This window comes from Trichosurus vulpecula, chromosome 8, assembly GCF_011100635.1.
Source record: "Trichosurus vulpecula isolate mTriVul1 chromosome 8, mTriVul1.pri, whole genome shotgun sequence".
Taxonomy (NCBI): domain Eukaryota; kingdom Metazoa; phylum Chordata; class Mammalia; order Diprotodontia; family Phalangeridae; genus Trichosurus; species Trichosurus vulpecula.
Genome location: NC_050580.1, coordinates 95,969,626 through 96,041,714, shown reverse-complemented (window position 1 = coordinate 96,041,714; position 72,089 = coordinate 95,969,626). Strand labels below are relative to the sequence as shown.

Sequence of the window (72,089 nt, the reverse complement as noted above, 5' to 3'; positions counted from 1 at the left end):
AGGATGCCATGACTTGCAAGTGAACTGGATTTAAGTGAGGAAGGGCTGTGCAAGGTCACCAGCTTCACTCTCTCCTCCAGGGCCATCTGGATCCAGTGGCAAGATATAGATCAGGATAACTGGAGATGGCCTTGCAATCCAGAATGTGATGCTCCCATAAAGGAAAAATGAGCTGCAGAGATAATTATTTTATCAGAGAGCAGTCCTATCCTTTCCCAAATTGCACCTGGCCCATCTGTAAGAGATCAGGGGTTGCATTTGCATTCCCCAAGGTGGTTTGCATGATTCTAGGCACTTAGTAAACATGAATATACAAGTATGGGCTCCTTCCAGATACTACTAAATCATGGCTGAAAAATTTTCTCTTAGGTTTTTCATCCAGCCTGGGCCTTCCTGTGTGCAGAGAACATCTTTCCAAAGTCAGCTCAAGGAGGTCCCTCGTTCCCCACCTGATGTCCTGCTGTTCTAAGGTACCTGTAGTAAGACCCATGGGGGTTTTCTCAAAGTGAGGTCAGAGAGAGAAAATACCCTGTGAATCAGCATTGTCCCCACATCCTCTCCCCATAGTTACCTGGGTAGGCTTTGTGCACTTAGCTGTACTTAGGACCAAAGTGAGATCTGGCTTTGAAGTGGCCTTTGTTTTCTCTCTGAGTGGTGTTCTGTTTGCTTTAAATTACCATATGACATTTCTTTTTCCTCTCTCTTTTTTTTCCTAGCCTGGATGATTTGCTTTCTTCCTTTAGTGTCTCCCAGAGAGAGGCTCCTAGGACAATGAGGACAAATTGCTTGATTGAATCAAAGCTAATGAGAAGCCAGAAAGACTGATCTTGTCTGAAAAGAAAGACTTTGAATTGGGAAAATGAAAAAAAAAACTTACTTTTTTATAAGGATCTACAGAGGACCTGAGGGTACATAAGCATCCTGATGGGGCCATCCAGACTGAAATTTATTAACATTTTGGGTAACTTTAGGCCTTCCTGTTCCTTTTGTTTTCCTGATAGGTCTCAAATACTAGGGAATTTGGGGGGAAACTTGACCACTGGATGGGTGAGAGGGTAACATGGTGCAGTGGAGAGATCACTGGATTTAGAGCTGGAAGAGCTGGGTTCAAATTCTGGCTCAGCTACTTATTAACCGTGTAACCCTTAGTCATCTAATCTTATATGGCCTTTGTTTTTCCATCTGTAAAATGAGGGGATTGTGTAAGATGATCTCTAAGGTACCTTCCAACTCCATAGTCTGTCCATTACTTTATGCTTGGATTGCTTCAAAAGTCTCCTAGTCAGAGGTACTTTGCACAACTATGACTAAGGGGAGAATGTTTAACCCAATGAGGAATAGAGCAGATCTTAAGAGATAAAACAGACAATTTGATTATATAAAATTGAAAACCTTTTGTATAAGCATAATCAATAGACTTCAGAGAGAAATTGTCAGTTGAAAACCAAAAAAAAAAAATCTTTACAGCAAATATATCTGATAAAAGTCTGATATAGGCCCAAGATATAAAAGAAATTGATAGATGACATATGGACAAGAGTGATTCCCCAATAAACATATGGTCAAAGGCTATGAACTTGCAGTTTTCCCAAGGAAAAAAATGCAAGATATTATCAATCACATGAAATAATGCTTCAAATCACTAATAATAGGAGAAATTCCCATTTAAAACACTCAGAGGATTTACCTCGCATACATTAGATTAAGCAAAGGTGACAAGAAATAAAAATACTAAATGTTGGAGTGTCCGGGGCCTTCTCATTCTGGGAACATCCCATCCCTTTTGTCCCTTCTCCCATTGGTGAGTTCTTCTCAGGGCTTCCTTCCATTTTGGGGAGGGGACCAGGCCAGCCATCCTTCATTCTCTTCCTAGCTGTCTCCCTCCTGGTACCTTTCACCTGACACTCATCCCTCAGATTTCACTTCCCTTGTCTTCCCCCACTAAAATGAATGTAAGCTCATTCTCAGCAATACAAAGATCCAAGACAACTCTGAAGGACCGGAGATGAAAAATGCCATCCACCTCCAGAGAAAGAACTGATGGAGTCTGAATACAGATTGAAGCATATTGCTTTTTCTCACTTTCTTTGTTTCTCTTGAGGTTTTTTGTTTGTGTTTTCTTTCGCAACATGACTAATACGGAAATACGTTTTGTATGACTGCACATGTATATCAAATTGCTTGCCTTCTCAATGAAGGGATTGGTGAGAGAGGGCAAAAGAGAATTTGGAACTCAGAGTTGTTAAAAAAAAAGAAAAAAGGTCAAAAATAATTTTTACATGAAATTGGAAAAAAATATTTAAAATTTAAAAAATTAACGTAAGCGGCTTGAGGGCAGACTGCCTTCTTTTTGCTTATATTTGTATCACCATCATTTAGCACAATTCCTGGCCTATAAATGCTTGTTCTCTGACTGTCTGCCTGCTTTGGAGAAGCAAGGGGAGACCAGGGACAATAATGAACAAGTATCTGAGTCACAAACTAGTACAGACATTCTAGAAAAACAGTTTGGAATTATAAATACAGTCACTAAACTGTATATACTTTGCAACCAGGGACAGCAGCCCTAGAGGTCTATCTGAAGGAGGTCACAGATAGAGGCAAAGGTCCTATGTGCACAAGAATATTTATTGTAGTACTATTTGCAGTATAAGGAGAGTAAATGCCCATCCATTGGGGAATGGCTGAACAAATTCTAGTGTATGAATATTATGGAATATTACTACACCATAAGAAATGATGAACAAGAGGAATTCAGAGAAACTTGGAAAGACTCATATGAGCTGGTATGGAGTGAAGTCGTTAGAACTAGGGAAACACTTTACAAGATGACCCAAAATAGAGTAAAGGAAAATAACCCCGAAAGACGTCACTATACAGGCATTTTCAGATGTGACCAGTATGTTGACTCGGTTTGTTTGACCATGCTTATTTGTTCCAATGGGCAGGTAGATAGTGCAGTTGATAGGGTACTGGACTTGGAGTCAGGAAGGCTCATGTTTCTGAGCTCAAATCCAGTCTCAGACATTGACTAGCTGTGTGACCGTAGGCAAGTCACTTAACCCTGTTGGCCTCAGTTCCTCATTTGTAAAATGAGCTGGAGAAGGAAATGGCAAACAGCTCTAGTATCTCTGCCAAGAAAACCCCAAACGGGGTCATGAAGAGTTGGACATGACTGAACAAAACAAAACAAAAGACTGTTACAAGGGAGAGTTGTAGTTGAGGTTGAGGAGAATCATTAGGAAATGATAGTTTAAAAATAGAGAATAACAAAAGATATTAATAAAAATTATTTTTAAAAATAGAGAATAAAATTAATTTTAAAAATAGAAATAAGACAAACATCTTCTAGTTGCCCTTCCTAGTTCTTGGCTTTTCCTTCTTTATATCCATCCCCTATAACACTGGCAGACCAACTGTTGATGCATACTTCTTCAATCACATTCCTCTCCCCCTCAAGACCTTATTGGTGGCTCTATTTTGTGATCCTTTTTTCAAAGCCATTTACGGAACATATTCCCTAATTTGGCAGTTAATAATCTCCCATCTTAATTTATTTATTGTTGACTCATGAGGTTGTATATTCCTTCTTATTACGGTTCTTCGAGAGAAAAATCCCTAAATTCCTATTTAGGGATGATTGGAGAAGATGACCTTGGAGGTCACTTCCAACTGTGAGATTTCTGTGATTCTAAGACTCTTCTTATTTCTTCCCAGCTAGCTTACACTCTTGGGCTCATCTCTCAGCGTCCTGGTAAATACTTAACAACTGGCTCTCCAGAAGAAGAAAATTGATATGACACAATTTCAAGTTTAATCTGTATTAACATTTTCTCCCTCATTTTTTATTTATTTTTTTTTAAATGCAATTTATTTATTTAACATATTTGGTTTTCAACATTGATTTTCACAACAGTTTGAATTACAAATTTTCTCCCCATTTCTGCCCTCCCCCCCCACTCCAAGATGGCTTATATTCTGGTTGCCCTGTTCCCCAGTCAGCCCTCCCCTCTATCACCCCCCTCCCCTCTCATCCCCTTTTCCCTTCCTTTCTTGTAGGGCAAGATAAATTTCTACGCCCCATTGCCTGTGTATCTTATTTTTTAGTTGCATACAAAAACTTTTTTTGTTTTTGAACATCTGATTTTAAAACTTTGAGTTCCAAATTCCCTTCCCTCTTCCCTTCCCACCCACCCTCCCTAAGAAGTTGAGCAATTCAACCTAGGCCACACATGTATTATTATGTATAACCCTTCCACAATACTCATGTTGTGAAAGGCTAACTACATTTTGCTCCTTCCCAACCCATCCCGCTTTATTGAATTTTCTCCCTTGACCCTGTCCCCTTTCCAAAGTGTTTGTTTTGATTACCTCCACCCCCATCTGCCCTCCACTCCATCATCCCCCCCCCCCCCCCCCCCCCCGCCTTTTATTTTTTTTTTATCTTCCTCCCTCTTCTTTCCTGTGGGGTAAGATACCCAACTGAGTATGTATGGTATTCCCCCTCAGGCCAAATCTGATGAGAGCAAGGTTCACTCATTCCCCCCTCACCTGCCCTCTCCCCTCCTCCCATAGAACTGCTTCCTCTTGCCACCTTTATGCGAGATAATCCACCCCATTCTATCTCTCCCTCCTCCCATAGAACTGCTTCCTCTTGCCACCTTTATGCGAGATAATCCACCCCATTCTATCTCTCCCTATCTCCCTCTCTCAGTATGTTACTCTCTCATCCCTTAATTTCATTTTATTTCTTTTAGCTATCTTCCCTTCATCCTCAACTCACCCTGTGTCTGCTCTCTCTCTTTTACATATATATATGTGCACATACATACACATACATACATATACACATAGATACATACATACATACACATTCACTTATATATATACATAAACATATATATATGCATATACATATATATATATATATGCATATTCCCTTCAACTACCCTAATACTGAGGTCTCATGAATCATACTCATCATCTTTCCATGTAGGAATGTAAACAAAACAGTTCAACTTTAGTAAGTCCCTTGCAATTTCCGTTTCTTGATTACCTTTTCATGCTTCTCTTGATTCTTGTGTTTGAAAGTCAAATTTTCTATTCAGTTCTGGTCTTTTCACTGAGAAAGCTTGAAAGTCCTCTATTTTATTGAAACTCCATATTTTGCCTTGGAACATGATACTCAGTTTTGCTGGGTAGGTGATTCTAGGTTTTAATCCTAGCTCCATTGACCTCCGGAATATCCCATTCCAAGCCCTTCGATCTCTTAATGTAGAAGCTGCCAGATCTTGGGTTATTCTGATTGGGTTTCCACAATACTCAAATTGTTTCTTTCTGGCTGCTTGCAGTATTTTCTCCTTGATCTGGGAGCTCTGGAATTTGGCGACAATATTCCTAGGAGATTTCTTTTTGGGATCTATTTGAGGAGGCGATCGATGGATTCTTTCAATTTCTATTTTGCCCTGTGGCTCTAGAATATCAGGGCAGTTCTCCTTGATAATTTCCTGAAAGATGGTATCTAGGCTCTTTTTATGATCATGGCTTTCAGGTAGTCCAATAATTTTTAAATTATCTCTCCTGGATCTATTTTCCAGGTCAGTGGTTTTTCCAAGGAGATATTTCACATTGTCTTCCATTTTTTCATTCCTCTGGTTCTGTTTTATAATATCCTGATTTCTCATAAAGTCACTAGCTTCCACTTGCTCCAATCTAATTTTTAAAGTAGTATTTTCTTCAGTGGTCTTTTGGACCTCCTTTTCCATTTGGCTAATTCTGCCTTTCAAGGCATTCTTCTCCTCATTGGCTTTTTGGAGCTCTTTTGCCATTTGAGTTAGTCTATTTTGTCAGGTGTTGTTTTCTTCAGTGTATTTTTCAGTATTTTTTTGGGTCTCCTTTAGCAAGTCATTGACTTGTTTTTCATGGTTTTCTCGCATCCTTCTTATTTCTCTTCCCAATTTTTCCTCTACTTCTCTAACTTGCTTTTCCAAATCCTTTTTGAGTTCTTCTATGGCCTGGGGCCAGTTCATGTTTTTCTTGGAGGCTTTGGTTGTAGGCTCTATGACTTTGTTGTCTTCTTTAGGCTGTATGTTTTGGTCTTCTTTGTCACCAAAGAAAGAATCCAAAGTCTGAGACTGAATCTGGGCGCGTTTTCGCTGCCTGGCCATATTCCCAACCAACTAACTTGACTCTTGAGTTTTTTAGTGGGGTATGACTGCTTGTAGATTACAGAGTTCTATGTTCTACGTTTGGGGGGGAGGTGCCAGCTCTGTCAGAGCCGCACTCCTCCTTCCCCAAGGACCCCCAGTCCAGGCTGGGCTCAGATCTTCGGCAGGCTGTGCACCCCTGTTGTGATCCGCCCCTTAATTCCTCCCACCAGGTGGGCCTGGAGCCGGAAGTAACAACAGCTGTAGCTGCCCCACCTCCACTGCCCCCGGGGCTGGAAGCCGAACAGCGAACTCCTTCCACTCCCGCAGCTTTTCCCACTAACCTTCTCCGCAGTCTTTGGTGTTTGTGGGTCGAGGGGTCTGGTAACTGCCGCAGCTCACATGTTCAGGGCGCTAGGGCCCCCTCCGCCCGGCTTCTGGTCTGGATCGTCCACGCCGCTCAGGCTGGGCTCTGCTCCACTCCGTTCCCAGCTCCCAGCTCCCAGCTCCCAGCTCCGTGTGGAATAGAGCTCACCCAGAGACCATCCGGGCTGTCCTGGGCTGGAGCCCTGCTTTCCTCTGCTGTTCTGTGGGTTCTGCCATTCTAGAATTGGTTCAGAGCCATTTTTATAGGTTTTTGGAGGGACTCGGGTACGGAGCTCACTGTAGTCCGTGCTTACCAGCCGCCATCTTGGCTCCGCCCCCTCCCTCATTTTTTAAAGTCTAGACAACCAATAAATAGTTCTTGGTGATTTCTGAGTTATGAATGCTCATATCGAAAATTTAACAACAGCTTCTGAGACTGTCCATGCTGACTCCATCACACCTTATACTTCTTTATACGAAACTTAGGAAGATTTGTATGAATTAATTCAGGTCAAAGCAGAGAGAACCCCATACTATCTAATTGAGACACCATGTAGACACTAATAGACACTTAGGAAATCTGAGTTCTAGTCCTGATTCTGGCGCTATTAAGATGTGAACAAATCACCTCAGTTCTCTGGATCATCATTTGAGCTCTGGGGAATCAGTTTCCTCCTTTGTCAAATGAGGGGGTTGAATTATCATGAAATCACAGTCTTGGAAGAAATCTTAAAGGTTATCTAATCTAAATTTGAAGAAGATTCTTTTCTGTAATACAGCCAACAATTACTCATTTAGCCTCTGCTAGAAGATTTCCAGCCATGGAGAGCACACCGTCTCCCAAGGCAACCTACTTTACATTTTGGATAGGTCTAATTATTAGAAAGTCTTTTCTGCCATAAAGTCTAAGCCAATTTGCAACTTCTACCCTCTGCTTCTAGCTTTGCCCTCTGGGACCAAGCAAAACAAGTCTAATGCCTCTTCTATGTGACAGACCCATAAATGCTTGAAGACAGCTAAACAATCTCTGAGGTCCCATCTAATTCTGTTATTGATTGATGTCAGTCCTTGACCGTGGTTGAGCTAGTAATGACACTTCCCCTGGGTGGATGGGAGCAAGGACTCACTGTCACAGATGGAGGTGCTCTACAAAGTCTTGGGAAAACTAGACATTGACCCCCATTACTAATGCTGGGCCTCTGCTACCCAATGCCAATTGTTACACTGCTATCAAGTAAAAAAAAAATCCCTACGGCTAGGGGATTTTATTTGGCTAATCAATGGTCTACTAGGGCTGGCTACAGTGTCCTAAACCTAATTATATTGCTCAGAAACGTGTCTGTAACTAAAAGGTATCAAAGAAATTACCTTTCTTGTCCCTGGAGGGTTGAGGAATCCAAGTCATTCCATTTCAATTGGGTTTGCATTGACTGTTGGCATTGCTGCTGATGGCTGTTGTCTCTCAGTCTAACAGTCAACCTGCTACGCCAGACTAATTCATGGAGCATGGAGTTGTGGGGCAGCCTTTTCTTCCAAGAGGACATTGTTTTTTAAGGGCCGTATTTCACCATTTTGATGTTGGTTGTCCAGTTCCCTATGGAAAAGTTTACTCAATTACTATTTATATTAAAGGTAATAATAACAGTTCATATTTATACCAATCAATCAATAAGCATTTATTAAGAGCCTACTATGTGTCAGGTACTGTGTTGGACTAGGATTCTTTTAGGTGGTAGAGATTCAATGATAAAAGTGAAACAGTTCCTGCTCTTAAAGAGCTCACGTTCTATCAGGGGAGACAAGAGGTGCACTTATAAATATATACAACAAACGAACAAAATAAATGCAAGGTACTGTGTGGGGGAGGGGGATTAGAAATACTCATAATTTGAAAGCTTCAAGCTCCAATGTGCTTTCATCACTACCACCCTGTGAGCTAGATAGAGAAGTGAGCTTCTTGGGTCACACAGCTAGGAAAACTTTGGAGCAAAGATCTGAACCTAGATGTCCTGATGGCAGGTCCAGGGCTATTTTCAGAATTGTAAAAATTGTGATTAGCAGCTCAGGTTCTACCAGAGTATGTTTAATATGTGTCATTTATTTAACAAATTTTTTTTATTTTTTTCAAAGCTTTTTCATGTAAATTATATTTTATCCTTACAATGATCTTATGAGGTAGGTAGACTTATCTTATTTTGACAGGTGAGGAACCTGAAATGGAGAGATGGCTTTTTAAGGTAACACCCAATCTTTTCCATATACATTCATTTAAAGTTACCCCAGGTTCAAAACATACTATGAGTCAGAATTTTATCAAAAACTATCATTTTGAAGCCCCCATCAATATGTTTTATATAAGGAATCATTAGTTTAAAACAAAATACATTTAAATAAATAGCAAAGCAGAATAAGTAACCACAGAAAAGAACTCAATATCTCCTGAGATTCACCATCCCAGAAACCATCACATCAAAAATGGGAGAAGGGGCACATGTAGGAAGCACATATAAGGAAGAAAATATTTATGGAGCACACATGGACAGTGAGTCCAGGGAATACATATAGCCCATGGCCACTCTTGTTCCTAATTTTACTAGCTAGAGAAGCTCTTGGGCATTTAAGCCTGTCTTTTTAAATTCTTTTTCTCCTCCTGCCACATTTTCTCTCTCAGGCCAAACTCTTATCTGACCTGTAGTTCACAAACCTTCTTTAACTCTTATCACATCTTTGGGTTGGAATGTGTATCCCTCCCAATTATTCTGAAACTCTAGAAAAACTGCAAAGGAGCTAGGTGGAGTTGTGATAAGGAGACTTCTCCTAACCGTGGTCATCCAATTGGTCCCTACAAATTGATTTAGGAGCAAGATTTTAAAAAGTTAGGTGCAGGAAGGAAGTGTCGAAGGTATTGAGGGGTTATGAAAACAAGGAACCCGCTTTGTGTGTGTGTGTGTGTGTAAAACCATACTATATATGCTTCTATTTATCATTTCTGTCTCTGGAGGTAGATAGCACCTTCCTTCATAGGTCCTTTGTAATCGGTTTGAGTATTTATGATACTCAAGATGAATTAGTCATTCAAAGTTGTTCTAAGGACATATTTCTGTTACCATGTACATTTTCTTGGTATTGCTCATTTCACCTTTCATTATTTCATGCAAGTCTTTCCACGTTTTTCCAAAAATCAATCAGCTCGGCTGTGTGACCTGGGCAAGTCACCTAACCTCAATTACCTTGATAAATAAATAAATAAATGATGAATAAAATCAATCTACTCCTCATTTCTTATACCACAGTAGTATTCCATCACATGCCATCATATACCACAACTTGTTTAGCCGTTCCCCAATTGCAGAGCATCTATCATTTTAGCCAGTCTGATAGATATTAGATGATATCTGAACGTTATTTTAATCTGTATTTCTCTAATCAATAATGATTTAGAGCATTTTTTCATATGACTATATATAGGTTTTATTTCTTCATCAGAAACTGCCCATTTGGATTTCAGAAAAACCTGGGAAGACTTACATGAACTGATGCTGAATAAAGTGAGTAGAACCAGAGGGACATAGTACACAGTAACAGCAACATTGTGTGATGACTAACTTTGATAGACTTAGTTCTTCTCAGCAATTCAATGATTTAAGACAATTCCCAAAGACTTATGATGGAAAATGCTCTCCACATCCAGAGAAAGACCTATGGAGTCTGAATGCAGATCGAAGCAGACCATGTTCTTTTTTTTCTTTCTCATGGTTTTTCTCTATTCTTCTGATTCTTCTTTCACAACATGACTAATGTGGAAATATGCTTAATATGATTGTACATGTATAGCCTGTATCAGATTGCATGCTGTCTGGGGGAGGGAGGAGGGGAATGAAGGGGAAAATTTAGAACTCAAAATCTTATAAAAATGAATGTTGAAAACTAAAAATAAAAAAAGCACAAAAGAAAACCAGCCTGTTCATATCCATTGACTATCAATTGGGGAATGACTTGTACTCTTATACTTTTGACAAAGTTTTATATATGTTTGAGAAATGAAACCTTTGTCTGAGAGACAGTCTATAAAACTCTTTTCCCAATTCTCTGCTTTCCTTCTAATCTTGTCTACATTGATTTTATTTGTACAAACCCTTTTAAATTTAATGTAATCACAATTATCCATTTTACCCCTCACAAAGCTCTTTATCTCTTGTTTATTCATAAATTATTCTCCTATCCATAAGTCTGACAGGTAATATGTTCCATGTTCTAATTTTCTTGTGATATCTCTCTTTATACCTAGGTCATATACCCATTTTGACCTTGCCTTAGTAAGTGATTTAAGATATTGGTCTATGCCCAATTTCTACCAGACCTTTCCAGCTTTTGCAAAAATTTTTATCAAATAATGAATTCTTATCCCCAAAGCTTAAATCTTTACATTTGTCAAACACAGGGTTATTATGATCATTTACTACTGTGTATTTGTCTACTCTGTTCCATCCAGTAGAATATATCTTAGAGCCACATTCACGTTCATGAAATGATGGCCACAACTGTGCTATAGCCCAGGGTTCTGCTCAGGGTCTGGCAGCGTGGGTCTGTCAGTCTGGAAAAACTCAGATCAGGTAATCAGTGAATAAAGTGAGGCATTTATTCAGCATCAAGAAATTGAAGTTCAGGACAACACACTTCTTTATTCAGACAGGCAGGCCCAAGGAGGAAGGGGTGAAGGGGATTCTTATAGGGCATAGTCATGGGAAACAGTAGGAAGGTGTGTGGTCTGGATACTCAGAACAGCTGAGCTTCAGGAAGGGAGTGTTGAAGGTGTTGAGGAGTTACAAAAACAAGGTCAAAGAAACGTCCTTGAGATTATCTCTGCCACAGAATAGGGGAGTTTAGGAACTGCTATTCAGAGCAAAATAGAGGCCCAGCCCCACAGGCTGATTTTCTTAGGTCAAGAGCGAGATTTGTTACTGACAATACTAATAACAACCACTTGAATTTATAGAATATTATCTTCACTTCTGAAAACACTTATACAACTAGGACCAACCTCATGAAGTACTGAAGAGCTTCCCAAGACTCAAATCTGGAAGACAACAAAAAGAGTCATATCATCAGTGGTTTTCAAAAGGTGGGCCCTGAGTTTTGCTAGTTGCGTCAAAGCATTTTGGATGTTATATTGCTTCAGATAAAAGAAAATTTGTAAGTAATTTTATTTAATATAAATTTTTAAGCCTGGTATATGTAGTAAGATAAGCATAACATTTGCAAAATAAACTAAATTTGACTCTCACATACATGAAGTAACCTTAAAATACAGGCCTTAAACTTGGGACGAAACCAAGAAAAACTGTTGCTTTTATCAAAAAGAGACTGCACGTGTACGTCTCCAGATTCTCCTTTGCCCTTAATTTGTGCATCAGTGTGATTCCTGATGTCAAAGAACACTGCCATGAGAAAAAAAATCCTAAGAACCACTGATGTCATGCAGCCCCTTCATTTATAGATGAGGAAACTGAGGCCCAGAGAAAGTTAGTTGCACAGGTAGAAAGAAGCAAAGTTAGGATTTGGTCCTAGCTCTTCAGACTCTAAATCCATGTTCTTTCCACTAAGGCACATGGCCTCCAGTTTAGGCTGGGGCGGTAGCGATCCTAACAGACAGGAGGAAAATACAGACACACTAAGAGAGAAGATGCCACATAATTTAGTGACTGACGTTGTTGACCTTTATTTTACCCTTAAGGCCTGACCTATTGGTCACTCTCTTACAGTGACAATTTTTATAACATGACTGCGTCTCTTTGTGGGCCTCGAAGAACTTCAGGGGGTGCTTGAAGTGACAGTTATGGATTATGGTAGACCCACCTCCTCCTCTCGCCCCAATTTAGCTACAATCCTACAGAAGCACAATGGTAATAAAGTTAAATAGGACTTATATAAAGGTCAAAGGTGATGGATAATGTCCTTATCCAACCCCGCCTTGAAAATGCCAGGATGAACGAGTGAAAACTTTCCAAGAAACATTTTCATCAAGGTAAAATTCATCATTGTACAACTCAGAGGAATTTGGAAGAGGGAGACCAGTGTGGGCTAAAACAGGTAAACTTGAGTAGGTTCTTCAAGAGTAGTTATAGGATCGTTCAAGAGAATCATAGAATGAAAAGAAGCTTCAGAGGTCTATTCCCTACCTGATACATTAATGACTTCTATATAACTCTCAACAAATGGTCTATCAGCTTCTATTTCAATACTTAGCAATACCATCTCACTATCTTTTAAGACAGTCTGTTTCTTGGTTGGGTAGATCTAATTGTTCCCCTCTAATTTTCATACTAGTAGAATCATACCTTGTTTTATTTTGGTCTTTTTTTTTTATCCCTAGCTTTTTGCCTGGCACGTAACAGAGGCTAAGCAGATGCTTGTCTAACTGAATTTAATCCACTGGTCCTAGTCTTCTCTTCTGGAGCCAATCAAAATAACTTATAGTTTGGGGGCTGGATGTGACCTTAGAGATCACAACCTTGTTCTGCAGCTTCCAGGATTGGGGAACTGGTGGCCTTGAGGCCACATGTGGACTTCTAGATCCTTAAGTGTGGCCAGATCTAGAAGACCACATGTGGCCTCAATGCTGCAGGTTCCCCAACCCTGGATTAGGCCTAGAGAGGAGCACAAAGTCACACAGTTAATAAGTGTTGCAGCCAAGACTTAAAGGTGAGCCTAACTCCAAATCTGGTATCTTTTCCCCTTCACTGTGTTATCTCTGTACAATGGATTTGTATCATCGCAAATTTATCTGTACACACTTGGGGGGAATAAAGGACAGAGATAAAAACAAATTTTAAATAGTGAGGGCAATTCCACTCATCCTTCACGAGTCATTCACCATTCCATTTAATATGTGTGTGCCCGGGAGTGAGTCTGAGATGGTGAATAAGAGATAGGAAATGTGATCTATTGTTCCCTTAATCACATCTCAGCTCCAACGTGCCTCTCATGATGTGAACATCTTGTGGTCCTAATGTTGATTCTGCAGTCTTCTCTTAATCCTATCCACAGACAGTCTATTCATTACGCTTTTATATAGCAATGCTAGTATCTCATTTTATCCTAACAATCCTGAGATGCTATTACCATCCCCATTTTACAGGTGAGAAAACTAAGAGGAGAGGCAGTAAGCAAATTGCCATTCAGCTAGTAAGCGTCTTGAGGTAAGAGCTTGTCAGTATCTTTCTTAGAATACTATGCTCAGCTCTGAACACCCAGAGTATTAGGGAGAGCAGCCTAGCCTAGGAGTGGGGGAAGGAAGGCATCATGGGGAACCAGATTAGAAATAACAGAATGGCAAAATGGAAAGTGAACTAAATTTGGAGTCAGGAGCCTTGAGTTCAAATCTTAGATCCATGTGACCTTGGGCAAATCAGGGCCTCAGTTTCCTCATCTGTGAAATAAAAGAGTTGGATTAGAGAATTATCCACTAAGGTCCCTTACTGTTTTAAATACATGGTACTCTTACAAGCAGAGAATTCATGGTGGGAAACTTCGAATAGGATCCTGATCTATAGCCCTGGCTAGGTTCGAATTGTCTTTCTAGGTGACAGGGAAGGCGGTAGCATGGTTTACTAGCTAATTTAATGCTACTTTTTTCCCTTGTGCCTGGCCCCTAGCAGCTTTCAATTACAGAAAATGTTCTCAGAAAGGTTAGTGATGCTATTAAAGTGGCCAAACCTTAAAATCAACATTTAGCAGATAATGCTGCGTAAGACCAGTTATTTCAGTGATTCAATTATTAAGTCAGAACATCTACATCTTAATTTCACTGGAAGTCAGAAAGGCATTGTGCAATTGACATTTGTTTTTCCCATTAGCCCAGCTTTTGTTATGAACATAGAACAGTGTAATTCAGGTGGGGAAAAGGCCCCTTTTTGTGGCAAAGAAATTGAATAACAAAGACCTGGAGGACAATAGCATAAAATACATTTGTATTATTATTGTCCTGAGAAAACTAAATTTATTATTCTTATTCCTACATCTGTCTCTCCTGATTTCACTATTTTTTCCTGTTGTCACTATCATTCCCCAAATTTCTCAATGTTCAAAACACTGGTGCTACCTTTGATTCTTCCCTCTCTCTCACTTTATTTTTTTTCTTTTTTATTATTTAATATTTTAGTTTTCAACATTGATTTCCACAAGATTTTGAGTTACAAATTTTCTCCCCATTTCTACCCTCCCCACCACTACAAGATGGCATATATTCTGATTGCCCCATTCCCCAGTCAGCCCTCCCTTCTATCACCCCACTCCCCCCACCCCTTATTTCCTTTCCCCTTACTTTCTTGTAGGGCAGGATAGATTTCTATGCCCCATTCCCTATATATCTTATTTCTCAGTTGCATGCAAAAACAACTTTTTTTTGAACATCTGCTTTTAAAACTTAGAGTTCCAAATTCTTTCCCTTCTTCCCTTCCTACCCATCCTCCCTAAGAAGGCAAGCAATTCAACATAGGCCACACATGTATCATTACGTAAAACACTTCCACAATACTCACGTTGTGAAAGACTAACTATATTTCCCTCCATCCTATCCTGTCCCCCTTTATTCAATTTTCTCCCTTGACCCTGTCCCTTTTCAAAAGTGTTTGCTTTTGATTACCTCTTCCCCTTATCTTCCCTCCTTTCTATCACCCCCCTTTTTTATCCCCTTGCCCCTACTTTCCTGTGGGGTAAGATCCCCAATTGAGTGTGAATGTTATTCCCTCCTCAAGCCAAATCCAATGAGAGCAAGATTCACTCATTCCCCCTCACCTGCCTCCTCTTCCCTTCCAACAGAACTGCTTTTTCTTGCCACATTTATGTGAGATGATTTACTCCATTCTACCTCTCCTTTTCTCCCTCTCTCAATATATTCCTCTCTCACCCCTTAATTTTATTTTGGGTTTTTAATATCATCCCTTCATATTCAACTCACCCTGTGCCCTCTGTCTATATCTATCTATCTATCTATCTATCTATCTATGTATATTCCCTTCAATTACCTTAATACTGAGAAAGGTCTCATGAATTACACACATCATCTTTTCATGTAGGAATGTAAATAAAACAGATCAACTCTAGTAAGTCCCTTATGATTTCTCTTTCTTGTTTACCTTTTCATACTTCTCTTGATTCTTGTGTTTGAAAGTCAAATTTTCTATTCAGCTCTGGTCTTTTCACTGAGAAAGCTTGAAAGTCCTCTATTTTATTGAAAATCCATATTTTGCCTTGGAGCATGATACTCACTTTTGCTGGGTAGGTGATTCTTGGTTTTAGTCCTAGCTCCTTTGACTTCCAGAATATCATATTCCAAGCCCTTCAATCTTTTAATGTAGAAGCTACTACATCTTGTGTTATCCTGATTGTGTTTCCACAATTCTCAAATTGTTTCTTTCTGGCTGCTTGCAGTATTTTCTTCTTGACCTGGGAACTCTGAAATTTGGTGACAATATTCCTAGGAGTTCTCTTTTTGACATCTTTTTCAAGAGGCAATGGGTGGATTCCTTCAATTTCTATTTTACCGTCTGGTTCTAGAATAACAGGTCAGTTTTCCTTGATAATTTCTTGAAAGATGATGTCTAGGCTCTTTTTTTATCATGGCTTTCAGCTAGTCCAATCATTTTTAAGATTATTTCTCCTGGATCGATTCTCCAGGTCAGTGGTTTTTCCAATGAGATATTTCACTTTGTCTTCCATTTTTCCATTCCTTTGGTTCTGTTTCATAATATCTTGATTTCTCATAAAGTCACTAGCTTCCACTTGCTCCAATCTAGTTTTTAAGGTGGTATTTTCTTCAGTGGTCTTTTGGACCTCCTTTTCCATGTGGCTAATTCTGCCTTTCAAGTCATTCTTCTCCTTATTGGCTTTTTGGAGCTCTTTTGCCATTTGGGTTAGTCTATTTTTAAGGTGTTATTTTCTTCAGTATTTTTTGGGTCTCCTTTAGCAAGTAGTTGACTTGTTTTTCATGGTTTTCTTGCATCACTTTCATTTCTCTTCCCAATTTTCCTCTGCTTCTCTAACTTGCTTTTCCAAATCCTTTTTGAGCTCTTCCATGGCCTGAGGCCAATTCATATTTTTCTTGGAGGCTTTTGATGTAGGCTCTTTGACTTTGTTGACTTCTTCTGGCTGTACCTTTTGATCTTCTTTGTCACCAAAAAAAGATTTTGGAGTCTGAGTCTGAGTTTGAATCCTTTTTCACTGCCTGGCCATGTTCCCAGCCAACTACTTGACCTTTGAGCTTTTTGTCAGGGTATGACTGCTTGTAGAGTAGAGAGTGCTTTGTCCCAAGCTTTAGGGGCTGTGCTGCAGTTTTCAGAACTATTTCTACATAGCAAGCTCTGCCACAGCAGCGCTCCACCTCCCCCAAGAACCGCCAACCAGGATTGAGACCCAGATCTGAGCAGGGCAAAGCTGCCTCTGTACCAGCAAAGCGCTCCTTGCATTCCCACTCAGATTTGCCGCTTGATTCCTCCCACCATGTGAGCCAGGGACTTGGGGAGTAGCTGACTCTGGAGATCTGGAAGAAGATGCAGGAGCTTCCTCTTGCTGACACCACCACCGCCATTCCACCTCCACCACCCTCAGGGGTGGGGCTGGACAACTCTTACCCTGATACAGCAGTTTACCCACTAACCTGCCCCATTGTCTTTGGCGTTTGTGGGTTGAGAGGTCTGGTAATTGCCACAGCTCAATGATTCATGGCCCCCAGGCCTGCTCTGGCCCACTCCTGGTCTGGTCTGTTCTGGCGTGGTCCATGCTGGGCTGCACTCTGATCCCCGCACTGTGGGATAGACCTTTCCCAGCAACCATCCAGGCTGTCTTGGGCTGGAGACCTGCTTCCCTCTGCTATTTTGTGGGTTCTGCAGCTCTAGAATTTGTTCAGAATCATTTTTTACAGATGTTTGGAGTGATTTGGGGGAGAACTTAAGAGAGTCCCTGCTTTCCAGCCACCATCTTGGCTCTGCCCCGCCACCCCCCGCACTTTAGTTACCATGTCCCAAGGATGTAGTATTTGCAACATCTCTCACATCTGTTGTCCATCTTCTGCTATCCCCCCCACCTCAATGTTCAAGTACTCAATATTACTCTATTGGGTTATATGGGGTGTTCAAGGAGGACAAGTACCTCTGATTTGAGGTCTTGCTGAGCCATTTTCAGGGCTGTTCATCCATTTTTGGTGTCTACCTGACAGTTAACTCTCACCATGGCTCCAAGAAGCTATAGTGTTAGCAATGGCCACACTCTGGTAAAATCCTCTCAGCAGATGGACCAAACTAGGTTCAGGGTAACCAATGGGTCTCAAACTCATCGATGAGTTAGGGAGTTAGGGGGTGTCTACTCTGAGCATGGTGTAGATCCACATGGAATGGGTGGATGAGAACAATTTGTTCTGAAGGCTGTGAAAGTGGTTGAAGCAGGTGCTGTGAAGCATTTGGAACTTGGTCAGACATAGAAGATGCCAAGGTCATCCATTGCATCCCTGGCTATAACCAGTCATCTTGACTTTTTTCTCGCCACTGGACTTTAATGACTCTGGAAGACAGAGAGAGGCTAACAACTTTGTGCAACTCTGCCTCACTTACATCCAATTCACACAAGAGTCACATACCCTATGATGTCATTGGTCCTCTTTGAAAACAAAGAGCAAACAACAACTACTCTGTACTATAGTGATGTATGAATTACTTGGAACAAAATAAAACAAATAAATTATTGACGTATACAATAAACCTTATAAATTTTTATATTTTAAAATATTTGGATATATAATATGCTCTTTTTGGTGTTGTTTTTGCTACAACCTCTTGTTTTACACAACTTGGCCCATGATTTTGCCACATGTTTTTTAATTCTTCATGGTCAAAGGATACAAGGGAGTTTTCAGAAGAAGAAATTAATGACAAATAATGGAGAGGATGTGGAAAAATAGGTGTACTAGTGCACTATTGGTGGAGTTGTGAACTGGTCCACCCATTCTGGAGAACAGTTTGGAACTTTGCTCAAAGGACTATAAAACTACATACCATTTAATCCAACAATACCACTACTAGGGCTATATCTCAAGAAGATCAAAGAAAAGGGAAAAAGACCCATATGCACAAAAAAATTTAAATATGCTCTTTCTTGTGATGGCAAAGAATTAGAAATTGAAGGGAGGCACATCAATTGGGAAATGACTGAACCAGTTGTGTTATATGATTGTGATTTAATACTATTGTGCTATAAGAAGTGATGAAGAAAATAATTTCAATTTTTTTTCATAGTAAGGATTAGCTATATTTTTGTATTGGTCTTTTCACTATTTTCCCATCTTCAAATGATCTTAGTCAGCGTCATGTTACCATCAAAATGGAGGACTAGACATTTTCTTCACTACAAGGTTTATACTCCACGGAGGTATATTGATAAGAAGGCCACTGATGAGAAGAAAGTCTCTATATACACCAAAATATTTATAGCAGCAATTTTTGTGATAGTAAAGAGTTGGAAACAAAAATGGTGCCACTTGAATGGAAAATGGCTAAACAAATTATGGTACACAAATGTAGCAGAATATTACTGTGGTATAAGAAATGATGAATGTGATAAATACAGTGAGACATGGAAAGATATACATGAACTGGTGCAGAGTGAAGTAATCAGTGCCAAAACCCAAAAACAAACAAACCAATATACACAATGATTACAACAGTGTAAATGAAAGAACAACCACAAAATTAAAAGTGAATAATGAAAAATTGCAAAGAACAAGTTGGGCTCCAAAGAAGAGATGGGAATACACATCTATACCTTTACAAAGCTGGGAGGGCCACAAATGTGGTACATTCCGTATGTTTTCAGTTTTTTGATGTAATGATTAATGTTGATAATTTTTTCTTTTTTCTATGTTCATATATATATATATATATATATATATACACATATATATATATATATATATGCGAGGGAGAAGGGAGGCAGTTGAGGAAAACTTTGGTGATGTAAAGAAACGAAAGATATTTTTTAAGTATTAAAAATAAGAAGCCTATGCCAAGTTATTGAGGAATCAATAACAACCCTCCAACTGCCTGGTACCTCTGAAAGTCTTTGCTTATTTTCCGAGGATTAATTAGGCCATTTCACAGAAATGGTTTGTCAATTCTTGACAATGTTTTTGACCACATTATTTTGTGCTTTGTTTTAACTGATCTTGTTTCCTTGTGAATAATCTTTAATATTTTTGACTTCTACCTGCAACTGCTGTAATATCTCTAAAAGTCATTGAAGTGTGCTCTTTGAGAGCTACAAACTTTGTATATTTCCTTGAAGAAAGCAATTCTTAAAAAAAACCCCACAGAATTAAAATACGATAAAAGAAAGCAATGGAATACACATGTATGGCAGGGAATCTACATTCAACTAACAAAGAATTAACCAAAATTGGAGAAACCTTCTCAATCTGATTTTATCTATTCAAGGTCAGATTTTCTGAGGCAGCTTAGAGTCACAACAGTGTCACAAAATGAAACTATATTCCACTTCCTGCTTGTTTGAAGTAATTTGCTCACTATTCTAGGGTGCAGTCCCTCCTAAATATTATTTGTAATATAAAATTAATTAATTATATTAAAATGAATATTTAAATATTTATTTTTCCAATTACATGCAAAAACAATTTTTAACATTCATTTTTTTAAGCTTTGAGTTCCAAGTTCTCTCCCTCCCTCCCTCCCTCTCTCCCCTTCCTACCTCACTGAGAAGGTAAGCAATTTGATAGAGGTTAAACATGTGTAGTCATGCAAACATATTTCCATATTAGTTGCATTGTAAAAGAAACACACACACACAAAATAAAAATAGTATGCTTTGATCTACATTCAGTTTCCATTAATTCTTTCTCTAGAGGTGAATAGCATTTTCCATCAAAAGACCTTTGGAATTGTCTTGGATATTTCTGTTTCTGAGAATATTTAAGTCAATCTCAGTTGATCATCATATAATATTGCTCTCATCATGTACAATGTTCTCATGTTCTGCTCACTTCCCTTTGCAATCAGTTCATATAGGTCTTTCCAGGTTTTTCTGAAAATATCCTGCTCATCATTTCTTATAGCACAATAGTATTCCAACACAATCATATAACACAACATGTTCAGCCATTCCTCAATTGATAGGCATCCCTTCAATTTCCAATTCTTTGTCACCATAAAAAGAACTACCATAAATATTTTTGTACATATGATTCTTGTTCCTTTTTAAAATCTCTTTGGGATACAGACCTAGTAGTGGTATTGCTGAGTCAAAGGGTATGCACAGTTTCCTAACCCTTTGGGTATATCTCCAAATTACTCTCCAGAACAGCCAAATCAACAGTCCATCTCTGCCCCATTTTCCCCACATCACCTCCAATATTTGACTTTTTCCTTTTCTACCATATTAGCCAATCTAATATGTGTGAGGCAGTACCTGAGAGTTGTTTTAATTTGCATTTCTCTAATCAATAGTGATTTAGAGCATTTTTTCGTATTACTATAGATAGCTTTAATTTCTTCATCTGAAAACTGCCTGTTCATATTCTTTGACCATTTCTCAACTGGGGAATGATTTGCATTCTTATAATTTGACTCAGTTCTCTATATATTTGAGAAATAAGGCCTTTATCACAGAAACTTGTTATAAACAATTTCCCCCAGTTTTCTGCTTTCTGTTTAATCTTGACTGCATTGGTTTTATTTGTGCAAAAACTGTTTAATTTAATGTAATCGAAATTATCTATTTTATATTCTGTAATGTTCAACATCTCTTGTTTGGTGGTAAATTCTTCCCTTATCCGTAGATCTGACAGGTAATCTGTTCCATGCCAAACTATTCCATACCAAAGGGTATCATTCTTTGAATTTTCCTCTTAATGGAACTTCCGGCTTGTATTCTCACCTCTCATTCTAGTCCCTACTCCCTACCACTGCCAGAATAATATTTCTTAGATACAGATCTAATCATGACACTTCTCTGCTCAAAACTCTTCCATGTATTTCCTTTGCTTCTTAAGTAAAGCCCAAATTTCTTTCCTGGTATTCAAGGCCACCCATCTCTTTCCATTTTATAGCATATTACTCTCTTCCTTATACTCTATGGACTATTCTCTGCACCCCAAACATGGTCTGTGCTCTCTTATCTCCATACCTTTGCTCATAGTGATCCTCGTGGAATGTTCTCCCCTTTTAGCTCTTTCTTCAAAGTCTAATTCAAATGCCATCTTCTTTATGAAGGCTTCTTTGATCCCCAAGTCAATAAAAACTTTCTCCCTAGACCTCATGTAGGAATTTTTTCACATCTCTCTAATGCACATCTCATGTAATACAATTTATTAGAAATATCTACATGGGGGCAGCTAGGTGGCGCAGCAAATAGAGCACCAGCCCTGGAGTCAGGGCCTCAGACATTTGATGCACTTACTAGCTGTGTGATCTTGGGCAAGTCATTTAATCCTAATTGCCCTGCCTTCCCCCTTCCAAAAAAAATACCAAAAAAGAAATATCTATGTGTATCTTTCACACATTCATATATCACATTAGCCTATAAGCCCATGAAGGCAGGAATTGTGTCTTAGCTCTGTACTTCTCACATTGCTTAGCCCAGTGTTCTGAATTCAGCTGGTTTCTAATATTTTCTGAATGAATACATGATCAGCCAGTCAGTCAATAAGCATTTATTAAACACTTTCTATGTGCCATACACTGTGCTAAATGTTAGGGAAGGGCAAAAACACCATTCCTACCCTCTAAGAGCTCACATTCTAGTATGGGAAACTATACAAACAACTATGTACATACAAGATATATAGATATATATGTGTGTGTATGAATATATATATATATATATATGTGCACATATAGATAGATATCCATATGTGGAGGGAGGGAGGGGGAAGAGAGAGAGACAGAAGAGGGAGGGAGGGAGAGAGAAGAGAAACAGGGAGAGAGGGGGGAGAGAGCATGACCCTGGGCAAGTTACTTAACTATGTTTGCCTCAGTTTCCTCATCTGTAAAATGAGCTAGAGAAGGAAATGATAAACCACTCCAGTATCTTTGCCAAGAAAACCTCAAAAGGGGTCATGAAGAGTTGGCTACAATTAAAAATGACTAAACAACAACTATGTATGTGTGTATTTATAGGTATGTATATATACATACATATATATGTATGTGTATATATGTATACACACACACACACACACACACAAGATTGAAGGTAATCTTAGAAGAAAGGCACAAAGTGAGGAGGACCAGGAAAAGGCTCTTGCAGAAGGCAAGATTTGAGCTGTGTCTTGAAGGAACCAGGGAAACCAATAGGCAGAGGTGAGGTGGCAGAGCACACCAGGAATGGGGGCAACCACTGAAAAAACACAAAGTTAGAAGATGGAGTGTCATGCAGGAGGAACAGCAAGAAGGAGGTTGATGCTAGATCGTAAAGCATGTGGAGGGGAGTAAATATAATAGACCGCAAAGACAGGAGGAAGGTTGTAAAGGGCTTTAAATGCCAGATAGAGGATTTTATATTTGATTCTGTAGGTAATAGGGGATCCTGTCCTGGATAGAGGTTCTTTGCAAACCGTTAAGTGCTATATAAATTTCAATTCATTGTAATTCTTCCCCATGACTGAAAACAATGTCAGTGATGCTTAGTTTTTCCTCATTGCTTCAATTGGGGTTTAACATTAAAAATCATGTATTCTAGAACATCCTAGAACTCATGCATGTTATGCTGAGCTGACCTAGTTATCCAACCATTTTCCTACAAGTCAGCAGTAGTAATCATAGGCAAATGGCATCCCAGAGGGAGAAAAGGAAGGTTGAGAGTACTGGCAAACAGAGCTGCTGAAGTGAGCTAAGAATTTTTTTCTCCCTGAAATAGCCTCAATCTCAAAAGAGATCTAAGTATCTGACCCTCTTCTGCTTATGGGCTTTGACATACAGTCCAGGAAATGACACAGACCAAGAAAATAACTCCTCTTCCCCCAGGCTGGCATATCTGCAAGCCAATCTTAAACTCAGGTCTTGTTTTTGCCTCACAGAACAATAGCCACCGCAGGGTTACCATTTGGACTTAGACTGAAAGTCCTGAGGACTCATCATTGCTTATTTATTCAAATAGGGAAGGAGAAACACAGAAATCCAGAGACTTGCTTTTTAACTGCTTAACTCAAAAACAAAACTCTAACCTTCTTCAAACTAATCACTTCCTCTGGTGACTGCTTCCTCAAAACTAACTGGGCTCTCTCTGCTTTCTCATCTACAAAGACATGTTCTCTAGGTGCAATAGCATCTGTTCTGTTGAGTGCATTGCCTTCTTTGAGTACCCCTTTCCCATATACCAGGATCTGATTTGAAGAGCCCAGAAGGCCACAGGTACCCCACCTCTGTGAACATGTCCTGGTTGTTAAGCCTCTGATGTAGCAATTCCTATTTAGACATAGCTCAGGTTTACATAGAGCTTTCCAGTTTTCTTCACAGCAAACCTTGTTGGGTGGGTAGTACAAGTATTATTGCGCCACACCCCCCCTTGTTAAAGAAGAGGAAACTGAAGCTTAATGACATGAAGTGACTTGTCCTAAGTCACACAGTGATGAAGTGGGAAAGCCCAGATTCAAATCCTGGTCTCCTGACATCATCTTCTTTACTGCAAAAAAAAAAAAAAATGAATAGGCAAATAAATAAATAGGTGAATGAATAGATACATGAATGAATGAACAAATAGATGAATGATATAAATAAATGAATAGATGAATGAACAGGTGAATGAATGAACAAATAGATAATAAATGAATGAATGACCAAATAAGTAAAGATTAAAAAAATTAAACAGCTGCCAGCTATGGCCCATTCTAGTGGAATGAGCATTGAACTGAGAGACATAAGACATGGGCTGTACTCTACCTCTTACTAACTCTATAACCAGGGGCAAGTTGCTTTACCTCTCTGGGTTTCAATTTCCTTGTCTGTAAAATGTAAATGATTTCTCAGTTCTGGTCTTCCTGTGATATTGTGTGATTCTATACGGTACTGAAAGAAACCACCCAACTGAATTCTGAATAGCTTGTACTGGACTTTCTCTGTCTAAATTAATTGAGGAAATGGATGTTTCTTTGTCATTTTCTCTCATTTTTCAAGTCATCAATTTTTCCTCCCTGAATTCTGGAGGAAACTTATTGGTCCTGATTTTATTCCTGGAGTCATATAGGATGGCATAGGCCTCAGCATCCTTTTCAGGAAATTTGGACAATGGAACAGGAAAGCTGCCATCTCTCCAGGCCCAGTTACTGACTGGCTGTGTGAAAGATTGATTATCTGAAAACAGACATATTAGGAGCACTTCATCCTTTTAAACCACTTCCAAATGCATATATTTCCCTTATCACAACTATCTGAGAGAGGCAGGGCAGGTGGTATAAAGAGCATTTCACAGAACAGTAAACAAACCTGGAGTCACTTGGCCAAAGGTGCTGAAATAACCCTAGGCTGGAAAGTGTCTAGATGTCAGGCAGGTCTTGTGCTTTTTTCCACCTCCCTGGTTTTTTTTATTTCTTATTTGATCCTCTCTCCCCTTCCCCAAGGTTCCTACCTATCACATACAGAAAAGAAGGCAGGGGTCTCTTGCTTGCTGGGTTAGTGGAAACCAAGGAAACCTTGCAGAGAAAGAAACTCAAAGCTGTATCTGACAGCTCCTGGTCAGGGGTGAGTGAATGAACAGACTGCAAGTGTTAAAGGGCTTGTCCCCATCACACACACACACACACACACACACACACACACACACACTTTAAAGCCAGCTCAGGTTGACGTCTGGTGAGCTGTCCACGCGGGGAGGGGTGACGGGGGAGCTGGAGGGACGGAGCGGGTGAGGTCAGGGCACGATCCAAGCTTTTGGTCGCCTAGGTGGGAGGGGGCTGCTCTCTCCTCGTCGCCCCCTCCTCTCATGCTCTGGTCAGGTTGGTTGGCAGAACAAGGGAGATAAGGATCGAGCCGTGACGTCAAAGGAGCAGACCCGCTAAAGCCGAGCCTCTGGAGGGCATCGCTGAGAGGTGGAGACACAGACTCCGACCGAGACCTGGACGGAGCTAGCGATCACAGCAGTCGGGGCTGGTGCTGCTGCCAGAACGGATTCGACTCACTGGGACAGCTCCCCGCTGGGACTTGCGCTCCGAACTCAGCCCCAGCGCACGTCCCTAGGTAAGGGGCACTGGAGAAGATCTGGTCCCAGTAGTAGCTCGCTACCTCCTCTCAGTGCTCAGACACACGGCAGGCTTGGCTTGGCTAATTTGAGGGGAAGGTCTCTCCGCCTATGTTAGGCGGGGGTCTAGTTGTAGGGAGACTAGGGCATGGAAAAATGGTGGGGAGACCAAATGGAAGGGAGGGTTAGTTAGGCGCAGAGGAGATGAAAAAGACGGTAAGAATTTGAGTGCTGAGTTGGGGGGGCGGCTAGAAGAGGAAGGGTTTTGGGACAAATTCTCCCCAAGTGACCCCTCAAATCCAATCTCCCCAAAGCGGAGATTGAATGAAGCCTTTTACCAACCTTGGCGACCACAGATGAAACCTAAAGTCCCATTCTCACACATCTCATCAGGACCAGAGATAGAGGTACATTCCGTAGAGGGTTAAAGTCTTTGTAAAGAAAGTGGGTCCCGCCGCTTCTGGGCTTCTCCCGCAGAAATATCGCGGAAATTAGACTCACTCCCTTCCTACCCATCCCTTTTCATTTTCATTTTATTTTCAACAAGTCAATCTTGTCTTGTTAACGAGAGCTCAAAAAAGGTCGACTTGGAAGGGATGCAATTGAAAAGGGGATGTAGATTTGATTAGTTCACTAACATCCCTCATTTCCTGGGTTGTAAAATGGGAATGGAGTCAGAAGCAGGGGTGTTTCGGGTTGAACAGAGTAAGTGAGATGGGCAGATCAAGGTTTAATTTAACTATTTGTCCTTTTTATTTGCAGCAAGAGTCACGCCCAAAGAAAGCATAGAGGAATCATGGCTCTGGGCGAATTTGGTCTCCTCACCTGGCTTCGGGAGAGCCGGCAGTCAAGGAAATTAATCCTTCTTATCGTATTTCTTGCTCTCCTCTTGGACAATATGCTGCTCACGGTTGTGGGTAAGTGGAAGCCTCTTTTCTTGGCTTCCTTTTAGATGAAAGAGGGCCATAGCTCCTAGCTACATGCATTTCTGGTAACCATAAGCCTTGAGATTTGCTTCTACACAAATTACAGAAACTTGACACTCTTCTCAAAAGCACATGGCTAGAAATTGGGGCTCAGGATGCTAGGGTTCTGTTTCTGCTACTGAGACATTATTTGTGGCTTCATTTTCCCCTGTAGTCACATCGGCAAATGACTCTCCAGATAAGGAGCAGAACTTATGTTTCCTCTTGATAGTACTTCCCCTCCCCACTTCATTGTGGTGGAAAAGATTTCTGTTGCACAAGAATATCTAACGTCCTAATAGTCTTCTGGCTTTTAAAAGAGGATGCATTTCATTTTAGGGTCTACATTGCAACAATGAGGACAAATAACGTTATTCCCCAGCTCCAAAACCCCAGAAGTGAGAGTTAAAGTTCTTGTAGGATTCAGTGCGCTGAGCCAGGAATATTTCCTGACCAGCTTCAAAGGTAATTTTGAGAGGATGTCAACTTCAGCCTCAGACTATATTAGATTATCCCTGTTTGAAAAATGGAAAACTAGGTCTCCTAAATTAACCCCATTAGCAAAAAGCATCTGATAGGTCTTCTTTTCCTTGAAATATTCTCATTTTAAATGGCTCTAAGTGTCATTTCTAACAGAGGGTTCAATATGAGATGGCTTATGTTATCTCAGTTTGCAGGCTTGCTGGACACATCTTCTGAAGAGCAAATAGACTCAGATTCTTGTATGAGAAAGAAGGACAGAGGGTGCAGGTCTCTCACTTGCTCTTGGTCATAAACTATTCTGGCTCTTTTATACTGATGGTCTGTCTTATGTATACTTACCTGGAACTTCAGCAGGGTCTTGGATGTTGTTTGAATTCTCTGAAACCTTTAGAAGTATGAATTGCCCAGACTACATAATGAATACAAATTCCAAGTTTATGTAATAGAAAAACAGAATAAGCCTGTTGCAAAATTGTTATTATGTGATGACACATAATGCAATTTAGATTTCTATTTCCTTACTTAAATGTCCTTATGGCTGTATACATTCTCTGGCTGGAGAAACACTGAACATTCTGAGTAAATACTGACATTTTGCCTTTTAACTAGCTTTCTTCTTGGAAATGATGGCTTATGGTGAACCACCATATTATTAAAGGGCTATGTGGAGAAAGTAAAAGATATAAATTAACATTCACTTTCTTAACTGTCCCTGAGTAGGTAGAAGTTTAATAGGAAGGGTGAAATAAGGTGAAGTTGTCAGACTTTAGTGAATTGTTCCTCCCACTTCGTTTGGAGAGAACTAGTTGTCTGTTATCAACCGCTTTTCTATTTTGCTTATCTTTCTAGTGCCCATCATTCCCAGTTACTTATACAGCATTAAGCATGAAAAAAATGCCACAGAAATACAAACTGCCAAACCAGAAACTGGGCCTCCTACCTTCAGCACCATCTTCTCCTATTATGACAACTCCACGATGGTCACTGGGAATACCACTAAAGCATCTGGACGAAGACAGTCCTATAAGACAGTGACACAGCAGATGATAGTCAATGCAACCAGCATGCCATCTGACTGCCCCAAGGAAGACAAAGACCTGCTCAATGAAAATGTTCAAGTCGGCTTATTATTTGCTTCCAAAGCGACCATACAGCTCCTCACTAACCCTTTCATAGGGCCAATGACTAACAGGTAGGTTGTTCCTTAGTGAAATCATTTGATACCAAGTAATATCTCTCAAGCTAACTTCCTACCTTCTGCAGGATCTTGCTACTCTGTCCCTTGCAATCTGTTATCCTTTTCATCCACGAGGTGTCTTCAATGGAAGCCTCAGTAAATGGGTAATCTAAGTGCTGCCATATCCCTCCCTTTACCCTTCCCCCATTGTCTTTTCTCTCATGCCAGCTAAAGATGCATTCCCATCTTTCTCTTCTTTTTCTACCCTCCAAAATAACCTTAGGTGATTGTTAAAAGTGAGAGTAGCTTTGAATTGGGATCCTGATCTCTCAATCCTGGATTCGATTAGTGAACAGTTGCAAAAATAGCCTTCGCTTAATTAACACTCCACAGTAACCACTGGCTGTCCTGAATTTCTAAGTGTCATTTAGCTTTGTTTCTTCCCTATTCCCCCTATCCTGGCTCTAGACCTCTTTTGGGGAACTTTTTTTTGGATTACATGGCCAAGAGGGAGGACTGTGAAAAAATGACACATCTAGGAGACTAGCTTACAGAGAGCATTTTAAAGGCAACTTTGGAGCTACAGGCAATGTGTTAATTCCTTCCATTTTACCAGTTGCTAAGACTTGTGTCTATACATAGGAAATTAAATGGCAAACTAAAGCAGTCATTCAATCCCCATCCCCTTAAAGATATCCTCAATATTAGGACCCATTATCTGAACATTACTGCCAAAAAGTGTTTTCTTGAATTAAAAGCTCTTTACTTTTTATGTGAACCGATAAATCCGGTATTTAGTGAGCAGTTAATATGTGCCTAGCATGGCACTAAGTGCTATGGAGTACAAAGTCATAAGCTTCACTTACAAGGAATTTATAATTTTGTTGGAGTGATGAGACTCAGTTTCCTTATCTGTAAAACAAGAGGGTTTAGACTAGATGATCTCATTCCAGTTCTAATAATCCATGATTCTAGCAAGATATACACATATGAAACATTGAATACACAAGACAGTATTACGTGCATACATTTATGGACAAATATGTATATATTCATACATATAAGCATTTTAAAATTGCTATCAAAAGGTCTCAGTTTTCCTGTTTGATTAGGGACCAGAATAGTATATAATAAACAGATATGAGCACTGTGAAAGAGGTGGAGATCTAAGTCGTTTACCATCTGTGGGACTTGGAGCAATTCACTTAACCTCTCTGGGCCTTGGTTTCTTTATATACAAACTCAGAGCATTGTTCTATTGTACGTGGCCTCTTATAACCCTCCAATCCAAAATTGTGATCTTATGAGCCTAATGTGAATTGGAGTCACTGTGGAAGGCTCTACTGAGGATGTAGGTCTTGAGCTGGGCCACTGAAGGAGGTGTCGGGAGGGAGGATGATGGAGGGCATTCTCTATGGCAGTAACAGTGTGAACAAAGGCACAGAGGAAAAAATAAGTATGATGGAAAATGAGTAGGGCAAGTGAAGGAGAGCTCTCTGGCTGGAGGAAAGGGTCATTTGGGAAACAGTGAGAAATAAGGAATAGGTAGTTGGGGCCAGGTTCTGGAAGGTCTGGAAAACTAAGCAGAAAAATTTAGATCCAAAAGGGCATGCAGTGGGGCATCCTTACAAATTCTTGATCAAGGCAGTGACGTGAGAAGAGAAAAGTCTCAGAAATATTAAGTCCATAGCATTGGACAGAATGGATTGGAGTGGGGGAGACCAAGCAGCCCAATCATGCAGGATACAAGGTAAGAAGATGCACTAGAGTGGTAACATTAGAAATGAAGAAGAAGGGATGAAATGGAAGTGGCCAGACTACCTGGGAAAATATAGAAGATCTTAAAAGTATGAATTGTTCTTTGTCTAAAGCAGTGGTCTCCAAACATTTTTGAGCATGCATCCTTATCAGTGAAAAACAAATAAATATGAGTATTTATTTATAAAGTATACACATATTCCATTGTACTAACACTTATATAAATTCAGAACTTGCCCCAAAATAAAAATGAAAAAGAGGAAGTTGAAATAACATTATATTAATTAATAATCCAAACCATCTTTTGTTCTCACTAAAATACTATTAATAATGATATTTTAGTGAGAGCAACATGGTTCAAATATTCTTCGCTATTTTTGAAAATCTTGGTTTATTACTTTTTGTTACAGTGATTCAAAGATCTGGTTCTGAGTTCAGTTTATTAGAATATTTGATATTGATGGCTGTCATAGCTGAAAAAAATCTGTCACAAAGATACTTAGTTCTAAATGGAGGAAGTGCATTGTTGCCTATTACCAAATCATGATATTCAATTTTTCAATCCTGTCCACCAATTAGGCAAAGATTCTCATTGAAATTCAGCTAGGAAATTTCCATCTTCTTTGATGTCTATCAGTGTGCAAACTTGTCAGAATGTATTGACTTTTTATATTTTAACAAACGGATTCAAAACTCATTGAAAAACTCTTTTATTTGTGAGGTTTTAAACCAGGTTAGGAAATTCTGCTCCTAGGTTTTTATAAGTAGAGGTGAGAGATGTGAGTGTTGATAGATGACCAGTGTCATTTTCAGCATCCCAAAGAGAAGAGAATAAATATTGCAGAAGAACATAGACCACAATGTCAAATACAGCACAGGTCAAGAAGGAGGAAGATTGAAAAAAAGGCTGTGAGATTTGGCAGTTGAGAGATTTTTGAAGAAAGCAGTTTCAACTGAGGGAGCAGTTCAAAATAAGGAGAAAGTTGAGAACGTGGAAGACTAGAAGGCTGAGGGTGGCCTCCATGGAAATAGAAAAGTTCAAAAGAGAATTGGGGTTTGGGGTAAAAATAATGCGTGGCCCCTGCCCAACACCTCCTGCAAAAGCCGCAAGTCAAAAAGAGTGAAGGACAATATAAGAGTGAAGGGCAGGGCATGCATGGGTTCGTGAGTTGAAGTTGTCTTATAAGAGTCCTAAGAGGTTCATAGGGCAGTTAGGTGGTACAGTGGATAGAGCACCAGGTCTAGAATCATCTTACCGAATTCAAATCTGGCTTCAGGCACTTACTAGCTGTCCGATCCTGGGCGAGTCACTTAACCCTGTTTATCTCAGTTCCTCATCTGTAAAATGAGCTGGAGCACGAAAAGGCAAACCACTCCAGTGTCTTTGCCAAGAAAACCACAAATGGGGTCATGAAGAGTTGGACACAACTGAAAAACAACTCAACAACAATTACAAAGGGATTCATGCCAGGGGGAAGGTTTGACGCAATCCATCTTCCCACCCTTTGATTGGTTGACCACAAATACACTGTGGGGTCATACCATTAGGAAACCATGGGTCTAGAAAGATGGCATTGCTGACCCACAGTCAGGAGGACTTAATGAACATCTATAACTTGTCTCCATTAGTTTCTTAGACTTCTAAGTGGCAGACTGCAAGGTCATATTAAAGCTATGATAATGGCCCCGAACCACATCCTGCCCCTATTCTTAATTAGTCAGAAAACTATTTTTAGATGGCAGGGGGCAAAATATGCTCACAAAATTAATCCAAGGCTGGTTTGAGATTATGACCCCCTCTGAAAAGCACCATCATAAATACAGCAACACATTTTTTTTTGTCAGCAAAAGGAAAATCAAACAAACTTAACTAGTTATGATTTCAAAAACATTTGGGTTTCTATATGTGGGAAGACCAAGTAAGGACACTTCTTGAAGACACATCTAATATAATTACAGAAAACTGTTCAAGGTTTTGTGTTCTGAGAAGGCAAAGAGCTCATCTAGCACACAGCAAAGTGGAAGACATTATCATAATAATGCCCTTGCCAGACACCTGGTGGGAGTGGTGTTAAGGCACGGTAGGGTAGGTACTGGGAAACTCAGGGACTGAAATGATTGAAGCATCACAGTGCTCAAAAGGCAATTGGGAAATGAATGAGTTTTTAAAACTGGCTCGTATTGTAATGTTTTACTTTTGCCAAGGGAAGCAGCAGTGGCTTTTTCACTACTAAACATTCAGTATGAGACTAATGCTGTAGTTGCCTGAGATTGAAGTTTTACACATACACGCACACACACATACACACACACACACGACATGTATGCATGTTTCTGTATATATGTATAAATACGCGTGTGTGCACATGTGTGCGTATACATGCATGCATGCACACACCCTTCTCTGGAGAGAAACCTTGCTTTACTTTGCTACTTTTAATATGCAGGATTAACCATCCAATTAATTAGCAGGCATTTATAAAGTATCTAGTGTATACAGGTCAGGTACTCTTCTGGTTGATGACGGATACAAAGACAGGAATGAAATTAGTTCCTGCCCTCTGGGAACTCACATTCTATCTGGGGAGACAACATATACATATGTAACTATATGCAAAATTTTAAAAAGATAATTTTGTAGGGGGTGGGGTAATGGTAAAGGAAGCACTACCAGCTGAAGGAATCAGGAAGAGTAGAAGGTGGCATTCCCAGTTATACGTGGTTACTAGAGGCAACTACATGGCACAATGGAGAGAATGCTGGACCTGGAATCAGGAAGACCTGAGTTCAAATGTGACCTCAGCTACTCCTAGCTGCGTAACCCTGGGCAAGTCACTTAATTTGTTTGCCCCAATTTCTCTATCAGTAAAATAGGGATAGTAATATACCTACCTCCCAGAGTTATTATGAGAATAAAATGAGATCTTATCCATGAAGATCTTGGCAAATCTTAATGTGCTATATAAGTGCTAGTTTTTTTTTTATTATCATTACTCCTGTTATCCATGAGTAGTTCCTAGAATCCTACACTTGGGATAGAAAGGAACTTGAGACAATTTGCTCCATCCTCTCCTTGAGCCTTACAACATCTTCTACAACCTCCTCAAATTGCCAAGGAACCACTGCTTCAAACCCATCCTGTGATAGGGGATTTTCTACCTCCAGAAGCAGCCCATTTCATTGATGTGATCTCTCCTCCAATAAAAGTTTTTAGTGCCAAACCAGTTTCCTTCAGACATCCAACATCTCTCAAGATCATCGCCCTCTTCTAAAACTATATGTGTGCTCAGGGATCATAGGCCCACAGAATAATAAAGCTAGAGCCAGGGGGGAACCTCAGATGCCATCTCAATGGTGTCAAAAGCAAATAGAAATGATCCCTGTGGGCCACATATTGACTTAGGAAAGCACAAATTAACATTTTATATATTGTATTGTATTTCTATTTATTTTGTTAAACATTTGCCAATCACATTTTAATATGGCTCCAGCAACACTCAAGCCCAGAGTTTCTCACTCAGGACTTATTCAGGTAGGTAGTGCTTACTCCCCATGCTCAACATCCCTCCCCTCTCCACCTACAGTCACACTTAAGTTCATAGAATTTTAGGACCAGTCCAACCTCCCATTTGACAGATGAGGAAACTGAGCCCCTAAGAGGGGAAGCATCTTGCCTGTAGTGAAAAAGCTATTGTCTGTAAAGATGGTAATAATAATAATGGTGATAACAATAATAATGCTGTTTATAAAATCTCTTATCTGCACAACAACCCAAGAAGTTAGGTGCTATTATTATCTCCATCTTACTGATGAAAAAACTGAGGCAGACAAGAGGTTAAGTAACTTGCCCAGGGTCATACAACCAGTAAGCGTCAGAGGTGGAATGTGAACTCAGCTCCAGCGCCATGAACTCTCTGTGCCATGCTGCCTACTACCTGGGTATTAGGAGCTAGGTCTTCTGGACTGTCTTCTTCCCACTATACCATGCTGCCCTTCACTTTCCTTACCCTCCTCACTGCGGTGTGTTTTTATACCCTTTGCGATGATGATCTGCTTTTCTGCTCCTGAGTAGGGTTCTTCCTATTTGTACCAGGTTGAATTGAACAAAGTCAAGACTGCTGTTGTTGGTCAGTCACTGTGTTGCATTGTTGTACTGTTGTTGTCATTGCTGTTTGTAAATCAGTGCAGGATATTTCTTGTAGGTGTTTCTTGTTGGTCACAAAATATTTTTATTATAAATTTTGGCTACCCTGAGCTAAGAGATTCCTAGGTATTATGGGGAGAATGAGGTTTTGGGGGCAAGACTCACCACACAGATTCAACCATTTTCTGCTCATAATTGGTGTACTATTTAGAGCAAAATACTCAAATTAGAGGAATGTTAGAGTCAGAGGGTCATAGAATTAAAAGCTAGAAAGGTCCTTAGAAATCATTTAGAAATGATTCTGAGACTTTTTTGTGTGTCTCATAAAGTCATGGAAGTCTCATGAAGACCACGGATACCTTCTTAGAATGATGGTTTTTAGATGCATAAAATCAAATATAGAGGATGGCAAAGTAAGACAATTGAAATAGTTATCAACATATTAAATAAGTTTGTAGACTCTAGGTTAAAAAACTCCTGGTCTAGCCCACCTTGTTCATTTTTCAGATATGGAATATGAAACATATAGAATTGAAGAGAGTCGAGACTTATGATTTCAGTGGTATAGAGAACTCTTGGGGAGAGATTTCCTCTACCAATTCAGATAGGTAACTGTCTTCCATTTTATAGTCTAACAGAGTTGCCTGGGACATTGAGGGATTGCATGACTTGTGTAGGGGTCCCACACACAGTCAGTATGTATTAGCCTTAGGACTTGAATTCTGGTCTTCTTGATTCTGAGGTCTGCTTTCCACTCTGCCTAGTTTCCCAAGGTCATATAAGTAGTAAATAGTAGAGCCAGAATTTGAACTTAAAACCTTTGGGTTGTGTAGTTTCACAAAATAAGAATGACAATTTCTCCCTATGAGACTAAGCTTTTTGAGGACAGAAGAACTTGGATAAACTCTAGACAAGGTTTGAAAATTGCCTCCCCTATGTGTCACTGCCCCCAGAAGCTTTGTTCCTTCATGATAATGCAAGATTTTGACCTATCACAAAATTAATTCCTATGGATCATACGTGGAGAATGGAATTTTATGGCATAAACAGTATATACATTTATAAAGAGTCATTTTTTGAATGACTCTTGTTATCCCTCCCCTATGTAATATGCCCTCCTTACCTTGTCTACCTTTGATTCAGGGTCAGTGGTGGGAGCAGGTAGATATGGGAGCGGGGCAAAGAATGTGTTTTTCATTTTTGTATGTCCCACAGTAATAAGAAAACCTGCATTTAACAAATCAGGAAGATTTGGATTTGATTCCCACTTTGGACACTTAGAAGCTATTTCACCTAACCCCTGAAGTCACTTAATCTCTTCAAGCTTGAGTTTTCTCATCTATGAAATGGAAATAATAATGACATTGACTTCACAGAGTTGTATTGAAGATCAAATGAGATAATGCATATAGAAAGTATTTTGCAAACCTTAATATACTACATAAACGTGAACCATTATTATTATTGTAAAGTTCATTTAATAAATGAATAGGTAGGATGAAGTGCCCAGATTTGAATCTGACACCCTTCTCTTTTTGTCATATGCAATGGTAGTAGGTTCAAAAATAATCCTTGCACCCACCAAAACCTGATAGTGCCTTTGGTCATTTGAATTATATTTCTGAGGGACAACTAACCTGCTTCACAGTAGGTTTCATTCAACTAGCATACAAAGGTGAAAAGTATGGTGAGTTTTTTCAGTCACAAAGGTGAATTTTCTGAATAAAAACCTAGAAAGGAAAAACTTCTTGCTGAGACAATGTAAAACTCTCCTTTCTATCTTTTTATACTAAATCAAGTCAAGTTGTTGTTGTTGGAAGTGGTGGGAGTTGTGAATAGAGGAGATTTCATTTGACAGGTGTGAGGGCCAATATTGGCAGAATTTTTAGAATCGGAATATACCAGGTGACCAGGCTCAGTTTGATTTCTCAGCTTCCTCCAGTAATGGGGCATCTTGTCCAATGTCATCTTATGCTTGTCACTGTCTCAAAGTCCTGCTTTTACTAAATCAGCATCAGCAACTGGATTACAATACTAGGTTGTAATAATAAGAATAGGTCCTAAGTAATAATCCATATTTTTCTCATGTAACTTGAAATCCAGGTGTTTTTCCAGAAAATTACACAATGTACACCAAAAGGGGGACTTCAGAGCTCACCCACTCCAACCTTTTGATTTTATCAATGGGGAAAAACAAGGCCTGAAGTAGAAAAATGACTTGCCCAGAGAAAGTAAATGTCAGAACCAGGACTAGACCAAGGTCTCCTGACTTCTGATCCAGTAATTTGTACACCCCAAACACTGTCTCATTTTAGCTAACATCAGGCCAACAAAAACAAATTTATCTAAAACGATCTTGTACTTAACATATAGAGGTTTTCTAACTGCTGTCACTTGGTCCGAAATGAGATTTCTGGTAATAAGCAGTGACCTTTTCAATTTCTCAGTTGGTAGGAAGAGCAGCTGTTTGGGAAAAGACTCTCCAGTTGGAGATATTGTTAACTAAGTACACAGAAAATGGTCCAGTCTTCTGAAGTCAGAAAGATAATGGTCAGAGGAGTGTGGCGTTCTTGTCACACTAAACAATCAAGATAATGTATTTGAGAGAACAAGAAAAGTGTTAACAGAAGAAGTAATCTACACTACAATAACTCATGGGACACTTAATGTGTCACTTGAAGAAAAACTGATATGTGGAAATATGGATTAATATGTAAGCAACTAATTAGCTTGTAATTAATCTTTTCATAATAGGAGTGTGTGTGTGTGTGTGGGGGGGTCACAATAGCATTACTTCCAAGAGCAAGCTCCCTTGGTGCATTTACAGGTTGATTTACAGAAATTCATTTTATATGCTACTTGTTTGCACATTTATTTTTACAGCATGAGATATACCTGTGCCCTCTTGGGAGAGAATTGGGATTAAGAGCATAGTTTGAGGACATTTAGCCTACCTTTAGAGCTTCCATGTCATGGAGGCTAATCAGTCACATTATCATAGGGTTTCAACATCTATTTTTATTGCCCTCCACAAACCAAGCTAATGATAAACAAAAGGAGTTGAAAGTACAGGAAGTAGGCTACATCTCCCCGATACCCTTCCACGGAAGTACTGTATCAATAACAGTCTGATAGACTGACTTAGGACTCTGTCAGCCTGTGTGATAGGAATGACATCCTTTGCTAGGATGACCAAGATGTGACAGTGCACATCCATAGGCCTCGATGAGTCACTGCCTTCTAGTGTAATTGTGTTAATAAGCATCTTCCTCACCAGCCAGTCCCACAGTACCGGATTCATTGGGTCCCTGGCTCTAAGCAATTGATATACAGACACTTCCTCTCTTTCAGGCTAATTTTAGGCACTTTTAGCCTCAAGTTGAAACTTTTGTCTTCTGGAGAGAGCCAAGATTTAGACTGGATCTTGTGGTTAGCTCATAATTAGTCTAGAACTGGGAATCTTAACCCATGGTCCATGGACTCTCAAGGGGTCTGTGGATAGATTCCAGAGGTTCTATACAAATATACATATTAATATATACAGTTCATATGTGTGTGATTATAGATATTGATAGAAATAATATATATGAATTCATCAATATACTTCATATATGACATAAAATTTCATATTCTATGTTAATTTAGATGGGAAATTTTTCATTTTTATTTTCACTAATTTCTAACTAAAACTTGGTATTTCCTTCAGTTATGAATGTGGCCAAAAACATTCTTGAGACAAAGGGATCCATAGGCTTCACCAAATGGGTCCATGATATTACCCAGATTAAGAGCCCCTGGTCCAGAATAAGAAATTCCCTTCCCCACCCAAGAAAGAAATAAAAAGGGAGAGAGTCAGACGTACCCAGTCACCAAGAATCATAGCACAGGACTGTATCAGCAATAATCAGCTTGTTCTGAGATTCTTGAAAAGGGTGAAGGGAAATATGGCATGAGCAAGTATGAGAAAAGAGATTCGGATATTTGTTAAATACCAAAGTTTATTAGCTTTTGACAAAATTGTCAGATGCTAAAGACCATTGAATATTGGAAGGAAAGTATTAGGGGTTTGTATGTGTGTATAGTTAAAAAAATTATCTGCTTGTACTAACATCTATGAAAATAGACTATAAGAAGCAGACGGGTCTTAATCTATGCCTTTCCTTGATATGCAAATAGGCTCTCAAGCATATTAATGACTTCCCCAAGGTCATAGATCAGTAAATGGCAGAATCAGGACTAAAACTCAGTTCATCTCTTTAAAAAATTTATTGGTATCTTCTGTTTTTATATCACCTACTCTTTCCACTGGAATACTCCCCCAACCCCTTTTAGAAAACTTTCTTTTGTGCAGGAGTTCTTAACCTTTTTGTGTCATGGATATTTTTCTCAGAATAATGGTTTGTTTCCTATATTCATAATTGAAGGCTAAATTTCAGTTAGTAAAAACAAAGATATAACTTTTTTTTCCATTCCAGCTTATAGATCCCCTGAAATCTAATGTTTGAGGGCCTATAGACTCCAGTAAGAATCCTGATCTAATAAAAAATTAAAAAAAACATTTAGAAAAACTAATTGGCATATCAAAAAAGTCTGACATTGTACAAAGTGTTCCACACCCATGTTCCCCCACCACTCTAACTAAGTAGGGAAGTATCTTCTCAAGTCTCTTTGGGTTCAGTCTTAGTCACTACAATTTCACGGTATTCACTTTCTATTATTTTGTGGTTCTTTCTTGCTGTCATTGTGTACATTGTTATTATTGTGTATATTGTTTTTATTAGTTTTCCTTCCTTCACTTTGAATGAATTTGTATGTTTTTCTTTGCTTCTCTGTATTCCTCATATTCATCATTTCTTATAGCATAGTACAAGTCCATTACATTCATGTACCATAATTTTGTTCAGCCATTCTCCAATCAGTGGGTATCTACTTTGTTCTCAGTTCTTTCCTACCACAAAAAGTGCTGCTATGAATATTTGGTGTCTATGCGGTCTTTCTTTTTGTCATTGACTTTCTTAGGGTATATGCCTCACAGTGGAATCTCTACATTAAAAAGTATGAACACTTCAGTCACTCTATTCACATATTTTCAAGCTGATTTCAAGAATGGTTGGAATAATTCATAGCTCTACCAACAAATGTACACATCTTTGCACAACTTCAATATTTACCATTCCCAACTTTAGTCAACTTTTACAATTTACTAATGTGAGGTGAAACCTTAGAAACCTAGGTCTTCTGACTCTTCAGTTGCTCTCTTTAAACTTTATGAAAGACTTCATAGACTGTGAAGTGCTCTACAGATTCACAGTATTGCTATGGCTATTATAATAATTATAGCCAATCACAAAGTCCTACTCTAATTCTTCATCATGGCATGAGGATGACCTTGGATTTCTATAGGTTATGTCTACAGACAGTAAGTTCTGATAGTTTCCATCAAGTTTGTAAAGCTTCTGGTATAATCTTTACAACAAATGGAGAGGTTCAGTATCAGTAGGTTGGTCAATTGATAGTTAATTCTTTGGCCATGGAAACCCATAAAGGAAAGACAGTTGCAAAATGGTCCTTAGTTCTGTACAATAGTAGTGGCAGAGGATAGCAAACAGGGCAGTGTGCTAAGAATCATAATATTTTAAACTCATTTATAAACATTAACTTGGCCGTTGTTACTCTAAATATAATATTCTAATCCAGTAACCAATAGATAAATAAATTCCTCCAGGCACTGAAGGAATTGAATTCTATCAATTTTAATACCCTTACTGTAAATGAAACTAGAAGACAAAAGGAAGTTGTAGATAAATGAAAGGATGAGTCACAAGTTCTGGTTACTTATGTGGAAATCATTTTTAAACCTTCCGTCTGTGTACTTTCAGGTCACCAACTTGTTAGAACAAAGATTGAAATCAATATTAAATTAGAGGAAAGGACATGAATATAGGTCACAAAACTCAGATAATCCAACCTAGCCTGTTAAGATAATCAGTTTAAACTGAAAAATGGGAAATGGAGAAAGTAAAAGATATTGAAACAGACTGTTATCATTTCTTAAGAAAGTTTAACCATTATATATCCATTGCTGCAACAATGATACCCAAAGAACCTCAAACACCTCAGTCAGCAGATATTTGATCTCTTTGTCAGGCAGAAAGAGACAGTGGCCAGTAAGGGAAATACTGGTTTAGAGCATAAATTCATTTATAATCTCTTACAGAAGGAGGATGGCATAATATTAAAGCAATATCATATATAAAACATCAAAAAAAAGCAGTATAAGGGAAGTCATCCTGAGGACAGTTAAGGTGAAACTAGATGCAGAATACCAAAAAAAGAAATTAAATGGGAAAGATTTATAAAGATTTTTATAACAAATTTGTCTAGTCACTATGAACTAATAAATATCATAGCCCCCAAGGTGCTCCACAAGGCAGTAAAACTACACTAAAGAAAACAAAGGGAAAAGCAATCAAACCAGATCAATTATACACAAAGCATATATAGCTGTGCTGTAAATGACACAATTTTGAAGGGATTGAGAGATCAGTTCTCAAAGTATCTGAAATAAGGGAGGATGCCAAAGTTGGGGGAAAATCTTGGATGTTATTGTTACCAAAAAGAGAGAGGTTCAAAGAATACCAATCAATATTGACTCATATGCTAACTTATCCATTTCTATAAATTTTTTTATGAGAATAATCTACACGAGCATTGAAGGCATACTTGATGGGGGTATGGAAAGGAAGCAGATAGGCTTCTATACAAATGATATTCTATAGCAAATAATGTCTTTAGTCATGCAGTTGATTGAAAGATAAAGAGATAATGAAAAGGCATTTTATTCATGAGAGCAAAATTCTGCCTTAAAGACTGTCCTTTGATAAGATGTCTCCCATGCATATTTTAATTTGAAAAATACAAAGATAGAGAACTTTGTTGGATGACCATCTGATTACTAATATCAAATGAGATCTAATAAAGGAAGATGGGTCCTCAACAAAGGTCCTTACTGCTAACATGAAGGATGTCCATTACAGAATAGAAATAGAAGAAAGGAATTCATTCCTATCCTGGGGCCCATGCTCTTATTTTTAAAATATTTTCATAACTTTTTTCAATATAATTAGTTTCATTTGTAATCCCATGTATTTTATTTTATGCATTTAAAAACATTATTCTTAGAATGGGTCCATAGGCTGCCAAAGGGGTCTGTACACAAAAGGTTAGTCTTGCTATAAATGATGAAGTCCTTCAGATTCTTGGTTTGCATTGTACTGGTTGCATCAAATCCCTGAACATTGCAGAGCCTCCTATCCAAATTCTATAATCATTTAAAATAGGTCAGCCATGGTACATGGTACAAAAATCAAGTGGATAAAGAATGTCTACTGTTCAGGCAGTTGGATGGACAAGCCACAGAACTGGTCTTGCAGTTACAAAAACCTTGGACTGACCTTACACATCGATGATGAGCTGGGTGGGGAATTGATCAGAAGTAGAGGATGAATTGCTTTTGGAAAACTTTCTAATTCTTTTGATGACTCCAAGCTTCTCCCTGAAGTAAAGGTCCACCTTCTTTATAACAACAGTTTTTAGATAATTCCATATGGTTGTGAGTCAAGGAATGCATAGTCCCCAAAGAATTTAAGCTGGTCACTGAAGGGCAGTAGAAAAGCTTATGGTATATGCCAGTGGACAAATATTGCCAACTAAAAATTGAGCAAAAGAAACATAAAGAATGCCCAGAGAGGTGTATGATTAGAAAAGAAGGTAGGAAGAGATGAGAGATTTTTTTTGACCTAAGTGTAAGACTTAACACTTATTCCTTGTAAATTTCATCTCATTAGATTTGATTCAGTGTTCTAGCTTGCCAAGGTTTTCTGTATACTGAGCCCAGATTCATTATTATAATTAATGATGATATTATTCATTATAATTAAGGTAAGTCAAAAATTGTTAGCTACTGTGATTTTGGCAGAAGAGAGAAAAGAGGGAGAGAAGGAGAGAGAGAGAGAGAGAGAGAGAGAGAGAGAGAGAGAGAGAGAGAGAGAGAGAGAGAGAGGATAGCTTGTGTGCTTCATTGGCATTCAATATGGAGAGGAAAAAAGGCCACCAGAACAAGGAAGGATCCCCTATAGAGGATTTATAGGAGGATCATAGATTTAGATACAGAAAGAGCCTGAGAGGCCATCTTGTCTAATTACCTCATTTTAACAGATAGGGAAACTAAAATAAATTAAGTGATTTACCCAAGGTCACATAGGTACTAAATGACAGAGACAGTATTTAAATTCAGTTTTTCTGACTTCAAAGACCATTATCTTTCCACCATTATTAATATCTTTACAAGATGAAAAGGCACAGATGGGCTGTGATTTTCATTCTGAGGGGGACTTCCCACATTAAGGAGAGCACAGACCCATTAAAGTATCAAAGTGTGGTCAACCAGCCTTACTGATGCTGAAATACAAATGAGCAACCTAACATATGGTAGAGCCAAGTTGGATTATTGGGGATTTTTGAGGGAAAGGAATAGAGCATTCTGCAATGGTGAACAGTATCCTTTTGAAACCAGTGCTATCCATCAGCCTTTAGCTTACTTAGGGGAGCACAGATGTTTCATTTGGTTACATAAATGAAGAATGCCTTAGGGGTTGAGAGGGCTTAAACAACCAAAATAAAGGATTAGTGGAATTGGAATTATACCACTAATTCCAACAGCCTTGAAAAATATACTAGCCCTCCAGCCACTGAATTTTCCAAGCAGGATGCTGAAAGAATGAAGAGTTTATTTTGTTCTGTGGAGCCAGAGGCAATTTCAACCCTCACATATCCATCCATTCTTGCAACATATCATAGTCAGATAGTAATATACTGTATAAAGGCATGCTATGGTCTCTAACCCACCCTGAAGGCCTTTGCTAAACTGTTGAATCCAACCAGCAGAGAAACTGGCGGCAATTTTCACATGAGAAATGCTTCTTTGTCACTGGATACCTAGCCTAGAGCCTTGGATACAGCCAACAAGTTTTGGATACTTGGATATAGGTCCACAAGTATGGGGGGAGAGGGAAGAACATATTTTATTAAATTTAATTTTTACAATTAAAAACTATTTCACTCCCTCTTGTCCACTCTCCATCCCATTGAGAAGGGGGGAAGACTCTTGTAACAAGCACGCAACCAAGTAAAACAAATTCCGCCTTTGATCATGTCTAAGATGGCTAGAGTGCCAGGCATGGAGTCAAGAAGACTCATCTTCTTGAGTTCAAATCTAGCCTCAGACACTTACTAGTTCTGTGATCCTGGGCAAGTCACTTAACCCTGTTTGCCTTAGTTTCCTTATCTGTAAAGTGAGCTGGAGAAAGAAATGGCAAATCACTCCAGGACATTTGCCAAGAAAACCCCAAATGGGGTCATGAAGAGTTAGATATGACTGAAATGACTGAACAATGACAATAATTATATGCCTCATTCTGCACCCTGTGTTCATTCCTTCTCTGCCAGGAAGGGGGTAGCATGCTTCGCCATCTGTCTTCTGGAATCATGATAGATCATTGAATTAATTGGTATTCTTAAGGCTGTCCGTGGAGCAGTGGTACAGTAGATAGCGTGTCAGGACTGGAGTCAGGAAAATTCATGAGTTCAAATCTGGCCTTAGAGATTTACTGGCTGTGTGACCCTGGGAAAGTCACTTAACACTATTTGCTTCAGTTTCCCGATCTATAAAATGAACTGGAAAAGGAAATGGCCAACTACTCTAGTATCTTTGCCAAGAAAACCCCCACTGGGGTCATGAAGAGTCTGAAATGACTGAACAACATAAAAAGGCTTTCAGAGTTGTTTGTATTTATGATGTTGTGGTATAAATTCTTCTCCTGCTTCTGCTCAATCCGATCTGCATCAGTTTATACAAGGGTTCTCAGGTGTTCTCTGTAACTGTCCACTTCATCATTTCTTACAGCACAATAGTATTCTGTTACATTCGTATGCCATAACTTGTTCAGCCATTCCCCAGTTCATGGGTATCTGCTTAGTTTCAAGTTCTTGCTACAAAAAAAGAGCTTCTATAAATATTTTTGTATACACGGGCCTTTTTTGTCTTTCTGTGATCTCTGAGGTATAGGCCTATGATGGATGAAAAGCTATGTCTGAGGTGTATGAAGTAGTAGCTATTTTAAGTTGCATTCCTCTAATTATTAGTGATGTAAAACATTTCATATGGCTCTTGGTAGCTTGGAATTTTTTCCTTAGGAAGCTTGATTCTTCATATTCTTTGGCCATTTATCGATTGGGGAATAGTTCTTATTCCTATAGATTTAATCTGTTCTTTATATACCTTTGAAAGAGACACTCATCAGGGAAATTTGATGCAAAAATTTTCCCCCAGCTTTTTTCCTTTCTAATTTTAGATGCATTCGTGTGTGTGTGTGTGTGTGTGTGTGTGTGTGTGTGTGTAAAAATTCTAATTTTATGTATTAAAAATTGTTGTCTGTGGTCCTCTCTATCCTTTGTTTGGTCAGGAATTCTTTTCCTATCCATACGTCTGACAGGTAACTTCTTCCTTGCTCCTCTCATTTATTTATAAAGTCATATTTTATGTCTAAGTCATGTAGCAATTTGGACCTTATCTTGGCATGTGGCACAAGACGTTGGTCTATAACTAGTTTCTACCAGATTGCTTCCTAGTTGTCACAGCACTATTTGTCAGACAGTGAGTGGGACCCTTATAGGGCAGGCCTAATCTGTTTCACTGATTGACTCTTCTGTTTCCTAACCAGTACCAAATCATTTTGATGATTGCTATTTTGTAATATAGTTTGAGATCTGGTATTGCTAGGCTCCTTACTTTCTCATTTTTTTTATTATTTCCCTTGAGAGTCTTGACCTTTTATTCCTACAGATGAATTTTACTATTTTTCAAGATATATTCTATATGTATTTGCTAAATTTAATTGAATCCATGGAAAAAGACAAGACTAAAAAAAGTCTAATCTCCAGGTCACAGCTGGCTTCTAGAAGAGCTGCCCTGGCCATTAGAATGAAGGGATATATCCTGCTTCCTTTGTTCCTTTCATCTCCATCCGACATGGTGTCAATACTACAAGGTCTGCCCTGCCTCTGGCTATAGGAGTTGTTGTTGTTTGTCCTTTGTCCTCAAATAGGACCATGACATCAGGGAGGTGAAGTCATAACATGCAAGTGGATTGAATTTACACGGAGGGCTGTGCAAAGTCACCAGCCTCACTTTTTCTTCTGGAGCCATCTGGATCCAGTGGTGAGATATAGATCAGGATGACTGGAGATGACCCTGGATGCAGTGTGAGAGCTTGGCCTTTTTAAGCTAAGGTCTTTAACAGGTCTCAGTTTGACTGAGGCAGTGCCTTTTCAGTGATTAAGGCTTAATAAGAAATGAGACAGAATGACCTCTTTACCTAGTTAAAAAAAATCAAGCTAGGTTATTATAGGGGACAGAAGGAAAGAGGGAGAGAGAGAGAGAGAGGGAGGGAGGGAGAGAGACAGACAGACAGACAGACAGACACACACACACACACACACACACACACACACACACACAAAATGTAAAACATGGGGCAGAGACATTCAGTACAATGAGAGGATTGCATACTTGGGTGGCGAGGGAGACCTTGGAAACAACCTAGTTCAACATCCTCATTTTACAGATGAGAAAATAAAGGCCTAGAGAGTTGAAAAGACTTCCCCAAGGTCACACAGGTAGTAGACAACAAAACTGAGATTTTAATCCAAACCCTCTGACTCCAAATTCAGTGTTCTTTCCATTATACCACATTGCTTCCTAATTCAGTAAAACCAAGCTGCCATTTGAAAGTACAGGGTAGCATCCCAAGGGAAATTAAATTCAATAAACATTTATTAAACATTAACTATTGGCAAAGCCCTAGTCTTGGAACTTCAAAGATAAGGAAGCTATCATCTCTGCCCTCAAGGAGTTTACCATCCAGTAAGGGAGATGAGATTGTGCACCGCTAAGACAAACAAGCTTATGCTAAGTGAATAAGAGGAAATACAGAGTCCTCTGAAAGCAGATGGGGTTGGCAGATCATTTCCAGTTGGTGGGGATCAGTCAGGGCTTTACTGAATGAAGCTGGTGGCATTTGCATTATACCATAAAGAATGAGTAGGATGTTGGCAAGCAGAGAAGAGGGGTGGTGGGCAGTTAAAGGGAAGTGTCAAGTACTACAAGGAACAGACTTAGTAAAGGAGGGGAATTATGGATCATGTTGGGGGCACAATGGGCAATTTGACATACACAGAATACAAAATAGAACATAAATAGCTAAGAGAAAGATATTCTACTTTATGCGGCTGATTCATTTAAGGAGCAGAGAGGCAGCATAGTAGTGGATAGGGCACTGGGTTTTAAGTCAGGAAGAGCTAGGTTCAAATCCTGCCTCACACACTTGGGACTCTGGACGGGTCACTTAACCTTGTTGTGCTCCAGCTTCTTTGTCTGCCTTAATGGTCTTCTAAGGCCCCTTCGGGTTCTAAGTCTATGATAAGCACTTACTCAGCATCTACTCTAGGCAAGACCCTGTGATCAGGATACAGACAAAATAAACAATAATGCCTGGCCGTATGTTTTTTTTAATGCATCAAATAAACAGCATCATTGTGCATTCCATAAACATAACACATACATGCACATGTGTGCACACACGCAAATATCTGAGCATGTCATTATAATAACAAAGGTACATGTACCTTCTGGGGCCTGCTAGGGAACCATTGAGTAATTGTGACAATCCATTTGTATTTTTGATAGTCTATTTTGGGTACATGCAGAATAGTAAAGAATAGGATTAAGAGTCAACTTGATATAATGGGAAATGTGTTAACCTCATATCATAAATCATTCAACTGTTCCTTGCCTCAGTTTCCTCATCTCTAAAGTTGGAATCATCATCATAATATCAGAACTGGAAGATAGCTCACTTATCATATAGTTGAACCCACCCATTTGACAGATGAGGAAACAGAGACTCAAAGAAATGATTTGCCCCAAATCCCTCATTTGTCAGTAACAGAGTTAGGACAAGAACATAGTTGGTCTTCTGATTTTTCAACCTGCTGTTCTGTGTCCTTTCATAGGAGATAAAGGGAGAGATGATCAATTTTTCACCTCTTCTCTAGGAACAAGTTTGGTTCTTACAATTAAACAAATTTCAGGGTTTTTTATATGGTTATATTCTTCCAAAGAGCATCATTGTAGTCATTGTGTTTAATTTTTTATATGTCTATGCTCTATCACCATTGTACTTATTATGTATGTTGCCTTCCTGTTTTTAAAAATGTCTATGTTCTTTCTATTAACATTGTTGTAGTCATTGTATATATTGTTTTCTTACTTTATTCTGCATTAATTCATATAAGTCTTTCCATGTTTCTCTGAATTCTTCATGTCCATTGTTTCTTTTAGAGTAGTAATATTCCATTATACTCAAGTACCAAAATGGCTACCCATTCCCCATTTGATAGACTTCCTTGAAGAAAAAATTTTATTAAGCACCTGTTATGTTGCTAGGCATTGAAATACAAAGGCAAAAAAGGAAACAGCTCTTACCATCAGGAAGCTTACATTCTACAGAGCAAACATTGCCTTTATATCTATGCCAAAGAACATTAGCCACATATGAATTTATGCTTGAAGATAGTTAAACATGGAAAGGTCAGATGGGAAGTGACAGGTATGTTACTGACAAAATACTTTTCCCTTCCCTTCATCCAAAAGAAAATCAGCTAGAGAGAATGGATGGGTTGCATCTACCAAGGAATCTTGTATGATTTTAATACGTGAGTGGGAGACGTCCTTGTACGACACGAGCTTTTGATGTCAGCATTTTGCTCTAATGAATCAAATACTTAAAAAATAGTCAACAATTAATTCCTTCTTCTTCTCTCCCTTTCCTCCCTGCCCACAAAAGAGCACAACTGAGGGCAATCCTGACGTGTTTCTGTTGGTTTTGTTTTACAGAATAGGCTACCAGATCCCGATGTTCGCAGGATTCTGTATAATGTTTGTCTCCACTATCAGTAAGTACATGCTATTTGTATCCTGGGTTGGGATGTTATACATCAGAGACTGGGCTAGAGACAGGGATTCTATACTAGCAGAGACCCCAGAAATAGATGACTACTTTCCCCAGTCTCTCTCCATACCTTATTCATTGAGCTGTTAACTGGCATCAGATCATCCAGAGATGGTTTTAATTGGCCTTTATGCCCTCAATAGCTGGCCTCATGCCAGTCAGTAACAGGGAACAGAGAAGAATGGAGGATACTGAAGGAATTCTATTCCCCAACCACACTGATTCCATAGAAGAAGAGTTCCTGGGCAGCCAACTATCTGAGGATATAAAATGTTGTTCCAGAAAGCATGCTAGGCTTAGGATCAGGAGACCTGAATCCTAATTCTACTTCAGATACTTATTAACTCTGTGTTGACGGTGAGTCATTTCACCTCGTTGAAATTAAGGATCCTTGTCCATATGAAATTGGGGATCAGAAAACCAATGCCACCTGGCTGTCTCACGGGGTTGTCATGGGGAGGAAATGTGTTTTGCAAACACTAAGTAAATATGAGTTAATATGATTAGAGCATATTACTGCTGTAGAAATGTTGGCACCACAGGGGATGCTACTGAATCCTCAGGTTGCTGCTCGGTGTCTTCCTTATCACCTTGTAAGTAACCAGGGATGGAGTTCAAGGGGAAGGACTTCAGTTGGTGCTCGATATCCCCAGTGCCCCTTCTGGGTGTGGCATGGATCCCTTTGGCAGTCTGGTGAAGCCTAAGGACCCTTTCTCAGAATGTTTTTAATGCATAAAATAACATACATAGGATTCCAAAGGAAACCAATCATACTGAAATACAATTATCAAAATATCTTTTAAAGAAAAATCGTGGACTCCAGGTTAAGAACCCCTGTTCTACATAGACTTAGCAATTGCAGAAGAAAATGCAAGCAAATGACACAGTGTTATTACTAGCACCAAGCATGACCACTATCATGTTCATTCAGTACTTCGAGAAATTATCCCAATTGAGAACGTTTTAATTCCCACTGCAATGAGACTTGGTTTATTCGCTGCCTCCCCTCTGTTCTCTTGGTAGTGTTTGCTTTTTCTGGGAGTTACGCATTACTCCTCATAGCAAGATCCTTGCAAGGCGTGGGTTCTTCTTGCTCTTCTGTAGCTGGTGAGTATGGAAACATATGCTTAATTCAATAAACTAGAATGTGTGTTCAGACCCTTCCTCCCACCCTCCCCCAGTGACCATCATGTCCCTACTTTCTGCTTACTTATTTAATTAGTGAGAAACAATCCAATTCATTGTGACATTAGATACAAGGTGTCTAAGGCCTACTGTGTCTGACATGGTGCCAGTAATGCTGTTCAATCTTGACTGTTTCTAAAAGGCCTCAGATCTTGTCTGACATCAGCATATAGAGAGAAAACCAGGACCTTAGAGGATTCAGGATCAAAGATGTAAAGCTGGCAGGGGACTTATGTAAATATGAGTTAATATGCTTGGCACATAGTAAACCCTTGATAAATTTTTGTTGACTTGCTTATTGACCTTGGAGATCATGTAGGCCAACCTCTTCATTTTATAGAAAGGTCACACGGGTAGCAATTGACAGAGCCATGATTCAAACTCAGTTCCTCTGACTCTCAGCATGGCACTCTGTCTTATTCTATCTAAATGTACCAAATCTGCAAATCAACCAGTCACTCAACAAGTATTTATTAAGCATTTAGTATGTACCAGGCACTTTGCTAGTTGCTGGGGATACAGAGAAAGGCAAAGTTGATTCACACAGACATTTGACTAAGGAAGAAAATAATTCTCTCTATTACGTTTCATTGATTTTTAAAAATTTTATTTAGGGATGGGTATGCTGGCCAGTGTTTACACAGATGATGAAGAAAGAGGCAATGCCATGGGAATTGCCTTAGGAGGTCTCGCTTTGGGAGTGCTAGGTTGGTAAAACTAAAGTATTTAAATGACCTAGGGGAAAATGATTGCTTGAATGGACTGTATGGAGCTGTTCCTTTCCTTCCCTCTTCCTCTGTTAATCATGGAGCTGTCTTAATCAGTTTCACTAGAGGCACGGTCCTTTCCCCCCAACCTCCCCCCAGGGAGGAGTCAGTGGACCAGGGCTAGCTGGTTACATAACCCCTGAGTGCAAGATTCCAGGACCAATGTGAAATCAAGGGCTGGATATGTTGTTAATGCTGAATCTAGAGATGAGCAACCCCAGAAGACACCCTGGATGCATGGAGGTTGAAGGATAGAAAATAGGGGGAAAGTGTTAGGCTATAAAATGGAGCTTTTCCTGATCGATTGGGAAGTGGGTCTACGCTGGCATGTAGAGGATCCACCAGGAAAATAAAGCATTGATCCTTTGAGTCACAGCACAACCCTTTGAGTCATCCCTTTGTTGCTCAGCACTGATGTGAGCAAGCTAACTTTAATTTCCTTATAAAGAGAAAGAGAATGAGATTTATCCCTAACAAGAACTGACTGGTGTGACCCAGAAGATGTAACTCACGTTGACAGTGTCGTTCTTGCTCCTTTTCCTTGATCCATCCTCATCTGGAAGGGTGGGGGTGATGGGGAGGGGTGTGTGTGTGTGTGTGTGTGTGTGTGTGTGTGTGAATGTGTGTGGTCTTATCACTTGCTGGCTTCCATGAATGGGAGATTCAGGATTCCAATTTCTTTACCTTTCTCTCTTTTCTTTTGAGTTTAAAAACGTAAAAGCCATATCCTTGTCGATTTCAAAGTCATGTTCTCCTTCACATATCCCCTTGTGCTCAATAGGAGATGCTTTTCCAAGTCTAAAGACCTGGTCTAATAACTGAGATACTGATTCTCTCTGACTGACCATCCTTTTCAAGGTTAGGCTTTAAAAGAATGTTTACAGGTTTTGCCTGTGTCGATATGATCCCCAGAAAAAATCGATTGCTAGGACACCTTAAACATATGAAATGAATGGGGCCATTCTGTGGCCATCCCGGCTAAGTCACTCCACGGAGACTAGGGATCTTCCCTTTCTTCTTTCTCTTCCTCATAGTGGGGCCACCCTTCGGAAGTGTGATGTACGAATTTGTGGGGAAGACTGCTCCTTTCCTGGTCCTGGCTGCCTTAATTCTGCTGGATGGAGGTTAGTAGAGGCAACACCAAGAACTGCAGGGCTGAGGATCTTCAAAGCCTACTTTCTGAAGATCCTCTTGGCCTTTTTTTTTTCTTTGCAGCTATTCAACTGTTGATTCTCCAACCATCCAGAGTTCAACCAGAAGTAAGTAGTGCTACAACAGCGTCTTTGCTGATAAACTGGGAATGTACCTTCTTTTAATCCTGAGTTCTCTCTTTGGCAGAGTCAGAAAGGAACCTCGCTAGTCACCCTGTTGAAGGATCCCTACATCTTAATTGCTGCAGGTAGTTAGTGTCTTCAGAATGATTCTTCTCTTTACCAAAAGTGCATTTTGCAAAAACTGCATATGTGTGTGTGTGTGTGTGTGTGTGTGAGAAAGAGAGAGAGAGAGAGAGAGAGAGAGAGAGAGAGAGGGAGAGAGATTCAGACAAAGAGGCTTCATAGTCTGAGGGACATCTTTGGAGTCAAGAAGATCTGCCTTAAAGTCCTGCTGCTGACACAAAGATCGTAGCTGTGTAACTATGGCCAAGCCATGTGATCTCTGAAGGACCCCCAAGCAACACTAAGACTCTAAGCTACTAATTGCAGATCTCTATCCTCGGAGGGAGTTTCTGCCTCAGGTGTTCCATTATCCACATCAGTTTCCCTAACTACAGGGTGTTCCTAAAGTCTGGACACATGGGCAAAAATTTATATTTTCAAGAAATGAAATGAATGAAATTTTCAACAACATTTTATTTAATTGGTACATTAAAAAATAACATCTTCAGTATGATTTCCATCATTTGTGATGCAAAGGTTGATGCACTTTGCAAGATTCACATGAACTCGATGCAATAACCACTTTACCATCAATTTTAGCAACTCACTCTTTATGCGTTCAATTACATGTGTTGCATCTGTGATTTTCATTGAGTATACCTTCTCCTTCAGCATACCCCAGAAAAAGAAGGTGCTGAACAACACAGAGTCTTCGGTGAAATGCTTACTGAGATATTAATGAGATTCCCTATGTGTCCAGACTTTAGGGACACCCTGTATATATGGAGAGACAGACAGAGGCAGAAGGAGAGATAGAGAGACAGAAAGAGAGAGGGAGAGAGAGGAAAAAAAGAGAAATATATATGCATGTTCCTATATATGCACATGTATATGTATATATGTTATATGCATCATGTATACATATATAAAAGCTTTAATAGTTTTAAACTGCACTAAGACTTTTGGAAAACCATATATATGTTGACAGATAGATGGACACAAACAGACAGAGATAGAGGTATAGGGAGAGGCGGAGAGGGAGAGGAAAAGACAGCTAACGCAGGGGTGGGGAACCTATAGCCTAGAGGCCACATGTGGCTTTCTAGGTCCTTGGGTGCGGCCTTTTGACTGAGTCCAAGTTTTACAGAATGAGTCCTTTTACTAAGGGGATTTGTTCTGTGAAGTTTGGATTACACTGTAATGGATAAAGATCTAGACTAGGAATAAGAAAGACTTGGATTCAAATCTTCCCTCTGACACATACTGGTTGTGTGATTTTGAGCAAGTCACTTAACCTGCCTCAGTTTACCAAGCAATCCCCTAAGACTGTAAATTGCAAAGCAGGTGTAGATTTGCCTTGGGAGATAGAATTTCTTCACTGGAAATTCCTAAACATATGAAATCATGGGTCTGATAAAAAAATGTGTGTATGTATTTTATAAGTACGTATGTATACATAAATAACCATGTGTCATAAAAATTTTCTACCCTAAATAGCCTCTGAAGCTCAGCCCAGATTATCTTTTTTCTGACTAAAGTATCCCATGGATGTGTAACTGGAGCTATTTTTAAAAAATCATTTACATTTTTATTTTACCAGAACACAAACACAAAATAGAGAAAAGAAACAAAAACATATCATAAACTTAAATACTGAAACTTAAATATAAAGTTAGAAAGAAAAAAGCATGTCATGTGCATAGCAGAACAGAGGAGAGGATTCAAAATATGTAACAATAAATTTTCATTTCAAGAAGGCCTGTATGATAAATAATACACCTTGTGTTGAGAATTGTCCGTCTTTTCTTTGCTTCCTTGTGTTTTCTTTTGTTCTCTGCTGTGCACTTTTTAACTTTGTTCTTTTTTTCCCTCCCCCTCCACCCCCAGAAGGCTACAATATAATTTAGATATTTCTTGATATATACATAGACATATAGATACATACATACACATATACATATATACATGCGTATATAGACATATACTTTCCCAAACATAATCTACTCCTGATCTTTGTTTTTATGTTTGTACATATCTTTTGTTTCCTATCCTTTCTGACTCCTCTACTTTACTTCTACCCCACTATATCTCCTTCCTGTTACTTGCCTACCCCACTCCTCCAACTAACCACCCTGCCCTCCTATTACTTGCCTTCCCCCCTCTAACGATCCCTTTCCCATCCCCCATTCCCATTAATCTAAACTCCCTTTACCTATTCCCTCATTCTCCCCTCTAAAAATCCCTCCCTTGTCCTAATCCCTCCCTTGTTCTTTCCCCCCTCACTATACCCCTACCATTTTATTTCTTCTAAATTTGGAAGATTTTTACACTCTTCTAAATATATATGTATTATTCCCTCTTAAACCTATTCCTGATGAAAGTAGGTTAACAGAACTACCAGCCCTCCTCCCCATCTAAATCCTTTGTATCCTTTCTTCTTCTTGCATCTCTTTTGTATAAAATAATTACTGTTTTTAGTTGTTTCTAAATGGTTTTACTTTTTAAATTCATATCATAGTCAGGTTTATCCCCCTTTCTTATAAGCTCAATAATTATTAATAAGAATGTTAGACATACATTTTACATTTTATGTTATATAAAAGGTAAGCAATCTGTTCTTGTGAATCCCTTATAGCCAGTCTTTAGTGTGTACCTTATGTTTCTCTTGGTTTTTGTATGTCAAATCTTCTATTAAGCTGAGGATTTTTTTAACAAAGCCTTGAAAGTCTGAGGGTTTGTCTTTTGATCTTCTGTATATTATGTTCCAAGACCTGCAGTCCTTTAATGTCTCTGCTGCCAGGTCTTGTGTAATTCTAATTTTGGCACCATTTTATTTAAATTGTTTTAATCTTGATGCTTTTAATATTTTATCCTTGCGCTGAGGGTTCTGGAATTTGACTATGATATTCCTATGAGACTTCCTCATAGGATCTCTATTAAGTGGTGTGCAATGGATTTTTTCTAACTGGAGCTATTCAAAGGCAGATGAGGGCTTCACACACACACACACACACACACACACACACACACACACACACACACACGGACACACATACACATTTTGCTGAATACAGAACATAATACCTGTATGCCAAAGGCCATTGCTCTCTATCCCTGGTCTCTATCCCTGGAACTCTCTGGAAATGAGCAATCTAACTGCAGACATTTTAGCCAGTCGGCCTAATTTATCTTGGCATATTTGAACCAAGGCAGACAACAGTCCCTGAAAGTGCTGAATGGTGTGGTGAGAGGAGTGATATTCTAAGGGAAATAAAATATCTGAGAAATAACAGAAAGGCTGACTTTTTTAAGGTAAACTCTGGTTAAATTAGGTTGCTCACTTGTATCTCTGAAACAAGAAGACTAAAAAACTACAAAACCCATGGGACCTTTTGACTCCAGCAAATAATAACGGGTTAAGTTGTTTTTCACCAAAGATCTTTCTTGCTCGCATTTTCCAGTGGCTGAAAGTTGGCTTCTTTCTGTTGGTACCAGGTATGACAAAAAAAAGTATGTTGATTATCTTATATAGGAAGAAGAGGGGCTAGCAGATGGAAATTATAGAGAGACAGATTTAGGTTTACTATAAGAAAAAAAACTTACTGATAATTAGAGCTGTTAAAAAATGAAATGATTGCCTTGGGGGGTAGTGAGCTCCCTACCATGGAAAGATTTCAGATTGTGCTAAGTCATCACATATCGAAGCTACAGAGAAAATTCATGCTTTAGGTAAGAAATGAATTAGATGTCTAAGGTAATCTCTCCTACTACATCAGGTCAATGGTCCATCCCATCCAGAATCCTGTAGCCAAGAGGACATACAAAAACTATGCCCCAAGCAGCCTGGTTGTCTTCCCTGAGGTCAACCTTGAAGAGCTATCCAGCTTCTCAGTAGGCATTCCTGAATCTGCTATTTATAAATTAGCCCAAATCCTTTTAAAATTAATTTAGCTTTCCTGTCATTACCACTTCTTGTGGGTAATGAGTTCCATAAACTAATTACCAGCTATGTGAAGTAAGGCTTTGCTTTTATGATGATTTTCATGGACAAGGGCTAATTACAATGATTATTCTGTCGGATAACCAGCAACTACAATAGTTCTTCCTTATTTGTCCACAGATATATTCTGGGGACATTAGGGAAGTTTCCTGGACCTTGGTTTTTCCATCTGTGAAACAGGGCTGTAGAATATTTGCATTTCTCACAGGAGTCACAGACAGACAGTGAAGACAGCAGACAATGCTTTGTGTAACATGGAAACTCCTTGCTAGGCGCAATGAACATGACCGAGGTTGGAACAACAGATGGGAGCAGAACTCTAAGCAGAAAGGGGGCACTTTGAGCAGCTGCTGGGGAAGCTGTTACCTTTCTGCTTTTGTGCTACGGGTCTTGTACATTATTTGCCCCTTTCTTCCAGCCACAGGAAGAAAAAAAGGCAATCAGCAATAAATGTCAAACTACTGACAGTTCCAGGTGCTGCAGCTTCCACGTGGTCAAGGGAAAGGAGATACATTTGTATTTTTATATTTGAGCATTGTTTGTACAGAAGGCCTTTAAATGTCAAGAGAATGACACAATCTTTTGCTTTCTTCATTATGTAAATACTGTAATCTTTACTGCTCTGGTTCTATGAGGACCCAAGTCTAGTCAACAGAGGGTGGATGGTAGTGCTGCCTGATGCAATCAATATTCTTTGCCCCTCTAATTTTGTACAGGAAGCTCCTATTTGCTCCAAATGATTAGAGAATGAATGGGGTGCTCTGGTTAATTGAATATTTTGATTCCCTCAAGGTTACCATAGAGATTTAATAGATTCATCTTTTTTCAAAGAATTAGAATTTCAAAGCACCTACTAAGATTATTTTTATTTATTATTATTTTATTTATTCTGTATTTACCCAACAACCTCCCATAGGGGCTCTACTCAAAACACTAGGAATTTTCCCTCTGTTCTTTGAACATCTTAGAAGCACCAGTACAGGAGGTGGGCTGTCATTTTGATGTCTTTCCTTCCATTAGATTGTAAGTTCCTCGAAGGCAGAGATTGTCTTTTGCCTCTTTTTGTATCCCCATTGTTCAACATAGTGCCTGGCACATAGTAGGTGCTTAATAAATGTTTATTGATTGATTGATTCTTCCTCCATGATCAGCAGAGGAGATTGATCTACATTGTACTGATTAAAAAGCACACCGTGGACATTGCTTTAAAGCAAAGAAGAAAGAATTTTTGGAATCATCTTAGGGGATAAGGATGAGAATTGTGATGTCATTGGTAAAGAGAATGCCCAGGTGGTGATGAAATTCCCTCTACCAATGCACATCATCATCTCCTCTGCAACTTTGAGTCTTTAGAGAGCTGTCTAGAGCATAGATGGCTGTGACTTACCTAGGGTCACAAAGCCACTATGGGACAGAAGCATGTTTTGAACACATCTTCCTGACTCTGAGGCCAGTTTTCTATCCTCTATGTCATTTTGGCTCTCATAGCATTTTATTTATCTCTTTCTCAGAATAGTTTAGAAAAAAAGGATGGTTCTGAATCTGGATGAAGACAATCTTATTCAGAAACACTGGATCTTTCAAGGCTCAGCTTACATGCCATCTCAATTCAGTTCAACAAATATTTGTAAAGCACCTACTGTGCACATTGTTAGCTGCAGAGATATTAAAATATATATCAAATAGACCCTGCTTTCAAGGGCCTTATCATATAGTGAGGAAAAAGACATTTACTTGAGTAATTATGATGCAAAGCACCATGGGATAAGTGTGAAGGGAAGATTCAGGCAAAGTGCCAAGAGAATTTGAAGAGTCACTTCTGGCTGGGGGGGTGGTGGTGGTGGTGGTGGTGTGTGGAAAAGGAGGGTGCCAGTAAAGGAAAGTTTCATAGGGGAGGTAGCATCTGAGTCAGGTCTCAAAGAAGAGAGAAACTCCAACAGATGGAGATGAGGAGACTGTCTAAAGACATGGAGAAAGGCCAGGCCAGGATGAGAGATGAATGAGAGTCGCATATTTTGGTGGAACCATGAAGAAAGTCAGTTGGAGCTTGATTGTGGAAGGCCTCGAATGCTGAGATCAGGAGGTTAAGCTTTGCTCTATAGGCCAAAGGGGAATCACTGAAGGTTCTTAAGTAACAGGATGATGCATTAGGAAGATTCCATGTGGCAATAATGTATAAGATGGATAGTACATAGACTAAGAACAAGAAAATATCAAGTGGAAGGGGTGTTTCTCTTCTGATCACAGAATATTTTATATGTATCCTCATCATATTCTATTTGAACTATAATGGTGTGTCTTGTCGCACATATTAGATTGGAAACTCCTTGGAAGTATTAACTGTCTTGCCTTTTCCTATCTTCCTAGCACAGTAACAGGTATTTCATAAAAGTTTATTAAATGAAGGGGTGAAGGAGAGTTAAGGAGAGATCCCAGAGCCCAAATGAAAGCCAACTCTCTTCTCTATTAAAGGGTCGATCTGTTTTGCAAACATGGCTATTGCAATGCTGGAACCGGCGTTACCAATCTGGATGATGGAGACCATGTGTTCCAGAAAATGGCAGCTGGGTAACGTACTGGAGTCGACTTTTCTACTCCTGGGGCTTTAACTGGGCTCTTTCCTTTGGGGTAGTCATGCAGAGTTCCTCGCGTGAAAATGACAAGCTGATTGCTTTTATTTGGTACTCTAGGAAGTGAAGGCTTATTTAAGCAGCAAGGCTTGTGGTATTTACCTTCTCAGCTCCCCCTCTGCTCATTCTAGATCTGGCCTGGAGGAGCTAGATTTGAACTAGACATTCCAGAAGCTCACACAACAATGGCCGAGTCAACATCTTCTCTACATTTCTGGAGTTACCTGAAAAGTGGCCAACTAGCCTCTGCTGGAAGACCTCCAAGGCCATGACAGAGCCCAGGGGTTGGTGGGAAGAGAGGGGTTGTTATAACCTCTTAAGACAGTCCATTGCCTTTTTGAAAGTCAGAAGACCTGGGTTTAAAAGCCAGTTCTGCCACTAATTAGCAGTGCCATCTCTGACCAATCATTCCAACTCCTGGGGGCTTCTATTTCCTCATCTGTAAAATAAGGAGTAGCTAGGTGGTACAGTGGATAGAGAGCACTGGGCCTGAAGTCAGGAAGGCCTGAGTTCAGCCAGGTGGGTACTAGCTGCGTGACCCTGGACAAATCACTTAACTTGGTTTGCCTCAGTTTCCTCATCTGTAAAATGGGCTGGAGAAGGAAATGGCAAACCACTCCAGTATCTTTGCCAAGAAAACCCCCAAATGTGGACATGACTGAAACTGGGTTTGGATTAGATAAACTCTAAAGTCTCCTTCAGGTTTAAATTTCTCTGATATACATGACAGGCTTCCTGCTACAACGGGAAGAACACTGAATCAAAAGGCAGGAAGAGTCCAGGGTTCTTGTCCAGACTACGTGACCTTAGGCAAGTGGTTTGAATTCCCAGAGCCTCAGTTTCCTCATGTGTGAAATCAAACTAATAATTCTTGCCCTTCCCAACTTGCAGAGTTGTTCTGAAGATCAAATGAGATCCTGTCTGTAAAGGAGTTTTGCAATTTAAATAGGGGTCTTCAGGGCTTCAATCCAAAGAAATATAGCCCCTCGCACAAAGTGGGTCAAGACCTTTTAACCTTTCTTGTGTTGTGGTCTGCTTTGGCAGCCTACAGTAGCCTATAGACTGCTTCTCAGATGTTTTGTTTCCTACATTGGTAACTGAAGGAAATGCTAATTGCAGGTAAGAGAGAAGTTAAAATAAAGATGTAATATTTTTTTTTGTCCAAATTCACAGACCCCCTGAAATCTTTCTATGAACCTTTGGGAAGAGGATCGATAGACTTCTGTAGGAGACATTTAGTATTTGTTGAGTGAACGTTGAACAGATGAAAGGAATGACCCTGTTGGTAATGCTTTCAGGAATTCTAGAAGGCCAGTGGGTGAAGTATTTTGTGGGGAAGGAGGGTGTTGTCTCTCACATCACACTTCCTCTAATTAGGCATTGGATCAGCCTTGTTCATTAGGCCCTGTATTCATAAACGAAGTTAGTTTTGTGGGTTTCAGTAGGTCTGCAATAGAAGACTGTGAAAAAATGAGCTATGGTCCAAGCAGACAGACTTCTGTATACAGACTACAAGCTATAGTAAATTTGCCTTAAAAGTCTTCCTAGGTCGAAATGGTTTGGGGATATTTCTGATGACTCCACTGAAATGATTTAATAACCTCACTAACTGAATGTATCCCAGCCAGCTGCTGGCTACTCAGGCAGGCTTGCTTTTCCCAGCTCTATGCTATGACTTGGGGCTTTCAATAAAATAGGTATTAAAACCTTCAGGGAAAAAAGGTGGGGGTGGAGTAGGGGTGTCTGGTTTAGACATCAGGCAAACAGGTAGGCTTCTTGGATTTATCAAGAACACAACCACGCAGGGAACTTAATAGATGGCCAGATGTAAATCTGTGCGGCAAGCAGAAGGAAGGACCTATGCATAGGTGAGAAACGTCCGCAAAATGCCATATAGGCAAAGCCAGAGTCCCCATTAGGAAATAAATACAATAAATCTACTTTTTTCATTTATTTCTGCACAGCTTTGGGAAATACCTGGATTCATTCATTTCAGTTTCTATAAGACTTGAACTTGAACTATTCTATTCAGTTCAGTCCTCACCGTGCCAAGCCCCTGTTAAATTATTCTGCTCTTCAGTTCTATTAAAATCAGCAAATACATATGTGCTAACACTGTGCTTGGAAATGGGTGGATGTAAAGATTATGTACCTTAAACTGCAAGAGACCTTACCTAGTGCAACCTCTTCATTTTACAGATGAGGAAACTGAGGTACAAAGAGTTTAAGTGACTTAGTAAATGTAAGACATAGGATTCGAACCTAGGATTCCTTACACTATATCCAACATATTGAGTTCCATATGGTCTTTATCATTTTTAGACACTGATCATATAACATAGATGCTAATGATTTACCTCATAATCAGATCAATACAATGCTATGAATAACAGCATCTCATTTGACTCTAATGACTACTCCGAAAATACTTGAATCCCTCCACCTCCAATTTTTTGGGGGGAATGATATCACCAGTGTATTGAGCTCTTGGTGAGGGATTTCTGCTACCAATGCAGACCAGCTTTTTCCTCTTCAATTTATAGTCTGAGAGCTGCCCAGGGCACTAAGAGATTCAGTGGCTTACACAGGTTGACAGAGTCAGACTGTGTAAGAAAACCCAGATCCTCTTGATGCTGCGGCCAGCTCTCGCTCCACCCACCCCATTGCACGGCCTCAGCCTCATTTTGCAAAAGAGGAACAGCTGAAGTGATTTGTCCATGTCTATAGTGCAGTAAGCTAAAGAATAGAGGCTCTGAGCTAGCTTTCCCAAGTCTAGTTCTTTTCCTAATAAACCACACTGCCTTTCCTTAATTTACTTGGCCGCTGCATCTTGTTGGGTATGGGGAAAACAATTCTCGAAGCACAAAATTAAATTTCATGTTTCGGCTCCTTAGAGCTCCCCAGTCTTGTACAATGATGTTTAAAAATTTAACTTAATGGACTGAACCCCTTGGTCTCACCATGTCAGAATGGCCAGTGGCTTCCTTGGAGGATTTGTAAGTGAATGACTACAAAAATTTTAAAAGAATCCAGTAGAACATAAGCTCCTTGAGCACAGGGAATTGGTAATTTTTGTCTTTTTATTCCTCATGTCCAACATAGTATAGATACATACTAAGTGCTCAAGAATTATTTGCTGAATTAACCTAAGTAAAAGGCAGACATTCATTTGTGTGTATGCTTTTTAAAGCACCAGCAAGGAAAGGCAAAGGTATAGCGATTTGATTTCAGCTAGGGCACCAGGAACTGAAGGTTATGTAGCTCTTGCTTAGCTTTTATTGCCTTTGGAAAGATTTGTAGTCAAATCTTTGTATCTGGGCTAGTGGGGTACACAAATCAATATCAGGATGGAGGGTAGAGTGACCTTATCTCTAAGGAAGCAACCTCAGAGGCAGAGGTTGGCAGACATCAGTGCCCATGGGCAAATTCATTGGAAGAAAACCAGGTTCGGATTTGATTAATGCAGAGTTTTTAAGGAAGCCTTTGAAGTCCTCACCAGTCAAAATGCATGACTCCAGAGTAGGATAACTAATGTGGCTAGAAGAGTATTATTCTGAAGTTTTCCAAATGACACTTGAGTTCCATTAATATTTCTGTATCTAACATATAGAGCCAGACATTCTGCACCAAGCTCTCAGATCTCGATAATTCAGAGCTGCCCGTTTTGACCTTGTGTGTAAAACTTACCACCTTTAGCAGACCTTAATATAAAAATTTCAGAGAAAGATTATGCAGTTGATAGTGAAATAAATGTCTCATTTCTATAGCATCACAAGGGCTTTGTATTTGATGGATAAATGGTTTGGGGCCTAGGCTAGACATGTAACAGACCGGATATTAGATGCTTGGGTGCAAGGCTACAGGGCTTCATGTGATATGCTCTAATCAAAACAGCTGTGCTACATTTATTAGTTTTTCTAACATTTGGCTGAAATCAGTACTGATAAGGTGTCCCTTTCATAAATTTTCAGGCGTTGCTTTCCTACCAGCTAGTATCTCTTATCTTCTTGGAACCAATATTTTTGGGATACTTGCACACAAAATGGGAAGGTAAGATTAATTTTTTTAAAAACCCATTGTACTTATAAAGGAGTTCCTTAAATGTTTTTTTCCAGTATTTCTAGCTGATCCCCAAATGTAAAGATTTCTCAATCTAAGTCCTTTTAGAAATTTCAAATGACAGTTTTGAAAAAACAAACAGAAAACAATCTACTCTCCTTGATCTCTGGGGGCTTTTTCCTTTGGCAGGTGGCTTTGTGCTCTCTTGGGGATGATCATTGTTGGAATCAGCATTTTATGTGTGAGTATGATATGACATCTTTAAAATGAAAACTCAGTTCTGTAACTAAGATCCAAAGCATTCAGCTGTGGGCAAATATTCCCAGTTCCTACCAAATATTTTTACTTCATGCTACGTATTCAAAAGTCAGTTATTTTTAGAAATTTGACCGACATTTTTATTTTCATGGACGTAATTATTATCTCTGTGCAGATGACATCCAGATAAATCTACCCCCACCTAGTTCCTCACCAACTGTATCTGTATCACCAACTGCCTATTGGACATTTCAAATTGGATGTCCTATAGGTGCCTCAAAGTCTGTATGTTCAAAACAGTGCTATTTATTTCTTCTTTCAAACTTACTTATCTTCTGAACTTCCCTATTCCTGTTTAATTTGTTGTTGTTACAGTCGTTTTTCAATTGTATCTGACTCTTCATGATATTGTTTGGGATTTTTTTGCAAAGTACTGGAGTGGTTTGCCATTTCCTCCTCCAGCCCATTTTACAGATGAGGAAACTGAGGCAAGCAGGGTTAAGTTGACTTGCCCAGGGTCACACAGCTAGTAAGTGTGTGAGGTTAGATTTGAACTTAGTAAGAGTCTCCCTGGCTCCAGGCCCCGTGTTCTATCCACTGCACCATCTGGCTACCTGCTATCCCTGTTGAAAGTGTTGCCATTTTTCTAGTCTCCCAGGTTTGCAATCTTGGTGTTATCTTTGACTCCTTCCTCTCCCTCACCCCCACACATCTAATTGATTGCCAATCTTGTCGGTTCTATCTCTACACATCTACCATCCAGCCCCTACTCAGTACTGTACTTTTGGTACCAACAACTTGGTTCAGTTTCTCAAATCCTCTCATCTGGACTACTGTAAATCTTCTAATTGGTCTCACTGTTCCAAGTGTCTCTCTTCTCCAATCTGTCCTCCACATGGCTGCCAAAATTCTTTTCCTTAAGCACAGATCTCACCACGTAAACTCTAGAGGCTCCCTATTGCTTTGAGTATCTATTTGGCATTTAAAATCCTTCACAACCTAATCCCATCCTACCTTTCCAGCCTTGGCATACATTACTCCCCATCAATACACTCTGCCATCCAGTCAAGTTGGTCTTCTTGTTCCTCACACAGAATAGTCCATTTCCCTTGTCCATACATTTGCTCTAACATTCCCCTATGCATGGGACACACCTTTTCTTCACTTTTATCTCTTAGAATCCCTTGTTTTCTTTGACATTCAACTCAAGCACTCCCTCCTATGTGAAAATGTTCCTGACTTCACGATTGCCCCAGCTGTTAATGCCCTCCCTCCCAAAACTACTCTATTTATATTATAAGTTGATGCCTGTGTTGCTGTAGAGATGAAAGACTTACTATTCTGTATTATCACACAGATAATCATACTGCCTACCTTAATAGCATATAAGCTCCTTCAGGTCAGGGACTGCTCTTGTTCCAGGGGCTAGTACTTAGTAGATGTTTAATAAATGTTTATTGATTCACTACTGAATTTTCATCATAAAACGGCTATGAATGATACTTTTTATGGCAAAGAATGAGGAAATACTGAGCTGATCCTCCTTTTCTAGGACAGAATAATTACTGCTATTACTAACACAGAGTTTGATTGCCCTTGTTGGAAAACTAACTGGAATTAAGCTGGTCTTTTTAATCTTGCTTTCTATGTTTAAGGAGATGAAGAGAGTATCTTATTTATAAGACCCTTTCTAGCTCTCAAATGCTATGATTAGGGATCTGATAACTGTGTGACCTTGGGTAAGTAATTTTACCTCCACAGGTCTCAGTTTACTCATCTGTAAAATGAGGAAGGTAAGCTAGATCATTGCTAATGTTCTATGACTCAGATTCTTATTCTCTTTCCCAATTACCAAATAAATAAATAAGTATACCAGGTTTCAAAAAAAATGTTAATGCCTTACTAAAATAAGCCTAATGGTATAGAATGAAATGGCATGATTTAAAAAAATATGTACCTTTTTCTGTAGGTACCATTTGCAAAAAACATTTATGGACTGATCGCACCAAATTTTGGAGTTGGTTTTGCAATTGGTAAGTCACATAAGCTTTGCACCAAAATGTTACATTTACTGGTTACCCCTGTTTGGAAATATTTGTTCTCATTCTGATTGATAGCAGCCTAAAACATTCTAGAAGCTTAAGATTAGATGGGCAGCAGCTTAAGGCTCAAATATAATGTGTAGTTTACCCAGATTAAAGGGACCTACTTCCAGATTTTAGTCATTTTCTTTATGAAAACCATTTTTTGCAAAAGGCTGATATTTACAAAAGGCAAGCTGACACTCTGCTGTTGACTCTGGGTAAACCGGGTATTATCTTCCACAGAGCACATTTGTACACTCTGTATCTGTGAACAAGCTTACTTATATGAGTCCCGGTATCAAATTGCAAGAGTGTCATGGCAAGGTTTAGAACTGAAAACATACATTGACTCACAGAGGGCCTAGTCAATAAGTATTTTTGTGGCCAAAGGCAACCAATTTTGTAGCATTAGCATTACAGAAATTAAGATTAGGGAATTCCTGCCACTGATTAATTTGGAAGAATTTTATACTCTATGGGTATAAACACACAGAACATTCATGATGAATCTAACTGCATTGAAATAAATCCTGGGACAAGAGCAGAAATGAAAGATTTGGACTATGCTATAGTCTCATTTTCTATAGAAGTGACATGAAAATTCATTACTACAATGGTATCTATTATATGCTCTAGGTGCCACACCGGGGTGAGGATGGCACAAAGTTGAGGGGACCCCTTCCAGAGCTGAGACCAGGCAAGCAGGGTGTGTGCACAAAGTGAGGTTCAGAAATGAAGGGAACTGAGGAATGAGAACACAGATACCTTGGGAGCTTAGCAAGAGCTCAGGAACAAGAGATCCGTGGGAACCAATAAGAGATACAGGGAAAGACTGAACAAATCAAAGAGATAACAATAATGATAGCTGACATTTACATAGTTTTAGGCTCTCCAAAGCACTGCCTATAAACATTATTCTCACTTAATCCTTACTAAAACCTTTGGGAATAGGTAGTATTATCACACCCATTTTACAGATCCAAAGAAATAGGACCACAAAGATGCTATGCCTTGCCAAAGATCATGAAACTCACAAATGACAGAAATGGGATTCAAGTCCAGGACTTCTGCCCCCTAGAATCTAGTGTTCTTACCCCATCACCACCCACAACACTTTTGTGCCTCAAAAAAAATCAGAATAATTTCCTAATGTATTCCCCAAGACACTGAAATCTCTCTTCACAATGAAAAAAACCCCCCAAATCCTGCTTTTTGCTAGCCCTTGTCACCCTAACAAATTAACCGTTTCATAGCATACGCCTTATTAGCCCTCTGTAGTCCCCCACCTCTCTGCCAAGAGCAGGGAGGCTGCTTCCTCTTTTCCCTGGCACCAGAATTTGTCATTGCAGTTAACTGGCTTCCTGATAGTCCTGTACCACATCCCTATTGATAAGCATGTGTCGGCCATTGAAGACAGCATATTTAGTAACATTGTAGGGTGCTTCTCATACACTTTGTTGTAATCATTTGGCTTTTGCTCTTTTCTTGGTTCTACCTTCTTCCCTCTCTGTGCATCAACTCATGCAAAATTTTCATGTAATAAGTTCCTCTGAATTTGTCATAATCCTCATTTCTTATGGAACAATCATATTGAGCTAATGTGGCACAGTAGTAAGGTTACTGGACTTGAGAGTAATAGTATTTGAATTCAAATCCTGGCTTTGCCACTTAACTGTCACCCGTAGGGCTGTTGGCAAGCCATATCGCCTTTCTTTTGACATCCTAAGAACCTTCTATTTCTAGGAGCATGATCCTTTTTACGTTCACAGGCCACAATGTAGCCTGTGATTCCCAATTAATGGACACCTGTTTTATTTCCAGGGTTGTTGTTGTTGTTGTTGTTGCTGGTGGTGGTGGTGGTGGTGGTGGTGGTGGTGGTGTGTGTGTGTGTGTGTGTGTGTGTGTGTGTGTGTGTGTGTGTGTGTAGTTTAACACAAAAAGTACAGCTCCAAATATTTGCTATATATAGGATCTTTCTTTCTCTTTTTGACCTCCTTGGGGTATATGCCCAATGGAGGGTTGGAAAGGTCAAAGGATTATGAACAATGTTCTTTCCAACAATAGCTTGGTTCACTAATAACAAAGAAAGGACAGCCATGACTGAAGCAGCTTGTTGTTGCAGCATTAGTGACTCTTATTCCTCTTGCCTCAGGAGAGCACAGTCCTAGAAACCCTGGCCTGAAAACCTGTTTTTGTATTAATTTTTTAAAAAGCTGGCTAGGTAGTGATTCTTGAGTAAAAACAAGGTATTCCTTTGCAAGAGGAAGTTCCCTGCTGGCAATTCATGTAGGGTTAAGCAAACAAGCATTTATTATCTACTATGGTGCGAAGTGCTTTACAAATATAATCTCATTTGATCATTACACCTTAGGTGGTACATGCTATTATCCCTGTTTTAAAGATGACGAAACTGTTAAGTTAGTTGCCTGGGATCACACAGCTAGTAAGTGTCTGAAGTCAGATTTGAACACAGGTCTTCCAAATTCCAGGCCCAGGGGCTCTATCTATTGTACACTTAGCTGCCTTCTGATGTTAAAACCCAAAAGGTAATGTTCCTTTGTATAATGTTTCTCTGAATTATTGGCAGGGATGGTGGATTCCTCAATGATGCCCATCATGGGTTACCTGGTAGACCTGCGCCATGTCTCTGTCTATGGGAGTGTATATGCCATTGCAGACGTTGCCTTCTGTATGGGGTTTGCATTGGGTAAGGATAGCTGTGTTTTTTTTTTTACTAAGTACTTAAAAAGGATTAAATTATTTAATAAGCATAAAATATAACTTTAAAAATTGTACATCTTGTGGAGTACAACATTTTTAGAGAGCGCTCTAATTTTCTATTTCCTAAAAGGCCCGTCTGTTGGTGGGGCCCTTGCAAAGGCGATTGGGTTCCCGTGGCTCATGACAATTATTGGGATCATTGACATTCTCTTTGCCCCTCTCTGCTTTTTCCTTCGAAGTCCACCTGCCAAGGAAGAAAAAATGGTAAGAAATTTTAGAATGTGATGGGATATTTTCTGATTGCTAGCATGAAACTCTTATAATGGAAGGAATACTAGGTGATAGTTCTGAGCCTGTTACTAATAATTTATATTTACATATCATTGTAGAGTTAAAGAGCTTTTCTCAAAGAAAGCTTTGAGGTAGGCAGTGCAAAGGCTATCTTTGTTTTAATAATCAGTTCACAGACGGTGACTTGCCCACAATCACATGGTGGTACCACGTCTTTTAAGTCCAATGCTCTTTCTACTAAGTCATGCTTATTTCCAGTTTTGGTGACTTTGGGCAAGCCACTGCCCTTCTCTAAGTTGTCTTTTCATCATCTGAAAATAAAAGGGCTGAACAAGCTTTTAATAATGATTCTAGGAGACAGTTCTCCACTGCAGTCTCATAACTCAAATGTAAAACAGTATCTCCTTTGGAATGGAAACCTCCACAACATAATAAATTGGCTTTACTGCCTTCATGGTGTTTTAGCTAAAAGTTCCAAGGAAATTATCTCATTTTAGTGAATTGTGTATTACCAGAACAGCTCCCAATTACTCAACCACTTGTATCTTACAAGTTAAGGCTGTTTAGATGTTAGTACTAGGAGCAATGGATAAACGTGGCAGGCAGATTTTAGCTCCATATACAGGGGGTGGGGTACTCAACCACTTCTTAACAGGGAAAGCTGAGTAAGTAACAAATAGACATGTTTTAAAAGTAAAATGGGAAGACTTGGAAGTGATTTCCACATCTTTGTCCTATATGTATGTATTATCTAAAATCATGTTTCCTCACAATAGACTTTGAGGGAGTGAATATTTTGGTTTGGTTATTTGTTTCTTGGTGGGGGAAGGTCTTTGTGCACTTAGCACAGTGTCTGGCACACACGGAGTGCTTAATGTTGAGTGACAAGAACTTGGGAATGGGGGCTAGTGCCTTCCACTACATTGTGAGCTAGTACCAGCAAACCCTAAGGTACTATGTACACGTTAGCTACTTCACTCCTGTATTCCTTCCCCTAGATTGTGTAGCTATTCATTTTAATCCTGAATGTCTAAACTTGTCAATATTGGATTTTTTTTCAAGTGTATAATAATTTTTCCGTGGCACTGCTGTCTCCCCTTCATTACCCAAGATCATCATTTCCTGTCATTCTCTACTCCACTCCTTCCTGCTGAGACACAAGTAGCAGCTGTTGATTTGCAGACTCAAATGATGCCACTATGCCAGCCTCTAATTATGGGCAGTAAGTGGTACATCTCAAGTCTTTAATGACTCATCTTGCTAAGCATTTATTTAGATTTTTGACAGATTAAACTGAAAATGACTTTCTGGGAACACTATAATACCCCTTTGCTGTTATTCTTGTCTTCTTCCTCCAAAAAGGTATTATTTTTGAAAAAAAAATGAAATGTGGTACTGGCCCTCCCAGAAACTGTGGCATAGCCGAGCCCTGGTTTTTTGCAGTCAACTTCTGCGTGGCAAAGGCAATCTATGTGCCAAGGGCCTCTCACTTCCCTTGGACAAGTCTCTGAGACTAAGTTATGGATGAATTGTTTGGTGGGAGAAGTTTCCATAGTACCTAACATCAGTGAAATCACAGGTGTGGACCAAAAATAAAAATAGTATCACCCCCAATGTGTGCTAGGTGGGTATGCAGATTAGTCACCTGCAGGTAGAAGCTGGTGGTGCGATGGAAGGAATACTAACCTCCAGAAGCTCATGGGTTGTCATTCAACAAGCACCCCATGTCAGGCACTATGCTAAATGCTTTATATTATTTCAGTAGATCCTCACAAGGCCCCTATGAAAGTTACGATTATTACCCCCATTTTACAGAGAAGGAAATTAAGGCTGATTAGATGAATGACTTGCCCAGTCACCCAGCTAATAACTCTGAGTTAGGATGTGAGGTAGGATCCAATTTCAGGTCTTTCTAACTCCAAGACCAGCACTCAATTTACTATGCCACGCTGACTCCAAGTCAGGTATAAAACCTTTGCAGAAAACCTTCCTAGGCAAGACGGAAGGCAGTGCGGCACAAAACACCCATACTGGACTTACACGACCAGGGGTCCATTCTTGTTGCTAATGTTAAACCTGCGTCTAAAGAGGCAAATCATGCCCCCCTTTGGACTTCACTTTCCTCTTCTGTAAAAAAAAAGGGATTAGACTGGATAGTCTCTCAAGGCTTCTTCCAGTTCCAAGACTCTACAACAGTATTTGGCGGTGGTTGTTCAGTTGTGTCCAACTCTTCATGACCCCATTTAAGGTTTTCTTGACAAAGACAGGAGTAGTATGCCATTTCCTTCTCTAGTGGTTTAAGAAGAACAAGGTTAAATGACTTGTTCATGGTCGCATAGCTAGCATCTGAGGCCATATTTGAACTCAAGATGAGTCTTCCGCACTCCAGGCCTGGCACTCTATCCACTGTGCCACCTGGTTGCCCCTCTAATTGTAACATTCTAAGAATAATACACCTACTTACAACTTGCATTTCCAAGATATTTTATTGTTTTATGGATTGTTGGCTACCAACCCTCATTTTGATGGGTCTAATTAAGTCACACAAAGAACTTTCAGGCTCAAGAAACTTTTCTTTTGCCTAAAGTCTTGAACTACTTTTGAAAGGTAGTAGGTGGTGCACTGGTTAAAGTAATGGACTTGAGGTAAAGAAGTTGTGAGTAAGTCTGGGCAAATCACTAGTTTCTTTTCCAGTAAAATGGGGATATTACCTACTCTCATACAAGGTGATCATGAGGGAAAATTGAGTTAACATAGGTGCACTACAAATTTAAAAGGCTAAATAAATGCTGTTAAGAAAAGCAGACCCTTGGTTTGGGCACTCACTGACTGCTAGAGGTTCCAGACTCTTTACTAAAAAGAACTTGCAAATGAAGAATACTTCTAAAACTCAGAATTATAATAGTAAAATTATGGTTTACATAACGAAAACCCCAAAGATAATACTACATACTTTTTTTAGGCAATCCTCATGGATCACAACTGTCCAATTAAAACAAAAATGTACACGCAGAACAACATTCAGTCATATCCAACAGTTGATGATGAAGAATCTGAGAGTGACTGACAACTTCAAAAGCCATAAGTATTCTGTTATATACAATGCAGTGTTTCCTGTGAAACAGCTCATCAAAAAATCTTAGTTGTACTGTATGCTCATGGTGTAGTAAAGAAACCAAAGGTTAAAAACATTTTTTCCCCAATGTTATGAGATTGCTAACAGCCTTATAAAGAAAAAGAAGCTTTTGTAGGGGTTTGTATAGTGTTGAAAAGTTTATTTTATGTATTTAATTTTATTAAATATTGCACAATATATTTTTATTAAACTGTAGTGTAAATCTGTATAAATAGTTGAATCTCAATCAAGTATAATTTTTTAAATTTACATTCCTGAACACTTGGCAAAAGACTTATTTTTTTTCTGAATTATTACTGGTAATGTGTATGAACATATAGCACATTATCTAGTGTATTCCAACAATGCAAAAACCGTTCAATGTTCAAAGAATAAAACCAATCCAACAATTATTTCAAAAAGTTATCCTCAATGATAGTGCTGAATTGTAATTGAACTTGTAGCATACAAGTTAAAAACTGGCAGGGGAAATTAAAATTCTTTGGAAAGTGTCATTTTTGAAGTTAAGGTTGTCACTAGAACTTGTCGATCACTTTTCCGGCATATATGTGAAGTGACACTGGCATTACTTTTCCAGGTAACTACCTATACAGTCTTTGGGAAAAAGGTGTTAACCTGAAGTTATTTTTATTCAATAGGATTTTGGTGGTAATCATAGACCCAACTAAAAAGAAATTTTGTTAAAAAGGAAGAGAAAAATACCAGCAAACATACACTGGTATTATTTTAAAAACTTCCTTTAATGCTTATTAAACCTTTGTTGGATATTTCACAGAGAGAGTAAATTATATGAGTACTCAACTTACACAATTTAGAGAGTTCATCCATGGCATGACAGATGAACTTTTAGTCCAAAATACTAAAAAGAAGCTTGAATGGTAAACAAAATCTCTTAGAACACTGTCTCGTAGTAGTAGGATATTAAATTTTGGGTTGCTTGTAACTTTAGTATTTTCTATACATCTGAAATGTTTACATAACTGATCTGTTTGAAAAAAATATAATTTAAAATGGAGGTGAAATAAAAATGGAATCACCTGTGTCCAAAGCCTCAAAGTAATGAAGAACAATTAGGTGCAGAGTAGGGTCCATTCACATATACGTTTACACAACTGTAAGAAACAAAAATAAAACTGAGCTGTCTAAAAAGTCTTAACAAGTAACAACATTCATTTCATGCA

At 39.2% G+C, this 72,089-nt stretch overlaps 1 protein-coding gene across 1 annotated transcript; it reads left to right on the top strand.

Moving 5' to 3' along the window:
- Positions 1-26,541: 26,541 nt before the first annotated feature.
- SLC18A2 (solute carrier family 18 member A2) lies at positions 26,542-70,839 on the top strand. Its single transcript, XM_036737162.1, has 15 exons — positions 26,542-26,662; positions 28,043-28,385; positions 48,287-48,345; positions 49,425-49,508; positions 50,201-50,293; positions 51,388-51,477; positions 51,569-51,612; positions 51,692-51,752; positions 58,202-58,297; positions 62,331-62,409; positions 62,608-62,659; positions 64,646-64,709; positions 67,348-67,467; positions 67,612-67,745; positions 70,735-70,839. The coding sequence occupies exons 1-15, from the start codon at positions 26,542-26,544 to the stop codon at positions 70,837-70,839; spliced, it is 1,545 nt and encodes a 514-aa protein (XP_036593057.1).
- The last annotated feature ends 1,250 nt before the right edge of the window (positions 70,840-72,089 follow it).

Excerpts from the sequence above, each read along its gene's own strand:
- SLC18A2 (XM_036737162.1), top strand. The coding sequence starts at position 26,542 with ATGGCTCTGGGCGAATTTGGTCTCCTCACCTGGCTTCGGGAGAGCCGG. Across the intron at positions 26,663-28,042 it reads TATGCTGCTCACGGTTGTGG|TGCCCATCATTCCCAGTTAC; the intron begins GTAAGTGGAAGC and ends TTATCTTTCTAG. Across the intron at positions 62,660-64,645 it reads TTGGAATCAGCATTTTATGT|GTACCATTTGCAAAAAACAT; the intron begins GTGAGTATGATA and ends CTTTTTCTGTAG.